A 72,089-nucleotide genomic window follows, 5' to 3' on the forward strand; every position below is an offset into this window, starting at 1 on the left:
AGATGGTAATGGAAAATTTTCTATTGGCATGCAGAATTGGAACATGAAATTTAAGGATGCTACCTCTGCTTCTCAAGTTGCGACTGAGTTTGCAGAACATGCAGGCCTAGAAATAAGAGTTGTTGTAGAACTTTCAAGGCAATATTGTGTTGATGATGGTGTTTCATTCCACTTAGGTTTCAAGAATGAAAGGTCGGAACATAGGCAATCATTTCCTGGAGATGGTAATGGTAATTTTTTTGTTGGCAGGTAGAATTGGAACATGAAATTTAAGGATGCTACCTCTGCTACTCAAGCAGCGGCTGAGTTTGCAGAACATGCAAGCCTAACTGCCAGAGCTGTTGTAGAATTTTCAAGGCAATATTGTATTGATGATGGCGGTTCATGCCACTTAGGTTTCAAGGATGAAAGGTTGGAACATTTGCAATCATTTTCTTGAGATGGTAATGGTAATTCTTCTGTTGGCAGGCAGTATTGGAACATGAAATTTAATGATGCTACCTCTGCTGCTCAAGCAGCGACTGAGTTTGCAGAACATTCAAGCCTAGCTGCCAGAGCTGTTGTAGATCTTTCAAGGCAATATTGTGTTGATGATGGTAGGTCATGCCACTTAGGTTTCATGGATGAAAGGTTGGAACATTTGCAATCATTTCCTTGAGATGATAATGGTAATTCTTCTATTGGCAGGCAGTATTGGAACATAAAATTTAAGGATGCTACCTATGCTGCTCAAGTAGCGACTGAGTTTGCAGAACATGCAAGCCTAGCTGCCAGAGATGTTGGAGAACTTTGAAGGCAATATTGTGTTCATGATGGTGGGTCATGCCACTTAGTTTTCAAGGATGAAAGATTGGAACATGGGCAATCATTTCCTTGAGATGGTAATGGTAATTTTTCTGTTAACAGGCAGTATTGGAACATGAAATTTAAGGATGCTGCCTCTACTGCTCAAGCAGCGGCTGAGTTTGCAGAACATGCAAGCCTAGCTGCCAGAGATGTTGGAGAACTTTCAAGGCAATATTGTGTTGATGAGGTGGTTCATGCCACTTAGGTTTCAAGGATGAAGGGTTTTAACATGGGAAATCATTTCCTAGAGATGGTAATGGAAATTTTTCTATTGGCATGCAGAATTGGAACATGAAATTTAAGGATGCTACCTCTGCTTCTCAAGTAGCGACTGAGTTTGCAGAACATGCAGGCCTAGAAACAAGAGCTGTTGTAGAACTTTCAAGGCAATATTGTGTTGATGATGGTGTTTCATTCCACTTAGGTTTCAAGAATGAAAGGTCGGAACATAGGCAATTATTTTCTGAAGCGACTGAGTTTGCAGAACATTCAAGCCTAGTTGCCAGAGCTGTTGTAGAACTTTCAAGGCAATATTGTGTTTATGATGGTGGGTCATGCCACTTAGGTTTCATGGATGAAAGGTTGGAACATTTGCAATCATTTCCTAAAGATGGTAATGGTAATTCTTCTATTGGCAGGCAGTATTGGAACATGAAATTTAAGGATGCTACCTCTGCTGCTCAAGCAGCGGCTGAGATTGCAGAACATGCAAGCCTAGCTGCCAGAGATGTTGGAGAACTTTGAAGGCAATATTATGTTGATGATGGTGGTTGATGCCACTTAGGTTTCAAGGATGAAAGGTTGGAACATGGGCAATCATTTCCTGGAGATTGTAATGGTAATTTTTCTATTGGCAGGAAGAATTGGAACATGAAATTTAAGGATGCTACCTATGCTGCTCTAGTAGCGACTGAGTTTGCAGAACATGCAAGCCTAGTTGCCAGAGCTATTGTAGAACTTTTAAGGCAATATTGTGTCCATGATGGTGGGTCATGCCACTTAGTTTTCAAGGATGAAAGATTGAACATGGGATATCATTTCCTTGAGATGGTAATGGTAATTTTTCTGTTAACAGGCAGTATTTGAACACGAAATTTAAGGATGCTACCTCTACTGCTCAAGCAGCGGCTGAGTTTGCAGAACATGCAAGCCTAGCTGCCAGAGATGTTGGAGAACTTTCAAGGCAATATTGTGTTGATGAGGTGGTTCATGCCACTTAGGTATCAAGGATGAAGGGTTGGAACATGGACAATCATTTCCTGGAGATGGTAATGGTAATTTTTCTATTGGCATGCAGAATTGGAACATGAAATTTAAGGATGCTACCTTTGCTTCTCAAGTAGCGACTGAGTTTGCAGAACATGCAGGCCTAGAAACAAGAGCTGTTGTAGAACTTTCAAGGCAATATTGTGTTGATGATGGTGTTTCATTCCACTTAGGTTTCAAGAATGAAAGGTCGGAACATAGGCAATCATTTCCTGGAGATGGTAATGGTAATTTTTTTGTTGGCAGGTAGAATTGGAACATGAAATTTAAGGATGCTACCTCTACTACTTAAGCAGCGGGTGAGTTTGCAGAACATGCAAGCCTAACTGCCAGAGCTGTTGTAAAATTTTCAAGGCAATATTGTATTGATGATGGCGGTTCATGCCACTTAGGTTTCAAGGATGAAAGGTTGGAACATTTGCAATCATTTCCTTGAGATGGTAATGGTAATTCTTCTGTTGGCAGGCAGTATTGGAACATGAAATTTAATGATGCTACCTCTGCTGCTCGAGCAGCGACTGAGTTTGTAGAACATGCAAGCCTAGCTGCCAGAGATGTTGGAGAACATTCAAGGCAATATTGTGTTGATGATGGTGGTTCATGCCACTTCGGTTTCAAGGATGAAAGGTTGGAACATATGCAATCATTTCCTTGCGATGGTAATGGTAATTTTTCTGTTGGCAGGCAGAATTGGAACATGAAATTTAAGGATGCTACCTCTACTGCTCAAGCTGCGGCTGAGCTTGCAGAACATGCATGCCTAGCTGCTAGAGCTATTGTAGAACTTTCAAGGAAATATTGTGTTGATGATGGAAGTTCATGCCACTTAGCTTTCAATGATAAAAGTTTGGAACATGGGCAATCATTTTCTGGAGATAGTAAATTTTCTATTGGCAAGTAGAATTGGAACATGAAATTTAATGATGCTACCTCTGCTGCTCAAGCAGCGGCTGAGTTTGCATCACATCCAAGCCTCACTGCCAGAGCTGTTGTAGAACTTTCAAGGCAATATTGTGTTGATGATGGTGTTTCATGCCACTTAGGTTTAAGGATAAAAGGCTGGAACATGGGAAATCATTTCCTGGAGATGGTAAATTTTCTATTGGCAGGCAGAATTGGAACATGAAATTTAAGGATGCTACCTCTGCTGCTCAAGTAGCAACTGAGCTTGCAGAACATGCAAGCCTAGCTGCCAGAGCTGTTGTAGAACTTTCAAGGCAATATTGTGTTGATGATGGTGGGTCATGCCACTTAGGTTTCAAGGATGAAAGGTTGGAACATTTACAATCATTTCCTTGAGATGGTAATGGTAATTTTTCTGTTGGCAGGCAGTATTGGAACATGAAATTTAAGGATGCTACCTCTGCTGCTTAAGCAGCGGCTGAGTTTGCAGACCATGCAAGCCTAGATGCTCGAGATGTTGGAGAACTTTCAAGGCAATATTGTGTTGGTGATGGTGGTTCATGCCACTTCAGTTTCAAGGATGAAACGTTAGAAAATGGGCAAGCATTTCCTGGAGATGGTAATGGTAATTTTTCTATTGGCAAGCAGAATTGGAACTTGAAATTTAATGATGCTACCTCTGCTGCTCAAGCAGCGGCTGAGTTTGCAGAACATGCAAGCCTAGCTACTAGAGCTATTGTAGAACTTTCAAGGAAATATTGTGTTGATGATGGCAGTTCATGCCGCTTAGCTTTAAATGATAAAAGTTTGGAACGTGCGCAATCATTTCCTGGAGATGGTAAATTTTCTATTGGCAGGTAGAATTGGAACATTAAATTTAAGGATGCTACCTCTGCTGCTCAAGCAGCGGCTGAGTTTACAGCACATCCAAGCCTAGCTGCCAGAGCTGTTGTAGAACTTTCAAGGTAATATTGTGTTGATGATGGTGTTTCATGCCACTTAGGTTTGAGGATAAAAGGTTGGAACATGTGAAATCATTTCCTGGAGATGGTAAATTTTCTATTGTCAGGCAAAATTGGAACATGAAATTTAAGGATGCTATCTCTACTGCTCAAGTAGCAACTGAGCTTGCAGAACATGCAAGCCTAGCTGCCAAAGCTGTTGTAGAACTTTCAAGGCAATATTGTGTTGATGATGGTGGGTCATGCCACTTAGGTTTCTTGGATGAAAGGTTGGAACATTTGCAATCACTTCCTTGAGATGGTAATGGTAATTCTTCTGTTGGCAGGCAGTATTAGAATATGAAATTTAAGGATGCTACCTCTGCTGCTCAAGCAGCGGCTGAGTTTGTAGAACATACAAGCCTAGCTGCCAGATATGTTGGAGAACTTTCAAGGCAATATTATGTTGATGATGGTGGTTCATGCCACTTAGGTTTCAAGGATGAAAGGTTGGAACATGGGCAATCATTTCCTGGAGATGGTAATGGTAATTTTTCTATTGGCAGGCAGAATTGGAACATGAAATTTAAGGATGCTACCTATGCTGCTCAAGTAGCGACTGAGTTTGCAGAATATGCAAGCCTAGTTGCCAGAGCTGTTGTAGAACTTTTAAGGCAATATTGTGTTCATGATGGTGGGTCATGCCACTTAGTTTTCAAGGATGAAAGATTGGAACATGGGCTATCATTTCCTTGAGATGGTAATGGTAATTTTTCTTTTAACATGCAGTGTTGGAACATAAAATTTAAGGATGCTACCTCTACTGCTCAGGCAGCGGCTGAGTTTGCAGAACATGCAAGCCTAGCTGCCAGAGATGTTGGATAACTTTCAAGGCAATATTGTGTTGATGATGGTGGTTCATGCCACTTATGTTTCAAATATTACTACCAGAAGAAATTCCCAGAATTGATGAAATAGATAGAATTGAAGAAATAGATAACAATATAAATGACCAAAAGTCAGAATCAAGTGAAATAAGTGAAACATATATAGAACTTTTAGAAAATATAAAAAAATAAAAAATGTAGAAATAAATACAGGAGATGTAGATATGGATGAAAAACCTACATCAGGTGTAAAAAATCCATAAGGATTATACCCAAATTATTATACAGCTAACTATGAACAACATGATAGAAATAATACACTATGGGATAGTAGACTAAATAGGAAATGGACACCAAAACCAATATCTGAACAATATAACTTTTTAGATTTAGATTGCGTAGCAGATATAAATAAAACAATCCAACTATGGATAGGATATTTATCTAAACAATTGGTAGATAATAAAATAGGAATGACAGAAACACCAGGATATATAGAAAGAACACTCATAGGAACAGTAAAATTATGGTTGCACAATTTAACAAAAGAAAGTATAGATACCTTAAGAAGTAATAAAAAATTTAATGGTGAAATAGCTACAACAAATATAGAAATATTATACAAATATGAAATAGCCATAAGAAACGAATTTAGTAGTATGACTACAGAAATTGAAGAACAAAATAAGGAAAAACAAATAAATAGAAACCTAATAACAAAATTAGCAATATGTAATATGTGCTATATAGATGAATATACTTGTGCATTTAAAGAATATTATTATAAAGGAACATATAATACAGAAGAAGGCAAAGAAATAAGAAAATTATATTTCACAAAATTACCAGAACCGTTTAATACTAAAATAATAAAAGATTGGAATGAAGCAGGAGTAACAGATACTTTAGGAGCTAGGATAAAATTTCTACAACAATGGTTTGTACAGTTATGTGAAAAATATAAAGAAGAAATAAAAATAGAAAGAATATTAATAAAAAACTTAAGATGTTGTAATAATAAAACAGCACCACAATTCGGATGTACAGATACAGATAAATATAATAAAAAATGGAAAATAAAGAAATATAATAAATATAAGTCAAAATATAAAAATAAAAAACCAATGCCATTTTTAGACAAATTATACCCACACATAATAACAAGAACACACTGGTGGTTTACCACACCATGTAAAAATAAAGTAGGAGCAAAAAGAGTAAATAATAAACAACGAAAAACTACAGAATTGATATGAGGAAATGAAAAAATCACACAAAAATTAGAAAATATAAGTAGAAATACAACTACTCAATTAGAAATTATCATATTTACAATAGACAAAGTAAAAATAATCCAAAATGAATTAGAAAAATTATATAATGATAACCCTCTAAAAACACAAAAGAAAAAATAAATACATACCACTACTATATAACTGGAATTATGGAACAAAGAAAATATCAAATATTAATAAATACAGGACAAGAAGAAAACTATATTACAAGAGAATTAGTAACAGAAACTGAAATAATAACTACTGAACAATTATGCCCTGAATTACCTAAAGAATTAATAATAAACGAAGAAATAACAGAAAAAGAAATAATTATTGGAGGAATAATATATATTAGAAAGCTTAAAAGAAATAATTAGACTAATTCCACTACAAAAAGAATATTATGAAAAAGCTTTTACATCTGACTAAATTATAAATGAAATTAAATAAAAATAGAAAGGACACTAAAAATAAAGAAAGGACACTAAAAATGGTATCAGAGCTATAGATTAAAAATGAATAAAGAAGAATTTTCCATAGACGAAAAAACATATGAAAATCAAGATGGATTGAAAATAAAAATAATATTTTCAAATTTAGGCAGAAGATATAAAAAAATAGGAGACCAATTATACCTAATGATAGAAAAAGTATACCTAATCACGCCCTTCATAGGTGATACCTTTAAGAATACCCATTCATTAATCCTGAACTCTAAGTCTCGTCGCCGCACGTCAGAATATGACTTCTGATGACTCTGAGCTGTCAACAGTCGCTCCCGGATAAGCTTTACTTTCTCAATGGCTTGCTGAACTAGGTTTGGCCCATGTAACCCAGATTCTCCAACATCAAACCACCCTATAGGAGATCTGCACTTATGCCCATACAAAGCCTCGTACGGAGCCATCTGGATACTGGAGTGGTAACTGTTATTATATGCAAACTCGATAAGAGGTAGATGTTCATCCCAACTTCTTTTAAAATCCAACACACATACTCGTAACATATCCTCGAGCGTCTGAATTGTGCGCTCGGCTTGTCCATCAGTCTGTGGATGAAAAGCTGTGCTGAGATTCACCTGAGTCCCTAGACCTCTCTGAAATGACCTCCAAAAATGTGCTGTAAACTGAGCCCCACGGTCAGATATAATAGAAACCGGTACTCCGTGTAGCCGCACTATCTCCTTAATATATAACTTTGCATAGTCTTCTGTTGTATATGTAGATCTGACCGGTAGGAAGTGAGCTGATTTCGTGAGCCTATCGACTATCACCCATATGGAATCGAACTTACGATTAGAATGAGGTAAACCCATGATAAAGTCTATGTTTATCGCCTCCCATTTTCATGTCGGGATCTCTATAGTCTGCATTAGCCCTCAGGGCTTCTGGTGCTCTACTTTCACTTGCTGGCAACTAGTACATTAGGCGACAAACTCAGCAATGTTCTTCTTCATATCGTTCCACCAGTACACATCCTTAATGTCATGATACATCTTCGTCGATCCAGGATGGATGGAATACCATGAATAATGTGCCTCTGACATAATCCTGTCTCGTAGCCCTGCTACATCTGGAACACACAAACGACCCCTGTATCTGAGAACCCCATCTCCCTTGAGCTCTAACAATGGCTTCTTCTGCTGCGGAACTCGCTCTCTCAGCTCGACCAACTCTGGGTCCTCGTACTGCCTTTCCTTGACTTCCGCTATGAGGGATGATTTTGTAGTGTTTTGGAGTACAACTCCACCATCCTCAGAATCTACTAACCGAACCCCCAACGAAGACAATTGATGAATCTCTCTAGCTAATTGTCTTTTCTTGGGCTCTACATGTGCTAAGCTACCCATAGATCGGCGACTTAAGGCATCTGCTACAACATTAGCTTTCCCTGGATGGTAGAGAATGTTAACATCGTAATCTTTCAATAACTCAAGCCATCGCCTCTGTCGCAAATTCAACTCTTTCTGCTTGAAGATATATTGTAGGCTTTTATGATCAGTAAATACATCAACATGAACACCATATAAATAATGCCGCCATATCTTAAGTGCATGGACAACCGCAGCTAACTCGAGGTCGTGGGTCGGATAATTCCTCTCGTGCTTCCTCAACTGCCTTGAAGCATATGCAATTACCTTCCCATATTGCATCAGGACACATCCTAACCTGACACCTGATGCATCACAATACACGGCATAACCCTCTAGACCCTCTAGAAGTGTTAGAACTGGAGCTAAGGTCAACCTGTTCTTAAGCTCTTGGAAACTACGCTCGCAAGCCTCTGTCCATTGAAACTTAGTTTCTTTCTGTGTCAACTTCGTCAATGGTGCCGAAAGGGAAGAAAAACCCTCTACGAACCTCTGATAGTATCCTGCTAAGCCTAGAAAGCTACGAACCTCTGTCGGAGTGGTAGGTCTAGGCCAAGATTTCACGGCCTCAATCTTCTGAGTGTCCACCTTTATCCCATCATCTGATACAATATGCCCCAAGAATGCTACAGACTTCAACCAGAACTCACATTTAGAAAACTTAGCATACAACTTACGATCACGGAGTGTTTGGAGTACCGCTCGTAGGTAGTCCGCATGCTCATCCTCTGAACAGGAATAAACCAGAATATCATCAATAAATACTATCACGAACAGATCTAAAAATGGCCAGAATAGGCTATTCATCAAGTCCATAAATACAGCAGGTGCATTAGTCAACCCGAAGGACATGACAAGGAACTCGAAGTGGCCATATCGGGTCCTGAAGGCTGTCTTCGGAATATCTTTTTCCCGAACTCTGACCTGGTGGTACCCCGACCTCAAATCTATCTTTGAAAAGCATCTAGCCCCCTACAACTGATCAAACAAGTCATCGATCCTTGGAAGTGGATACTTATTCTTAATAGTTACCTTGTTCAACTGCCTATAGTCGATACACATCCTCAGCAAGCCGTCTTTCTTCCGCACAAATAGTACTGGTGCACCCCAAGGTGAGCTACTAGGCCTGATGTAACCTTTCTCCAGCAAATCTTTTAACTGCTCCTTCAACTCCTTCAATTCGCTAGGTGCCATTCTATACGGAGGGACGGATATTGGTTGAGTTCCTGGAAGCAAATCGATGCTAAAATCAATCTCTCGCTCTGGAGGAATACTTGGAAGCTCATCTGGAAACACATCTGCATACTCTTTGACTACGGGAATAAACTGAAGTGTAGGTATCTCAGCATCTGCATCTCTAACTCGCACAATATGATAAATGCACCCTTTTGCGATCATTTTCCTCGCCTTCAGATAGGAAATAAACCTACCTCTGTGTGTTGGTGTATTACCTACCCATTCAAGGACTGGCTCACCCGGAAAATGAAATCTGGCTGCCTTTGCTCGGCAATCAACTGTGGCATAGCAAGCTGCCAACCAGTCCATGCCCATGATAGCATCAAAATCCATCATATCTAGCTCAACTAGGTCAGCTGAGGTCTGACGACTACAAATTGTCACCGTACAACCTCGGTAAACCCGTCTAGCAATAATCGATTCTCCGACCGGTGTAGATACCGCAAAAAGATCACTTAGTATTTCAGGCACTATACCAAACTTCCTCGTGACAAATGGGGTAATATACGATAAAGTAGATCCTGGGTCTATCAAAGCATAAGCATCGTGAGAGCAAATGGTTAATATACCTGTCACAACGTCTGGTGAAGACTCCTGGTCCTGTCGACCCGCTAAAGCATAGATACGGTTCTGATTACCACTTGAACTGGAACCTCTACCTCTGCCCCGACCTCTACCAGCCGAAGACTGAGACTCGCGCCCTGAAGGATGCACGGACATAGATGATCCTGTTGCTGAACTCGCTGGTTGTGCCATTCCCCCCGAATCTCTATTTGGGCAATCTCGCATCATATGCCCTGGACGCCCACATGTATAACAAGCATCAGAACCTGCTCGGCATTGGCCCAAGTGTCCTCTACCACAGATGTCACACCGTGGAGGAAATGACCATGTCTTCGCAGATCCTCGCTGTCGCTGCAAACCCGATGCCCGTGAGCTCTCACCTGGTCCTGACTGATTATAGCGGTCATACCTGTAACCCTGTAACTGAGGTGGCGGAGGCCTAGGTGGCCGTCCGAAGTACTGGGTCCTATAACTACCCTGAGATTGCTCCTGAGACCTGGGAAATCTCATCCTCTTACGTTGCCCTTGCTCAGCCCTCTCTGTACCCTGCTGCCGACGCCTACCCCTTTCTATATTCTGGGCGAATGCCTGAATCCGGGAGATATCCATACTATCCTGCAATGCAGCGGTGGCACATGCCTCGGTTAACTCTGGGGCTAACCCTGCTATAAACCTGTGAATCCTGTCCCGCATAGTAGCAACTATGGATGGTGCATATCTGGCCAATGAGTCAAAACGGAGACTATACTCTCGAACACTCATATTACCCTGCTTGAGGGCTAGAAACTGATCGACTCGAGCCTGTCGGATCTCCCGTGGTAAGTACTGGTCAAGGAAGGCATCTGAAAAATTCTCCCAAATAGCTGGAGGTGCATCACGTCCCCTGGACCTCTCCCATCCCTCATACCAAAGGATGGCTATATCTCGGAGTCAAAAGCTGCTAGCTCAACTGCCTCTTTCTCCGTGGCATGCATAACACGAAAGATCCTGTGAAGCTGATCTATGAAATCCTGCGGGTCCTCCCTCTGATCTGTCCCCGTGAACTCTGGGGGACTCAAAGCAATAAACTCTCGGACCCTTGAACTCCCAGACCCCTCAGAAGTTCCTGCACTAGCTGATGCCCTAGCCTGTTGCTGGGTAGCTACCAACTGTGTCAACAAATGCACCACACTCCTTAAGTCCTGATCTAATGGAAGTGGAGGGGGAACTGGATGTGCGGTTTCCCTAGGAATCTCCGTAGTTGGTGGAGGAGCCGGTAATGGCTGAGTAGGGGTCTCACCTTGAGCCTCAGACTGGGCCCCATCTACTGGGGGTACCCTGCTGGTCCCCTCACCTACTGCTGTATCTCTCCTCTGGCTAGCCGTAGTCTTCCTAGTCACCGTCATCTGTGCATGCAAACACCAACACATAAGTTTAATTCAAATTTCCTATAACTCAGTTCTGTAGCACGATTTAGATTTCAAAGAAGGGTAACCAACTCCTAAATGCCCTGTAGTGCCCTGCTTATATAATGTGGTGCACAACACATCTATAAACAAGACCCTACTAGACACGGCTTGTAGACTCCCTAGGACAGAACTGCTCTGATACTAAGTTTGTCACGCCCCGAACCTAAGAGCGATACAAGCACCCGGTGCCTCACCTATCCTGGCGTACCAAATTGCGACTAAGGGACTCTGAGCACATAATGTCATACTTTGGCCATGGGGCCACCTTGCAAGACAATTTGCGAAGCAAAATATAAAACTGAATGGAAACTAGCGCTAACTAAACATCAATATAAAGCTAGGCTGAAAAGGCCGTCATAGCTATTACAGCTGACAAACCACCAAATTATACATACCAGGCTTACAAACCCAACATACTGCACTAACCAACAGGATATGTTTACAAGCCTCTACTGATAGATGTACTATGATCGGAACAGGGCCCCGACCTACCCATAACATATATACAGATATACATAAGATGTACACAACACTCTAGACCTGGCAACTCCGAAAGATGTGGAGCTTACCGATCAGGCTGAACTCGGGAAACACCTACTGAGGAGATCTACTCGTCTGTCTATCTGAACCTGCATGCATGAAATGCAGCGTCCCCGAAAAAAGGACGTCAGTACGAAATAATGTACCCAGTATGTAAGCCAATAACATAACTGAAAATCAAAACTGAACTGATAATATAATAACTGGAAGTAACTGGGAGTCAAAGATGATCTGGAGATATACTTACCTGCTGATACTGACTCAACTCCTTCAATATAGTAAGTAAAATAATTGTACGGCCTTATAAGGCTCGGTATATATAACTGCTCTGCCATAGTAGGCTCGCTCATAGGCGCTCGGCCATACTAGGCTATGTATCTCGACCATGCTGGGCTCGCTCATAGGCGCTCGGCCATAGTAGGCTCGGTATATAACTTTCCATCTGATCAGAGGTTGCCCAATAGGGGCCTGCCCATCGATTATAGCTCGATGGTAATGAAAATACTGTAATACTGTATATATAGGCTTGCTGCTCTCTTGACTGGAAGAAGACAATACTAAAATTGAATATAGAGTCTCGATAAGGAATAATATTGTAACTTATGAGACTAGAATAGTGTGAATAAATTCATGAATATGAACTTCTCTTTTTGTCTCATTACTAACACATGTAGCTACGAGATCATGCCAAAATGAAGGAAGGCTTAGCCTTAACATACCTTATCACAATCTTTCCAATCACCAAGTTGAACTCACCTCTTTGCACCTTAATCTACAAGAACGATAATAATACTATCGTTAAGTTACGAAAGGTACAACTATCGCACAACGAACGACAAACTTATTTTGTATTAAAACGGGCAGCATCTCCCCTATAATCCTTACTTCCTCCAAATTCAAGATAACACCAAAAATACAAGAACAGAACAATAACAACATATATACATCATTTTCCAGCCCTATATACACCATCAAATACTACAAAACAGCCCAACACACCCCAATCTCTTCGTACACAAAACGACCACCGTAGTAGTGTCAAACGACCCGAAAATGTTATGACGAACGACCAGCCAACCACCCTACATTTATATGGTGTTTATAAACCCCCTTCCTCCTCCAAAACTACACAAAATAGTAGTAAAACACGCAGCCCAACAGCAACACAAAACAGTCCACAAAACAGTCCGCTACAAGTGAATAACTCGAACTCACGGCTTCCGATCACCGTCCCGTGAGTTCTTACAAGTATAGAACGACTTACCATGAATTTACAGAAGAAAAATTGGATGAAAGAGAGCAGTAAACTCACCTTATTTGTTGGATAACTTAGCTCTTATCTTGGTTCTTCAAACTCTAGGTTTTACCTCCAATTAGAAGTTGAAAGGGAGAGAAAATCAATTAGGGTTTGTGGGAAATTTTTGGGAGGATTCTTTGTAGAGCTTATGTCTGGTTATTATGCTCTATTTTAAGTCTAATATATGAAGAAAATAGGCCCTTAAAAGGCCTCTTTGGACGACCCGAAATGGCCCATTTTTGGGCTTTCATTTAAGCAAGTAGGTGACACACCTACTTGTCACCTAGCAGCTTGCGCAGTATCGCACAAATGCCCATATCTTTCTACTCCAATGTCGTATTGACAAACGGTTTAATGCGTTGGAAAATAGACTCATAGATCTTTAATTGGATGTATGGAACACCCTATAACTCTAAGTATATTGGGAGAAAATCGCAGTTACATTTGACCCAAAGTTTCAGTAAAACTTATGAATGTAACTTGTGATGACTTTCATCGACTTTTGTTCCACAACTCGCTTGACTTCAAAACATAACACACGGATGTCATACGACTAATATAAATCATAACATAATCTCCTTATCATGTTAATCACCCTAGTCTCACCCCAAAGGTACATGTTATAACATTTCCAACTTGTCGACTTTCGACGAAACATTGTTTTATTTAATTGCTTTAGCTTCTGAACTGTCCAACCCTCTTTGTACTTGTTGTTCATGATCTTCAATATTTGTAACCTCAGAGGTAACATGATTAACTTACTTTATATACTTTTAAATATTATCTCATTTTTGGTCCTACATTAGTTTGCTTACGACACATATTTACGTACGAAAATATAGGGTGTAACAATGCAAGCCTAGCTGCTAGAGCTATTGTAGATTTGCAAGGTTGGAACATCCTTGCCACTAAGGTTTCAAGGATGAAAGGTTGGAACATTTGCAATCATTTCCTTGAGATGGTAATGGTAAATTTTCTATTGGCAGGTAGAATTAGAACATGAAATTTAAGGATGCTACCTCTGCTGCTCAAGCAGCGACTGAGTTTGCATCACATCCAAGCCTAGCTGCCAGAGCCGTGGTAGAACTTTCAAGGCAATATTGTGTTGCTGATGGTGTTTCATGCCACTTAGGTTTAAGGATAAAAGGTTGGAACATGGGAAATCATTTCCTGGAGATGGTAATTTTTCTGTTGGCAGGCAGAATTGGAATATGAAATTTAAGGATGCTACCTCTGCTGCTCAAGTAGCAACTGAGCTTGCAGAACATGCAAGCCTAGCTGCCAGAGCTGTTGTAGAACTTTCAAGGCAATATTGTGTTGATGATGGTGGGTCATGCCACTTAGGTTTCAAGGATGAAAGGTTGGAACATTTGCAATCATTTCCTTGAGACGGTAATGGTAATTCTTCTGTTAACATGCAGTATTTGAACATGAAATTTAAGGATGCTACCTCTACGTCTCAAGCAGCGGCTGAGTTTACAGAACATGCAAGCCTAGGTGCCAGAGATGTTGGAGAACTTTCAAGGCAATATTGTGTTGATGATGGTGGTTCATGCCACTTAGGTTTCAAGAATGAAAGGTCGGAACATAGGCAATCATTTCCTGGAGATGGTAATGGTAATTTTTTTGTTGGCAGGTAGAATTGAAACATGAAATTTAAGGATGCTACCTCTGCTACTCAAGCAGCGGCTGAGTTTGAAGAACATGCACGCCTAGCTGCCAGAGCTGATGTAGAACTTTCAAGGCAATATTGTGTTGATGATGGTGGTTCATGCCACTTAGGTTTCAAGGATGAACGGTTGGATTATGGGCAATCATTTCCTGGAGATGGTAATGGTAATTTTTCTATTAGCACGCAGAATTGGAACATGAAATTTAAGGATGCTACCTCTGCTGCTCAAGTATCGACTGAGTTTGAAGAACATGTAGGCCTAGAAACAAGAGCTGTAGTAGAACTTTCAAGGCAATATTGTGTTGATGATGGTGTTTCATACCACTTAGGTTTCAAGGATGAAAGGTTGGATTATGGGCAATCATTTCCTGGAGATGGTAATGGTAATTTTTCTATTGGCACGCAAAATTGGAACATGAAATTTAAGGATGCTACCTCTGATGCTCAAGTAGCGACTGAGTTTGCAGAACATGTAGGCCTAGAAACAAGAGTTGTAGTAGAACTTTCAAGGCAATATTGTGTCGATGATGGTGTTTCATGCCTCTTAGGTTTCAAAAATGAAAGGTTGGAACATGGGCAATTATTTCCTGGAGATGGTAAATTTTCTATTGGCAGGCAGAATTGGAACATGAAATTTAAGGATGCTACCTCTGCTGCTCAAGTAGCAACTGAGTTTGCATAACATGCAAGCCTTGCTGCCAGAGCTGTTGTAGAACTTTCAAGGCAATATTGTGTTGATGATGGTGGGTCATGCCACTTAGTTTTCAAGGATGAAAGATTGGAACATAGGCAATCATTTCCTTGAGATGGTAATGGTAATTTTTCTGTTGGTAGGCAGTATTGGAACATGAAATTTAAGGATGCTACCTCTACTTCTCAAGCAGCGGCTGAGTTTGCAGAACATACAAGCCTAGCTGCTAGAGATGTTGAAGAACTTTCATGGCAATATTGTGTTGATGATGGTGGTTCATGCCACTTAGGTTTTAAGGATGAAAGGTTGGAACATGGGCAATCATTTCCTGGAGATGGTAATGGTAATTTTTCTGTTGGCAGGCAGAATTGGAACATGCGATTTAAGGATACTACCTTTGCTGCTCAAGAAGTGGTTGAGTTTGCAGAACATGCAAGCCTAGCTGCCATTGCCGTTGTAGAACTTTCAAGGAAATATTGTGTTGATGGTGGTGGTTCATGCAACTTAGGTTTCAAGGATGAAAGGTTGGAACATAGGCAATCATTTCCTGGAGATGGTAATGGTAATTTTTTTGTTGGCAGGTAGAATTGAAACATGAAATTTAAGGATGCTACCTCTGCTACTCAAGCAGCGGCTGAGTTTGAAGAACATGCACGCCTAGCTTCCAGAGCTGTTGTAGAACTTTCAAGGCAATATTGTGTTGATGATGGTGGTTCATGCCACTAATGTTTCAAGGATGTAAGGTTGGAACATGGGCAATCATTTCCTCGAGATGGTAATGGTAATTTTTATGGTGGCAGGTATAATTGGAACATGAGATTTAAGGATACTACCTTTGCTGCTCAAGAAGCGGTTGAGTTTGCAGAACATGCAAGCCTAGCTGCCATTGCTGTTGTAGAACTTTCAAGGAAATATTGTGTTGATGGTGGTGGTTCATGCAACTTAGGTTTCAAGGATGAAAGGTTGGAACATAGGCAATCATTTCCTGGAGATGGTAATGGTAATTGTTTTGTTGGCAGGTAGAATTGAAACATGAAATTTAAGGATGCTACCTCTGCTACTCAAGCAGCGGCTGAGTTTCAAGAACATGCACGCCTAGCTGCCAGAGCTGATGTAGAACTTTCAAGGCAATATTGTGTTGATGATGGTGGTTCATGCCACTTAGGTTTCAAGGATGAACGGTTGGATCATGGGCAATCATTTCCTGGAGATGGTAATGGTAATTTTTCTATTAGCACGCAGAATTGGAACATGAAATTTAAGGATGCTTCCTCTGCTGCTCAAGTATCGACTGAGTTTGAAGAACATGTAGGCCTAGAAACAAGAGCTGTAGTAGAACTTTCAAGGCAATATTGTGTTGATGATGGTGTTTCATACCACTTAGGTTTCAAGGATGAAAGGTTGGATTATGGGCAATCATTTCCTGGAGATGGTAATGGTAATTTTTCTATTGGCACGCAAAATTGGAACATGAAATTTAAGGATGCTACCTCTGATGCTCAAGTAGCGACTGAGTTTGCAGAACATGTAGGCCTAGAAACAAGAGTTGTAGTAGAACTTTCAAGGCAATATTGTGTCGATGATGGTGTTTCATGCCTCTTAGGTTTCAAAAATGAAAGGTTGGAACATGGGCAATTATTTCCTGGAGATGGTAAATTTTCTATTGGCAGGCAGAATTGGAACATGAAATTTAAGGATGCTACCTCTGCTGCTCAAGTAGCAACTGAGTTTGCATAACATGCAAGCCTAGCTGCCAGAGCTGTTGTAGAACTTTCAAGGCAATATTGTGTTGATGATGGTGGGTCATGCCACTTAGTTTTCAAGGATGAAAGATTGGAACATGGGCAATCATTTCCTTGAGATGGTAATGGTAATTTTTCTGTTGGTAGGCAGTATTGGAACATGAAATTTAAGGATGCTACCTCTACTGCTCAAGCAGCGGCTGAGTTTGCAGAACATACAAGCCTAGCTGCTAGAGATGTTGTAGAACTTTCAAGGCAATATTGTGTTGATGATGGTGGTTCATGCCACTAATGTTTCAAGGATGTAAGGTTGGAACATGGGCAATCATTTCCTCGAGATGGTAATGGTAATTTTTATGTTGGCAGGTATAATTGGAACATGAGATTTAAGGATACTACCTTTGCTGCTCAAGAAGCGGTTGAGTTTGCAGAACATGCAAGCCTAGCTGCCATTGCCGTTGTAGAACTTTCAAGGAAATATTGTGTTGATGGTGGTGGTTCATACAACTTAGGTTTCAAGGATGAAAGGTTGGAACATAGGCAATCATTTCCTGGAGATGGTAATGGTAATTTTTTTGTTGGCAGGTAGAATTGAAACATGAAATTTAAGGATGCTACCTCTGCTACTCAAGCAGCGGCTGAGTTTCAAGAACATGCACGCCTAGCTGCCAGAGCTGATGTAGAACTTTCAAGGCAATATTGTGTTGATGATGGTGGTTCATGCCACTTAGGTTTCAAGGATGAACGGTTGGATCATGGGCAATCATTTCCTGGAGATGGTAATGGTAATTTTTCTATTAGCACGCAGAATTGGAACATGAAATTTAAGGATGCTACCTCTGCTGCTCAAGTATCGACTGAGTTTGAAGAACATGTAGGCCTAGAAACAAGAGCTGTAGTAGAACTTTCAAGGCAATATTGTGTTGATGATGGTGTTTCATACCACTTAGGTTTCAAGGATGAAAGGTTGGATTATGGGCAATCATTTCCTGGAGATGGTAATGGTAATTTTTCTATTGGCACGCAAAATTGGAACATGAAATTTAAGGATGCTACCTCTGATGCTCAAGTAGCGACTGAGTTTGCAGAACATGTAGGCCTAGAAACAAGAGTTGTAGTAGAACTTTCAAGGCAATATTGTGTCGATGATGGTGTTTCATGCCTCTTAGGTTTCAAAAATGAAAGGTTGGAACATGGGCAATTATTTCCTGGAGATGGTAAATTTTCTATTGGCAGGCAGAATTGGAACATGAAATTTAAGGATGCTACCTCTGCTGCTCAAGTAGCAACTGAGTTTGCATAACATGCAAGCCTAGCTGCCAGAGCTGTTGTAGAACTTTCAAGGCAATATTGTGTTGATGATGGTGGGTCATGCCACTTAGTTTTCAAGGATGAAAGATTGGAACATGGGCAATCATTTCCTTGAGATGGTAATGGTAATTTTTCTGTTGGTAGGCAGTATTGGAACATGAAATTTAAGGATGCTACCTCTACTGCTCAAGCAGCGGCTGAGTTTGCAGAACATACAAGCCTAGCTGCTAGAGATGTTGTAGAACTTTCAAGGCAATATTGTGTTGATGATGGTGGTTCATGCCACTAATGTTTCAAGGATGTAAGGTTGGAACATGGGCAATCATTTCCTCGAGATGGTAATGGTAATTTTTATGTTGGCAGGTATAATTGGAACATGAGATTTAAGGATACTACCTTTGCTGCTCAAGAAGCGGTTGAGTTTGCAGAACATGCAAGCCTAGCTGCCATTGCCGTTGTAGAACTTTCAAGGAAATATTGTGTTGATGGTGGTGGTTCATACAACTTAGGTTTCAAGGATGAAAGGTTGGAACATAGGCAATCATTTCCTGGAGATGGTAATGGTAATTTTTTTGTTGGCAGGTAGAATTGAAACATGAAATTTAAGGATGCTACCTCTGCTACTCAAGCAGCGGCTGAGTTTCAAGAACATGCACGCCTAGCTGCCAGAGCTGATGTAGAACTTTCAAGGCAATATTGTATTGATGATGGTGGTTCATGCCACTTAGGTTTCAGGGATGAACGGTTGGATCATGGGCAATCATTTCCTGGAGATGGTAATGGTAATTTTTCTATTAGCACGCAGAATTGGAACATGAAATTTAAGGATGCTACCTCTGCTGCTCAAGTATCGACTGAGTTTGAAGAACATGTAGGCCTAGAAACAAGAGCTGTAGTAGAACTTTCAAGGCAATATTGTGTTGATGATGGTGTTTCATACCACTTAGGTTTCAAGGATGAAAGGTTGGATTATGGGCAATCATTTCCTGGAGATGGTAATGGTAATTTTTCTATTGGCACGCAAAATTGGAACATGAAATTTAAGGATGCTACCTCTGATGCTCAAGTAGCGACTGAGTTTGCAGAACATGTAGGCCTAGAAACAAGAGTTGTAGTAGAACTTTCAAGGCAATATTGTGTCGATGATGGTGTTTCATGCCTCTTAGGTTTCAAAAATGAAAGGTTGGAACATGGGCAATTATTTCCTGGAGATGGTAAATTTTCTATTGGCAGGCAGAATTGGAACATGAAATTTAAGGATGCTACCTCTGCTGCTCAAGTAGCAACTGAGTTTGCATAACATGCAAGCCTAGCTGCCAGAGCTGTTGTAGAACTTTCAAGGCAATATTGTGTTGATGATGGTGGGTCATGCCACTTAGTTTTCAAGGATGAAAGATTGGAACATGGGCAATCATTTCCTTGAGATGGTAATGGTAATTTTTCTGTTGGTAGGCAGTATTGGAACATGAAATTTAAGGATGCTACCTCTACTGCTCAAGCAGCGGCTGAGTTTGCAGAACATACAAGCCTAGCTGCTAGAGATGTTGTAGAACTTTCAAGGCAATATTGTGTTGATGATGGTGGTTCATGCCACTAATGTTTCAAGGATGTAAGGTTGGAACATGGGCAATCATTTCCTCGAGATGGTAATGGTAATTTTTATGTTGGCAGGTATAATTGGAACATGAGATTTAAGGATACTACCTTTGCTGCTCAAGAAGCGGTTGAGTTTGCAGAACATGCAAGCCTAGCTGCCATTGCCGTTGTAGAACTTTCAAGGAAATATTGTGTTGATGGTGGTGGTTCATACAACTTAGGTTTCAAGGATGAAAGGTTGGAACATAGGCAATCATTTCCTGGAGATGGTAATGGTAATTTTTTTGTTGGCAGGTAGAATTGAAACATGAAATTTAAGGATGCTACCTCTGCTACTCAAGCAGCGGCTGAGTTTCAAGAACATGCACGCCTAGCTGCCAGAGCTGATGTAGAACTTTCAAGGCAATATTGTGTTGATGATGGTGGTTCATGCCACTTAGGTTTCAAGGATGAACGGTTGGATCATGGGCAATCATTTCCTGGAGATGGTAATGGTAATTTTTCTATTAGCACGCAGAATTGGAACATGAAATTTAAGGATGCTACCTCTGCTGCTCAAGTATCGACTGAGTTTGAAGAACATGTAGGCCTAGAAACAAGAGCTGTAGTAGAACTTTCAAGGCAATATTGTGTTGATGATGGTGTTTCATACCACTTAGGTTTCAAGGATGAAAGGTTGGATTATGGGCAATCATTTCCTGGAGATGGTAATGGTAATTTTTCTATTGGCACGCAAAATTGGAACATGAAATTTAAGGATGCTACCTCTGATGCTCAAGTAGCGACTGAGTTTGCAGAACATGTAGGCCTAGAAACAAGAGTTGTAGTAGAACTTTCAAGGCAATATTGTGTCGATGATGGTGTTTCATGCCTCTTAGGTTTCAAAAATGAAAGGTTGGAACATGGGCAATTATTTCCTGGAGATGGTAAATTTTCTATTGGCAGGCAGAATTGGAACATGAAATTTAAGGATTCTACCTCTGCTGCTCAAGTAGCAACTGAGTTTGCATAACATGCAAGCCTAGCTGCCAGAGCTGTTGTAGAACTTTCAAGGCAATATTGTGTTGATGATGGTGGGTCATGCCACTTAGTTTTCAAGGATGAAAGATTGGAACATGGGCAATCATTTCCTTGAGATGGTAATGGTAATTTTTCTGTTGGTAGGCAGTATTGGAACATGAAATTTAAGGATGCTACCTCTACTGCTCAAGCAGCGGCTGAGTTTGCAGAACATACAAGCCTAGCTGCTAGAGATGTTGTAGAACTTTCAAGGCAATATTGTGTTGATGATGGTGGTTCATGCCACTAATGTTTCAAGGATGTAAGGTTGGAACATGGGCAATCATTTCCTCGAGATGGTAATGGTAATTTTTATGTTGGCAGGTATAATTGGAACATGAGATTTAAGGATACTACCTTTGCTGCTCAAGAAGCGGTTGAGTTTGCAGAACATGCAAGCCTAGCTGCCATTGCCGTTGTAGAACTTTCAAGGAAATATTGTGTTGATGGTGGTGGTTCATACAACTTAGGTTTCAAGGATGAAAGGTTGGAACATAGGCAATCATTTCCTGGAGATGGTAATGGTAATTTTTTTGTTGGCAGGTAGAATTGAAACATGAAATTTAAGGATGCTACCTCTGCTACTCAAGCAGCGGCTGAGTTTCAAGAACATGCACGCCTAGCTGCCAGAGCTGATGTAGAACTTTCAAGGCAATATTGTGTTGATGATGGTGGTTCATGCCACTTAGGTTTCAGGGATGAATGGTTGGATCATGGGCAATCATTTCCTGGAGATGGTAATGGTAATTTTTCTATTAGCACGCAGAATTGGAACATGAAATTTAAGGATGCTACCTCTGCTGCTCAAGTATCGACTGAGTTTGAAGAACATGTAGGCCTAGAAACAAGAGCTGTAGTAGAACTTTCAAGGCAATATTGTGTTGATGATGGTGTTTCATACCACTTAGGTTTCAAGGATGAAAGGTTGGATTATGGGCAATCATTTCCTGGAGATGGTAATGGTAATTTTTCTATTGGCACGCAAAATTGGAACATGAAATTTAAGGATGCTACCTCTGATGCTCAAGTAGCGACTGAGTTTGCAGAACATGTAGGCCTAGAAACAAGAGTTGTAGTAGAACTTTCAAGGCAATATTGTGTCGATGATGGTGTTTCATGCCTCTTAGGTTTCAAAAATGAAAGGTTGGAACATGGGCAATTATTTCCTGGAGATGGTAAATTTTCTATTGGCAGGCAGAATTGGAACATGAAATTTAAGGATGCTACCTCTGCTGCTCAAGTAGCAACTGAGTTTGCATAACATGCAAGCCTAGCTGCCAGAGCTGTTGTAGAACTTTCAAGGCAATATTGTGTTGATGATGGTGGGTCATGCCACTTAGTTTTCAAGGATGAAAGATTGGAACATGGGCAATCATTTCCTTGAGATGGTAATGGTAATTTTTCTGTTGGTAGGCAGTATTGGAACATGAAATTTAAGGATGCTACCTCTACTGCTCAAGCAGCGGCTGAGTTTGCAGAACATACAAGCCTAGCTGCTAGAGATGTTGAAGAACTTTCATGGCAATATTGTGTTGATGATGGTGGTTCATGCCACTTAGGTTTTAAGGATGAAAGGTTGGAACATGGGCAATCATTTCCTGGAGATGGTAATGGTAATTTTTCTGTTGGCAGGCAGAATTGGAACATGCGATTTAAGGATACTACCTTTGCTGCTCAAGAAGTGGTTGAGTTTGCAGAACATGCAAGCCTAGCTGCCATTGCCGTTGTAGAACTTTCAAGGAAATATTGTGTTGATGGTTGTGGTTCATGCAACTTAGGTTTCAAGGATGAAAGGTTGGAACATAGGCAATCATTTCCTGGAGATGGTAATGGTAATTTTTTTGTTGGCAGGTAGAATTGAAACATGAAATTTAAGGATGCTACCTCTGCTACTCAAGCAGCGGCTGAGTTTGAAGAACATGCACGCCTAGCTTCCAGAGCTGTTGTAGAACTTTCAAGGCAATATTGTGTTGATGATGGTGGTTCATGCCACTAATGTTTCAAGGATGTAAGGTTGGAACATGGGCAATCATTTCCTCGAGATGGTAATGGTAATTTTTATGTTGGCAGGTATAATTGGAACATGAGATTTAAGGATACTACCTTTGCTGCTCTAGAAGCGGTTGAGTTTGCAGAACATGCAAGCCTAGCTGCCATTGCCGTTGTAGAACTTTCAAGGAAATATTGTGTTGATGGTGGTGGTTCATGCAACTTAGGTTTCAAGGATGAAAGGTTGGAACATAGGCAATCATTTCCTGGAGATGGTAATGGTAATTTTTTTGTTGGCAGGTAGAATTGAAACATGAAATTTAAGAATGCTACCTCTGCTACTCAAGCAGCGGCTGAGTTTCAAGAACATGCACGCCTAGCTGCCAGAGCTGATGTAGAACTTTCAAGGCAATATTGTGTTGATGATGGTGGTTCATGCCACTTAGGTTTCAAGGATGAACGGTTGGATCATGGGCAATCATTTCCTGGAGATGGTAATGGTAATTTTTCTATTAGCACGCAGAATTGGAACATGAAATTTAAGGATGCTTCCTCTGCTGCTCAAGTATCGACTGAGTTTGAAGAACATGTAGGCCTAGAAACAAGAGCTGTAGTAGAACTTTCAAGGCAATATTGTGTTGATGATGGTATTTCATACCACTTAGGTTTCAAGGATGAAAGGTTGGATTATGGGCAATCATTTCCTGGAGATGGTAATGGTAATTTTTCTATTGGCACGCAAAATTGGAACATGAAATTTAAGGATGCTACCTCTGATGCTCAAGTAGCGACTGAGTTTGCAGAACATGTAGGCCTAGAAACAAGAGTTGTAGTAGAACTTTCAAGGCAATATTGTGTCGATGATGGTGTTTCATGCCTCTTAGGTTTCAAAAATGAAAGGTTGGAACATGGGCAATTATTTCCTGGAGATGGTAAATTTTCTATTGGCAGGCAGAATTGGAACATGAAATTTAAGGATGCTACCTCTGCTGCTCAAGTAGCAACTGAGTTTGCATAACATGCAAGCCTAGCTGCCAGAGCTGTTGTAGAACTTTCAAGGCAATATTGTGTTGATGATGGTGGGTCATGCCACTTAGTTTTCAAGGATGAAAGATTGGAACATGGGCAATCATTTCCTTGAGATGGTAATGGTAATTTTTCTGTTGGTAGGCAGTATTGGAACATGAAATTTAAGGATGCTACCTCTACTGCTCAAGCAGCGGCTGAGTTTGCAGAACATACAAGCCTAGCTGCTAGAGATGTTGAAGAACTTTCATGGCAATATTGTGTTGATGATGGTGGTTCATGCCACTTAGGTTTTAAGGATGAAAGGTTGGAACATGGGCAATCATTTCCTGGAGATGGTAATGGTAATTTTTCTGTTGGCAGGCAGAATTGGAACATGAGATTTAAGGATACTACCTTTGCTGCTCAAGAAGCGGTTGAGTTTGCAGAACATGTAAGCCTAGCTGCCATTGCCGTTGTAGAACTTTCAAGGAAATATTGTGTTGATGGTGGTGGTTCATGCAACTTAGGTTTCAAGGATGAAAGGTTGGAACATAGGCAATCATTTCCTGGAGATGGTAATGGTAATTTTTTTGTTGGCAGGTAGAATTGAAACATGAAATTTAAGGATGCTACCTCTGCTACTCAAGCAGCGGCTGAGTTTGAAGAACATGCACGCCTAGCTTCCAGAGCTGTTGTAGAACTTTCAAGGCAATATTGTGTTGATGATGGTGGTTCATGCTACTAGTGTTTCAAGGATGTAAGGTTGGAACATGGGCAATCATTTCCTCGAGATGGTAATGGTAATTTTTATGTTGGCAGGTAGAATTGGAACATGAGATTTAAGGATACTACCTTTGCTGCTCAAGAAGCGGTTGAGTTTGCAGAACATGCAAGCCTAGCTGCCATTGCCGTTGTAGAACTTTCAAGGAAATATTGTGTTGATGGTGGTGGTTCATGCAACTTAGGTTTCAAGGATGAAAGGTTGGAACATAGGCAATCATTTCCTGGAGATGGTAATGGTAATTTTTTTGTTGGCAGGTAGAATTGAAACATGAAATTTAAGGATGCTACCTCTGCTACTCAAGCAGCGGCTGAGTTTGAAGAACATGCATGCCTAGCTGCCAGAGCTGATGTAGAACTTTCAAGGCAATATTGTGTTGATGATGGTGGTTCATGCCACTTAGGTTTCTAGGATGAACGGTTGGATTATGGGCAATCATTTCCTGGAGATGGTAATGGTAATTTTTCTATTAGCACGCAGAATTGGAACATGAAATTTAAGGATGCCACCTCTGCTGCTCAAGTATCGACTGAGTTTGAAGAACATGTAGGCCTAGAAACAAGAGCTGTAGTAGAACTTTCAAGGCAATATTATGTTGATGATGGTGTTTCATACCACTTAGGTTTCAAGGATGAAAGGTTGGATTATGGGCAATCATTTCCTGGAGATGGTAATGGTAATTTTTCTATTGGCACGCAAAATTGGAACATGAAATTTAAGGATGCTACCTCTGATGCTCAAGTAGCGACTGAGTTTGCAGAACATGTAGGCCTTGAAACAAGAGTTGTAGTAGAACTTTCAAGGAAATATTGTGTCGATGATGGTGTTTCATGCCTCTTAGGTTTCAAAAATGAAAGGTTGGAACATGGGCAATTATTTCCTGGAGATGGTAAATTTTCTATTGGCAGGCAGAATTGGAACATGAAATTTAAGGATGCTACCTCTGCTGCTCAAGTAGCAACTGAGTTTGCATAACATGCAAGCCTAGCTGCCAGAGCTGTTGTAGAACTTTCAAGGCAATATTGTGTTGATGATGGTGGGTCATGCCACTTAGTTTTCAAGGATGAAAGATTGGAACATGGGCAATCATTTCCTTGAGATGGTAATGGTAATTTTTCTGTTGGTAGGCAGTATTGGAACATAAAAATTTAAGGATGCTACCTCTACTGCTCAAGCAGCGGCTGAGTTTGCAGAACATACAAGCCTAGCTGCTAGAGATGTTGAAGAACTTTCATGGCAATATTGTGTTGATGATGGTGGTTCATGCCACTTAGGTTTTAAGTATGAAAGGTTGGAACATGGGCAATCATTTCCTGGAGATGGTAATGGTAATTTTTCTGTTGGCAGGCAGAATTGGAACATGAGATTTAAGGATGCTACCTTTGCTGCTCAAGAAGCGGTTGAGTTTGCAGAACATGCAAGCCTAGCTGACATTGCCGTTGTAGAACTTTCAAGGAAATATTGTGTTGATGGTGGTGGTTCATGCAACTTAGGTTTCAAGGATGAAAGGTTGGAACATAGGCAATCATTTCCTGGAGATGATAATGGTAATTTTTTTGTTGGCAGGTAGAATTGAAACATGAAATTTAAGGATGCTACCTCTGCTACTCAAGCAGCGGCTGAGTTTGAAGAACATGCACGCCTAGCTTCCAGAGCTGTTGTAGAACTTTCAAGGCAATATTGTGTTGATGATGGTGGTTCATGCCACTAATGTTTCAAGGATGTAAGGTTGGAACATGGGCAATCATTTCCTCGAGATGGTAATGGTAATTTTTATGTTGGCAGGTAGAATTGGAACATGAGATTTAAGGATACTACCTTTGCTGCTCAAGAAGCGGTTGAGTTTGCAGGAACATGCAAGCCTAGCTGCCATTGCCGTTGTAGAACTTTCAAGGAAATATTGTGTTGATGGTGGTGGTTCATGCAACTTAGGTTTCAAGGATGAAAGGTTGGAACATAGGCAATCATTTCCTGGAGATGGTAATGGTAATTTTTTTGTTGGCAGGTAGAATTGAAACATGAAATTTAAGGATGCTACCTCTGCTACTCAAGCAGCGGCTGAGTTTGAAGAACATGCACGCCTAGCTGCCAGAGCTGATATAGAACATTCAAGGCAATATTGTGTTGATGATGGTGGTTCATGCCACTTAGGTTTCAAGGATGAACGGTTGGATTATGGGCAATCATTTCCTGGAGATGGTAATGGTAATTTTTCTATTAGCACGCAGAATTGGAACATGAAATTTAAGGATGCTACCTCTGCTGCTCAAGTATCGACTGAGTTTGAAGAACATGTAGGCCTAGAAACAAGAGCGGTAGTAGAACTTTCAAGGCAATATTGTGTTGATGATGGTGTTTCATACCACTTAGGTTTCAAGGATGAAAGGTTGGATTATGGGCAATCATTTCCTGGAGATGGTAATGGTAATTTTTCTATTGGCACGCAAAATTGGAACATGAAATTTAAGGATGCTACCTCTGATGCTCAATTAGCGACTGAGTTTGCAGAACCTGCAAGCCTAGTTGCCAGAGCTGTTGTAGAACTTTCAAGGCAATATTTTGTTCATGATGGTGGGTCATGCCACTTAGTTTTCAAGGATGAAAGATTGGAACATGGGCAATCATTTCCTTGAGATGGTAATGGTAATGTTTATATTAACAGGCAGTATTGGAACATGAAATTTAAGGATGCTACCTCTACTGCTCAAGTAGCGGCTGAGTTTGCAGAACATGCAAGCCTAGCTGCCAGAGATGTTGGAGAACTTTCAAGGCAATATTGTGTTGATGATGGTGGTTCATGCCACTTAGGTTTCAAGGATGAAAGGTTGGATTATGGGCAATCATTTCCTGGAGATGGTAATGGTAATTTTTCTATTGGCACGCAGAATTGGAACATGGAATTTAAGGATGCTACCTCTTCTGCTCAAGTAGCGAATGCGTTTGCAGAACATGTAGGCCTAGAAACAAGAGCAGTAGTAGAACTTTCAAGGTAATATTGTGTTGATGATGGTGTTTCATGCCACTTAGGTTTCAAGAATGAAAGGTCGGAACATTCGCAATCATTTTCTGGAGATGGTAATGGTTATTTTTTTGTTGGCAGGTAGAATAGGAATATGAAATTTAAGGATGCTACCTGTGTTACTCAAGCCGCGACTGAGTTTGCAGAACATGCAATCCTAGCTGCCAGAGCTGTTGTAGACTTTTCACGGCAATATTGTGTTGATGATGGTGGTTCATGCCACTTAGGTTTCAAGGATAAAAGGTTGGAACATGGGCAATTATTTCCTGGAGATGGTAATGGTAATTTTTCTGTTAACAAGCAGTATTGGAATATGAAATTTAAGGATGCTACCTCTACTGCTCAAGTAGCGGCTGAGTTTGCAGAACATGCAAGCCTAGCTGCCAGAGATGTTGGAGAACTTTCAAGGCAATATTGTGTTGATGTTGGTGGTTCATTCCACGTAGGTTTCAAGGATGAAAGGTTGGATTATGGGCAATCATTTCCTGGAGATGGTAATGGTAATTTTTCTATTGGCACGCAGAATTGGAACATGAAATTTAAGGATGCTACCTCTGCTCCTCAAGTAGCGACTGAGTTTGCAGAAAATGTAGGCCTAGAAACAAGAGCTATAGTAGAACTTTCAAGGTAATATTGTGTTGATGATGGTGTTTTATGCCACTTAGGTTTCAAGAATGAAAGGTCGGAACATTCGCAATCATTTCCTGGAGATGGTAATGGTTATTTTTTTGTTGACAGGTAGAATTGGAACATGAAATTTAAGGATGGTACCTCTACTACTCAAGCAGCGGCTGAGTTTGCAGAACATGCAATCCTAGCTGCCAGAGCTGTTGTAGAATTTTCACGGCAATATTGTGTTGATGATGGTAGTTCATGCCACTTAGGTTTCAAGGATAAAAGGTTGGAACATGGGCAATCATTTCCTGGAGATGGTAAATTTTCTATTGGCAGGCAGAATTGGAACATGAAATTTAAGGATGCTACCTCTGCTGCTCAAGTAGCGACTGAGTTTGCATAACATGCAAGCCTAGCTGCCAGAGCTGTTGTAGAACTTTCAAGGCAATATTGTGTTGATGATGGTGGGTCATGCCACTTAGTTTTCAAGGATGAAAGATTGGAACATGGGCAATCATTTCCTTGAGATGGTAATGGTTATTTTTTCTGTTGGTAGGCAGTATTGGAACATGAAATTTAAGGATGCTACCTCTGCTGCTCAAGCAGCGGCTGAGTTTGCAGAACATACAAGCCTAGCTGCTAGAGATGTTGGAGAACTTTCAAGGCAATATTGTGTTGATGATGATGGTTCATGCCACTTAGGTTTCAAGGATGAAAGGTTGGAACATGGGCAATCATTTCATGGAGATGGTAATGGTAATTTTTCTGTTGGCACGCAGAATTGGAACATGAAATTTAAGGATGCTACCTCTGCTGCTCAAGCAGCGGCTGAGTTTGCATAACATGCAAACCTAGCTGCCAGAGTTGTTGTAGAACTTTCAAGGCAATATTGTGTTTATGATGGTGGTTCATGCCACTTAGGTTTCAAGGATGAACGGTTGGATTATGGGCAATCATTTCCTGGAGATGGTAATGGTAATTTTTCTATTAGCACGCAGAATTGGAACATGAAATTTAAGGATGCTACCTCTGCTGCTCAAGTATCGACTGAGTTTGAAGAACATGTAGGCCTAGAAATAAGAGCTGTAGTAGAACTTTCAAGGCAATATTGTGTTGATGATGGTGTTTCATACCACTTAGGTTTCAAGGATGAAAGGTTGGATTATGGGCAATCATTTCCTGGAGATGGTAATGGTAATTTTTCTATTGGCACGCAAAATTGGAACATGAAATTTAAGGATTCTATCTCTGATGCTCAATTAGCGACTGAGTTTGCAGAACCTGCAAGCCTAGTTGCCAGAGCTGTTGTAGAACTTTCAAGGCAATATTTTGTTCATGATGGTGGGTCATGCCACTTAGTTTTCAAGGATGAAAGATTGGAACATGGGCAATCATTTCCTTGAGATGGTAATGGTAATGTTTATATTAACAGGCAGTATTGGAACATGAAATTTAAGGATGCTACCTCTACTGCTCAAGTAGCGGCTGAGTTTGCAGAACATGCAAGCCTAGCTGCCAGAGATGTTGGAGAACTTTCAAGGCAATATTGTGTTGATGATGGTGGTTCATGCCACTTAGGTTTCAAGGATGAAAGGTTGGATTATGGGCAATCATTTCCTGGAGATGGTAATGGTAATTTTTCTATTGGCACGCAGAATTGGAACATGGAACTTAAGGATGCTACCTCTGCTGCTCAAGTAGCGAATGTGTTTGCAGAACATGTATGCCTAGAAACAAGAGCAGTAGTAGAACTTTCAAGGTAATATTGTGTTGATGATGGTGTTTCATGCCACTTAGGTTTCAAGAATGAAAGGTCGGAACATTCGTAATCATTTTCTGGAGATGGTAATGGTTATTTTTTTGTTGGCAGGTAGAATAGGAATATGAAATTTAAGGATGCTACCTGTGTTACTCAAGCCGCGACTGAGTTTGCAGAACATGCAATCCTAGCTGCCAGAGCTGTTGTAGACTTTTCACGGCAATATTGTGTTGATGATGGTGGTTCATGCCACTTAGGTTTCAAGGATAAAAGGTTGGAACATGGGCAATTATTTCCTGGAGATGGTAATGGTAATTTTTCTATTAACAGGCAGTATTGGAATATGAAATTTAAGGATGCTACCTCTACTGCTCAAGTAGCGGCTGAGTTTGCAGAACATGCAAGCCTAGCTGCCAGAGATGTTGGAGAACTTTCAAGGCAATATTGTGTTGATGTTGGTGGTTCATTCCACGTAGGTTTCAAGGATGAAAGGTTGGATTATGGGCAATCATTTCCTGGAGATGGTAATGGTAATTTTTCTATTGGCACGCAGAATTGGAACATGAAATTTAAGGATGCTACCTCTGCTCCTCAAGTAGCGACTGAGTTTGCAGAAAATGTAGACCTAGAAACAAGAGCTATAGTAGAACTTTCAAGGTAATATTGTGTTGATGATGGTGTTTTATGCCACTTAGGTTTCAAGAATGAAAGGTCAGAACATTCGCAATCATTTCCTGGAGATGGTAATGGTTATTTTTTTGTTAACAGGTAGAATTGGAACATGAAATTTAAGGATGGTACCTCTACTACTCAAGCAGCGGCTGAGTTTGCAGAACATGCAATCCTAGCTGCCAGAGCTGTTGTAGAATTTTCACGGCATTATTGTGTTGATGATGGTAGTTCATGCCACTTAGGTTTCAAGGATAAAAGGTTGGAACATGGGCAATCATTTCCTGGAGATGGTAAATTTTCTATTGGCAGGCAGAATTGGAACATGAAATTTAAGGATGCTACCTCTGCTGCTCAAGTAGCGACTGAGTTTGCATAACATGCAAGCCTAGCTGCCAGAGCTGTTGTAGAACTTTCAAGGCAATATTGTGTTGATGATGGTGGGTCATGCCACTTAGTTTTCAAGGATGAAAGATTGGAACATGGGCAATCATTTCCTTGAGATGGTAATGGTTATTTTTTCTGTTGGTAGGCAGTATTGGAACATGAAATTTAAGGATGCTACCTCTGCTGCTAGAGATGTTGGAGAACTTTCAAGGAAATATTGTGTTGATGATGATGGTTCATGCCACTTAGGTTTCAAGGATGAAAGGTTGGAACATGGGCAATCATTTCATGGAGATGGTAATGGTAATTTTTCTGTTGGCACGCAGAATTGGAACATGAAATTTAAGGAAGCTATCTCTTCTGCTCAAGTAGCGACTAAATTTGCAGAACATGCAGGCCTAGAAACAAGAGCTGTTGTAGAACTTTCAAGGCAATATTGTGTTGATGATGGTGTTTCATTCCACTTAGGTTTCAAGAATGAAAGGTCGGAACATAGGCAATCATTTCCTGGAGATGGTAATGGTAATTCTTTTGTTGGCAGGTAGAATTGGAACATGAAATTTAAGGATGCTACATCTGCTACTCAAGCAGCGGCTGAGTTTGCAGAACATGCAAGCCTAGCTGCCAGAGTTGTTGTACAACTTTCAAGGCAATATTGTGTTGATGATGGTGGTTCATGCCACTTAGGTTTCAAGGATGAAAGGTTGGAACATTTGCAATCATTTCCTTGAGATGGTAATGGTAATTCTTCTGTTGGCAGGCAGTATTAGAACATGAAATTTAAGGATGCTACCTCTGCTGCTCAAGCAGCGGCTGAGTTTGCAGAACATGCAAGCCTAGCTGCCAGAGATGTTGGAGAACTTTCAAGGCAATATTGTGTTGATGATGGTGGTTCATGCCACCTAGGTTTCAAGGATGAAAGGTTGGAACATGGGCAATCATTTCCTGGAGATGGTAATGGTAATTTTTCTATTGGCAAGCATAATTGAAACATGAAATTTAAGGATGCTACCTCTGCTGCTCAAGTAGCGACTGAGTTTGCAGAACATGCAAGCCTAGTTGTCAGAGCTGTTGTAGAACTTTCAAGGCAATATTTTGTTCATGATGGTGGGTCATGCCACTTAGATTTCAAGGATGAAAGATTGGAACATGGGCAATCATTTCCTTGAGATGGTAATGGTAATTGTTCTGTTAACAGGCAGTATTGGAACATGAAATTTAAGGATGCTACCTCTACTGCTCAAGCAGCGGCTGAGTTTGCAGAACATGCAAGCCTAGCTGCCAGAGATGTTGGAGAACTTTTAAGGCAATATTGTGTTGATGATGGTGGTTCATGCCACTTAGGTTTCAAGGATGAAAGGTTGGATTATGGGCAATCATTTCTTGGAGATGGTAATGGTAATTTTTCTATTGGCACACAGAATTGGTACATGGAATTTAAGGATGCTACCTCTGCTGCTCAAGTAGAGACTAAGTTTGTAGAGCATGTAGGCCTAGAAACAAGAGCTGTAATAGTACTTTCAAGGCAATATTGTGTTGATGATGGTGTTTCATGTCACTTAGGTTTCAAGAATGAAAGGTCGGAACATGGGCAATCATTTCCTGGAGATGGTAATGGTTATTGTTTTGTTGGCAAGTAGAATTGGAACATGATATTTAAGGATGCTACCTCTGCTGCTCAAGTAGCGACTGAGTTTGCATAACATGCAAGCCTAGCTGCCAGAGCTGTTGTAGAACTTTCAAGGCAATATTGTGTTGATGATGGTGGGTCATGCCACTTTGTTTTCAAGGATGAAAGATTGGAACATGGGCAATCATTTCCTTGAGATGGTAATGGTTATTTTTTCTGTTGGTAGGCAGTATTGGAACATGAAATTTAAGGATGCTACCTCTGCTGCTCAAGCAGCGGCTGAGTTTGCAGAACATACAAGCCTAGCTGCTAGAGATATTGGAGAACTTTTAAGGCAATATTGTGTTGATGATGATGGTTCATGCCACTTAGGTTTCAAGGATGAAAGGTTGGAACATGGGCAATCATTTCCTGGAGATGGTAATGGTAATTTTTCTGTTGGCACGCAGAATTGGAACATGAAATTTAAGGAAGCTATCTCTTCTGCTCAAGTAGCGACTAAATTTGCAGAACATGCAGGCCTAGAAACAAGAGCTGTTGTAGAACTTTCAAGGCAATATTGTGTTGATGATGGTGTTTCATTCCACTTAGGTTTCAAGAATGAAAGGTCGGAACATAGGCAATCATTTCCTGGAGATGGTAATGGTAATTCTTTTGTTGGCAGGTAGAATTGGAACATGAAATTTAAGGATGCTACATCTGCTACTCAAGCAGCGGCTGAGTTTGCAGAACATGCAAGCCTAGCTGCCAGAGTTGTTGTACAACTTTCAAGGCAATATTGTGTTGATGATGGTGGTTCATGCCACTTAGGTTTCAAGGATGAAAGGTTGGAACATTTGCAATCATTTCCTTGAGATGGTAATGGTAATTCTTCTGTTGGCAGGCAGTATTAGAACATGAAATTTAAGGATGCTACCTCTGCTGCTCAAGCAGCAGCTGAGTTTGCAGAACATGCAAGCCTAGCTGCCAGAGATGTTGGAGAACTTTCAAGGCAATATTGTGTTGATGATGGTGGTTCATGCCACTTAGGTTTCAAGGATGAAAGGTTGGAACATGGGCAATCATTTCCTGGAGATGGTAATGGTAATTTTTCTATTGGCAAGCATAATTGAAACATGAAATTTAAGGATACTACCTCTGCTGCTCAAGTAGCGACTGAGTTTGCAGAACATGCAAGCCTAGTTGTCAGAGCTGTTGTAGAACTTTCAAGGCAATATTTTGTTCATGATGGTGGGTCATGCCACTTAGATTTCAAGGATTAAAGATTGGAACATGGGCAATCATTTCCTTGAGATGGTAATGGTAATTTTTCTGTTAACAGGCAGTATTGGAACGTGAAATTTAAGGATGCTACCTCTACTGCTCAAGCAGCGGCTGAGTTTGCAGAACATGCAAGCCTAGCTGCCAGAGATGTTGGAGAACTTTTAAGGCAATATTGTGTTGATGATGGTGGTTCATGCCACTTAGGTTTCAAGGATGAAAGGTTGGATTATGGGCAATCATTTCTTGGAGATGGTAATGGTAATTTTTCTATTGGCACACAGAATTGGTACATGGAATTTAAGGATGCTACCTCTGCTGCTCAAGTAGAGACTGAGTTTGTAGAACATGTAGGCCTAGAAACAAGAGCTGTAATAGTACTTTCAAGGCAATATTGTGTTGATGATGGTGTTTCATGTCACTTAGGTTTCAAGAATGAAAGGTCGGAACATGGGCAATCATTTCCTGGAGATGGTAATGGTTATTGTTTTGTTGGCAAGTAGAATTGGAACAGGATATTTAAGGATGCCACCTTTGCTACTCAAGTTGCGGCTGAGTTTGCAGAACATGCAATCCTAGCTGCCAGAACTGTTGTACAACTTTCACGGCAATATTGTGTTGATGATGGTGGTTCATGCCACTTAGGTTTCAAGGATAAAAGGTTGGAACATGGGCAATCATTTCCTGGAGATGGTAAATTTTCTATTGGCAGGCAGAATTGGAACATGAAATTTAAGGATGCTACCTCTGCTGCTCAAGTAGCGACTGAGTTTGCATAACATGCAAGCCTAGCTGCCAGAGCTGTTGTAGAACTTACAAGGCAATATTGTGCTAATGATGGTGGTTCATGCCACTTAGTTTTCAAGGATGAAAGGTTGGAACATGGGTAATCATTTCCTTGAGATGGTAATGGTAATTTTTCTGTTGACAGGCAGTATTGGAACATTAAATTTAAGGATGCTACCTCTGCTGCTCAAGTAGAGACTGAGTTTGCAGAATATGCAGGCCTAGAACAAGAGCTGTTATAGAACATTCAAGGAAAAATTGTGTTGATGATGGTGTTTCATTCCACTTAGGTTTCAAGAATGAAAGGTCAGAACATAGGCAATCATTTCCTGGAGATGGTAATGGTAATTCTTTTGTTGGCAGGTAGAATTGGAACATGAAATTTAAGGATGCTACCTCTGCTACTCAAGCAGCGGCTGAGTTTGCAGAACATGCAAGCCTAGCTGCCAGAGCTGTTGTAGAACTTTCAAGGAAATATTGTGTTGATGATGGTGGTTCATGCCACTTAGGTTTCAAGGATGGAAGGTTGGAACATTTGCAATCATTTCTTTGAGATGGTAATGGTAATTCTTCAGTTGGCAGGCAGTATTGGAACATGAAATTTAAGGATGCTACCTCTGCTGCTCAAGCAGCGGCTGAGTTTGCAGAACATGCAAGCCTTGCTGCCAGATATGTTGGAGAACTTTCAAGGCAATATTTTGTTCATGATGGTGGGTCATGCCACTTAGTTTTCAAGGATGAAAGATTGGAACATGGGCAATCATTTCCTTGAGATGGTAAATTTTCTATTGGCAGGCAGAATTGGAACATGAAATTTAAGGATGCTACCTCTGCTGCTCAAGTAGCGACTGAGTTTGCATAACATGCAAGCCTAGCTGCCAGAGCTATTGTAGAACTTACAAGCAATATTGTGTTGATGATGGTGGTTCATGCCACTTAGTTTTCAAGGATGAAAGGTTGGAACATGGGTAATCATTTCCTTGAGATGGTAATGGTAATTTTTCTGTTGACAGGCAGTATTGGAACATTAAATTTAAGGATGCTACCTATACTGCTCAAGTAGAGACTGAGTTTGCAGAATATGCAGGCCTAGAACAAAAGCTGTTATAGAACTTTCAAGGAAATATTGTGTTGATGATGGTGTTTCATTCCACTTAGGTTTCAAGAATGAAAGGTCAGAACATAGGCAATCATTTCCTGGAGATGGTAATGGTAATTCTTTTTTTGGCTGGTAGAATTGGAATATGAAATTTAAGGATGCTACCTCTGCTACTCAAGCAGCGGCTGAGTTTGCAGAACATGCAAGCCTAGCTACCAGAGCTGTTGTAGAACTGTCAAGGAAATATTATGTTGATGATGGTGGTTCATGCCACTTAGGTTTCAAGGATGAAAGGTTGGAACATTTGCAATCATTTCTTTGAGATGGTAATGGTAATTCTTCAGTTGGCAGGCAGTATTGGAACATGAAATTTAAGGATGCTACCTCTGCTGCTCAAGTAGCGACTGAGTTTGCAGAACATGCAAGCCTAGTTGTAAGAGCTGTTGTAGAACTTTCAAGGCAATATTTTGTTCATGATGGTGGGTCATGCCACTTAGTTTTCAAGGATGAAAGATTGGAACATGGGCAATCATTTCCTTGAGATGGTAAATTTTCTATTGGCAGGCAGAATTGGAACATGAAATTTAAGGATGCTACCTCTGCTGCTCAAGTAGCGACTGAGTTTGCATAACATGCAAGCCTAGCTGCCAGAGCTATTGTAGAACTTACAAGCAATATTGTGTTGATGATGGTGGTTCATGCCACTTAGTTTTCAAGGATGAAAGGTTGGAACATGGGTAATCATTTCCTTGAGATGGTAATGGTAATTTTTCTGTTGACAGGCAGTATTGGAACATTAAATTTAAGGATGCTACCTATACTGCTCAAGTAGAGACTGAGTTTGCAGAATATGCAGGCCTAGAACAAGAGCTGTTATAGAACTTTCAAGGAAATATTGTGTTGATGATGGTGTTTCATTCCACTTAGGTTTCAAGAATGAAAGGTCAGAACATAGGCAATCATTTCCTGGAGATGGTAATGGTAATTCTTTTGTTGGCAGGTAGAATTGGAACATGAAATTTAAGGATGCTACCTCTGCTACTCAAGCAGCGGCTGAGTTTGCAGAACATGCAAGCCTAGCTACCAGAGCTGTTGTAGAACTTTCAAGGAAATATTGTGTTGATGATGGTGGTTCATGCCACTTAGGTTTCAAGGATGAAAGGTTGGAACATTTGCAATCATTTCTTTGAGATGGTAATGGTAATTCTTCAGTTGGCAGGCAGTATTGGAACATGAAATTTAAGGATGCTACCTCTGCTGCTCAAGTAGCGACTGAGTTTGCAGAACATGCAAGCCTAGTTGCCAGAGCTGTTATAGAACTTTCAAGGCAATATTTTGTTCATGATGGTGGGTCATGCCACTTAGTTTTCAAGGATGAAAGATTGGAACATGGGCAATCATTTCCTTGAGATGATAATGGCAATTTTTTTGTTAACAGGCAGTATTGGAACATGAAATTTAAGGATGCTACCTCTACTTCTCAAGCAGCGGCTGAGTTTGCTGAATATGCAAGCCTAGCTGCCAGAGATGTTGGAGAAAATTCAAGGCAATATTGTGTTGATGATGGTGGTTCATGCCACTTAGGTTTCAAGGATGAAAGGTTAGATTATGGGCAATCATTTCCTGGAGATGGTAATGGTAATTTTTCTATTGGCACACAGAATAGGAACATGAAATTTAAGGATGCTACCTCTACTGCTCAAGTAGCGACTAAGTTTGTAGAACAAGTAGGCCTAGAAACAAGGGCTGTAATAGTACTTTCATGGCAATATTGTGTTGATGATGGTGTTTCATGTCACTTAGGTTTCAAGAATGAAAGGTTGGAACATGGGCAATCATTTCCTAGAGATGGTATTGGTTATTGTTTTTTTGGCAGGTAGAATTGGAACATGAAATTTAAGGATGCCATCTCTGCTACTCAAGCTACGGCTGAGTTTGCAGAACATGCAATCCTAGATGCCAGAAATGTTGTAGAACTTTCACGTCAATATTGTGTTGATGATGATGGTTCACGCCACTTAGGTTTCAAGGATAAAAGGTTGGAACATGGGCAATCATTTCCTGGAGATGGTAAATTTTCTATTGGCAGGCAGAATTGGAACATGAAATTTAAGGATGCTACCTCTGCTGCTCAAGTAGCGACTGAGTTTGCATAACATGCAAGCCTAGCTGCCAGAGCTGTTGTAGAACGTACAAGGCAATATTGTGTTGATGATGGTGGTTCATGCCACTTAGTTTTCAAGGATGAAAGGTTGGAACATGGGTAATCATTTCCTTGAGATGGTAATGGTAATTTTTCTGTTGACAGGCAGTATTGTAACATAAAATTTAAGGATGCTACCTCTGCTGCTCAAGCAGCGGCGGAGTTTGCAGAACATGCAAGCCTAGCTGCCAGGGATGTTGGAGAACTTTCAAGGCAATATTGTGTTGATGATGGTGGTTCATGCCACTTAGGTTTCAAGGATGAAAGGTTGGAACATGGGCAATCATTTCCTCGAGATGGTAATGGTATTTTTTTTATTGGCAGGCAGAATTGGAACATGAAATTTAAGGATGCTACCTCTGCTGCTCAAGTAGCGACTGAGTTTGCAGAACATGCAAGCCTAGCAGCCAGAGCTCTTGTAGAACTTTCAAGGCAATATTGTGTTGATGATGGTGGGTCATGCCACTTAGTTTTCAAGGATGAAAGATTGGAACATGAGGAATCATTTCCTTGAGATGGTAATGGAAAATTTTCTGTTGGCAAGCAGTATTGGAACATGAAATTTAAGGATTCTACCTCTACTGCTCAAGCAGCGGCTGAGATTGCAAAACATGCAAGCCTAGCTGCCAGAGATGTTGGAGAACTTTCAAGGAAATATTGTGTTGATGATGGTGGTTCATGCCACTTAGGTTTCAAGGATGAAAGGTTGGAACATTTGCAATCATTTCTTTGAGATGGTAATGGTAATTCTTCAGTTGGCAGGCAGTATTGGAACATGAAATTTAAGGATGCTACCTCTGCTGCTCAAGTAGCGACTGAGTTTGCAGAACATGCAAGCCTAGTTGCCAGAGCTGTTATAGAACTTTCAAGGCAATATTTTGTTCATGATGGTGGGTCATGCCACTTAGTTTTCAAGGATGAAAGATTGGAACATGGGCAATCATTTCCTTGAGATGATAATGGCAATTATTTTGTTAACAGGCAGTATTGGAACATGAAATTTAAGGATGCTACCTCTACTTCTCAAGCAGCGGCTGAGTTTGCTGAATATGCAAGCCTAGCTGCCAGAGATGTTGGAGAAAATTCAAGGCAATATTGTGTTGATGATGGTGGTTCATGCCACTTAGGTTTCAAGGATGAAAGGTTAGATTATGGGCAATCATTTCCTGGAGATGGTAATGGTAATTTTTCTATTGGCACACAGAATAGGAACATGAAATTTAAGGATGCTACCTCTACTGCTCAAGTAGCGACTAAGTTTGTAGAACAAGTAGGCCTAGAAACAAGGGCTGTAATAGTACTTTCATGGCAATATTGTGTTGATGATGGTGTTTCATGTCACTTAGGTTTCAAGAATGAAAGGTTGGAACATGGGCAATCATTTCCTAGAGATGGTATTGGTTATTGTTTTTTTGGCAGGTAGAATTGGAACATGAAATTTAAGGATGCCATCTCTGCTACTCAAGCTACGGCTGAGTTTGCAGAACATGCAATCCTAGATGCCAGAAATGTTGTAGAACTTTCACGTCAATATTGTGTTGATGATGATGGTTCACGCCACTTAGGTTTCAAGGATAAAAGGTTGGAACATGGGCAATCATTTCCTGGAGATGGTAAATTTTCTATTGGCAGGCAGAATTGGAACATGAAATTTAAGGATGCTACCTCTGCTGCTCAAGTAGCGACTGAGTTTGCATAACATGCAAGCCTAGCTGCCAGAGCTGTTGTAGAACGTACAAGGCAATATTGTGTTGATGATGGTGGTTCATGCCACTTAGTTTTCAAGGATGAAAGGTTGGAACATGGGTAATCATTTCCTTGAGATGGTAATGGTAATTTTTCTGTTGACAGGCAGTATTGTAACATAAAATTTAAGGATGCTACCTCTGCTGCTCAAGCAGCGGCGGAGTTTGCAGAACATGCAAGCCTAGCTGCCAGGGATGTTGGAGAACTTTCAAGGCAATATTGTGTTGATGATGGTGGTTCATGCCACTTAGGTTTCAAGGATGAAAGGTTGGAACATGGGCAATCATTTCCTCGAGATGGTAATGGTATTTTTTTTATTGGCAGGCAGAATTGGAACATGAAATTTAAGGATGCTACCTCTGCTGCTCAAGTAGCGACTGAGTTTGCAGAACATGCAAGCCTAGCAGCCAGAGCTCTTGTAGAACTTTCAAGGCAATATTGTGTTGATGATGGTGGGTCATGCCACTTAGTTTTCAAGGATGAAAGATTGGAACATGAGGAATCATTTCCTTGAGATGGTAATGGAAAATTTTCTGTTGGCAAGCAGTATTGGAACATGAAATTTAAGGATTCTACCTCTACTGCTCAAGCAGCGGCTGAGATTGCAAAACATGCAAGCCTAGCTGCCAGAGATGTTGGAGAACTTTCAAGGCAATATTGTGTTGATGATGGTGGTTCATGCCACTTAGGTTTCAAGGATGAAAGGATGGAACATGGGCAATCATTTCCTGGAGATGGTAATGGTAATTTTTCTATTGGCACGCTGAATTGGAACATGAAATTTAAGAATGCTACCTCTGCTGCTCAAGTAGCGACTGAGTTTGCAGAACATGTAGGCCTAGAAACAAGAGCTGTTGTAGAACTTTCAAGGCAATATTGTGTTGATGATGGTGTTTCATGCCACTTAGGTTTCAAGAATGAAAGGTCAGAACATGGGCAATCATTTCCTGGAGATGGTATTGGTAATATTTTTGTTGGCAGGTAGAATTGGAACATGAAATTTAAGGATGCTACCTCTGCTACTCAAGCAACGGCTGAGTTTGCAGAACATGCAAGCATAGCTGCCAGAGCTGTTGTAGAATGTTCAAGGCAATATTGTGTTGATGATGGTGGTTCATGCCACTTAGTTTTCAAGGATGAAAGGTTGTAACATGGGCAATCATTTTCTTGAGATGGTAATGGTAATTGTTCTGTTGGCAGGCAGAATTGGAACAAGAAATTTAAGGATGCTACCTCTATTGCTCAAGTAGCGACTGAGTTTGCAGAACATGCAAGCCTAGCTGCCTGAGTTGTTGCAGAACTTTCAAGGCAATATTGTGTTGATGATGGTGTTTCATGCCACTTAGGTTTCAAGGATGAAAGATTGGAACATGGGAAATCATTTCCTTGAGATGGTAATGGTAATTTTTCTATTGGCAGGCAGTATTGGAACATGAAATTTAAGGATGCTACCTCTGCTACTCAAGCAGCAGCAGATTTTGCAGAACAGGCAAGCCTAGCTGCCAGAGCTGTTGTAGAACTTTCAAGGCAATATTGAGTTGATGATGGTGGTTCATGCCACTTAGGTTTCAAGGTTAAAAGGTTGGAACATGGGCAATCATTTCCTGGAGATGGTAAATTTTCTGTTGGCACGCAAAATTGGAACATGAAATTTAAGGATGCTACCTCTGCTGCTCAAGTAGAGACTGAGTTTGCAGAATGTGCAGGCCTAGAAACAAGAGCTGTGGTAGAACTTTCAAGGAAATATTGTGTTGATGATGGTGTTTCATTTCACTTAGGTTTCAAGAATGAAAGGTCGGAACATAGGCAATCATTTCCTGGAGATGGTAATGGTAATGTTTTTGTTGGCAGGTAGAATTGGAACATGAAATTTAAGGATGCTACCTCTGCTCCTCAAGTAGCGACTGAGTTTGCAGAAAATGTAGGCCTAGAAACAAGAGCTATAGTAGAACTTTCAAGGAAATATTGTGTTGATGTTGGTGTTTCATTTCACTTAGGTTTCAAGAATGAAAGGTCGGAACATAGGCAATCATTTCCTGGAGATGGTAATGGTAATGTTTTTGTTGGCAGGTAGAATTGGAACATGAAATTTAAGGATGCTACCTCTGCTACTCAAGCAGCGGCTGAGTTTGCAGAACATGCAAGCCTAGCTGCCAGAGTTGTTGTAGAACGTTCAAGGCAATATTGTGTTGATGATGGTGGTTCATGGCACTTAGGTTTCAAGGATGAAAGGTTGGAACATTTGCAATCATTTCCTTGAGATGGTAATGGTCATTCTTCTGTTTGCAGGCAGTATTGGAACATGAAATTTAAGGATGCTACCTCTGCTGCTCAAGCAGCGGCTGAGTTTGCAGAACATGCAAGCTTAACTGCCAGAGATGTTGGAGAACTTTCAAGGCAATATTGTGTTGATGATGGTGGTTCATGCCACTTAGGTTTCAAGGAGGAAAGGTTGGAACATGGGCAATCATTTCCTGGAGATGGTAATGGTAATTTTTCTATTGGCACGCTGAATTGGAACATGAAATTTAAGGATGCTACCTCTGCTGCTCAAGTAGCGACTGAGTTTGTAGAACATGTAGGCCTAGAAACAAGAGCTGTCGTAGAACTTTCAAGGCAATATTGTGTTGATGATGGTGTTTCATGCCACTTAGGTTTCAAGAATGAAAGGTCGGAACATGGGCAATCATTTCCTGGAGATGGTATTGGTAATATTTTTGTTGGCAGGTAGAATTGGAACAAGAAATTTAAGGATGCTACCTCTGCTACTCAAGCAACGGCTGAGTTTGCAGAACATGCAAGCCTAGCTACCAGAGCTATTGTAGAACTTTCAAGGCAATATTGTGTTGTTGATGGTGGTTCATGGCACTTAGGTTTCAAGGATAAAAGGTTGGAACATTTGCAATCATTTCCTTGAGATGGTAATGGTCATTCTTCTGTTGGCAGGCAGTATTGGAACATGAAATTTAAGGATGCTACCTCTGCTGCTCAAGCAGCGGCTGACTTTGCAGAACATGCAAGCCTAGCTGCCAGAGATGTTGTAGAACTTTCAAGGCAATATTGTGTTGATGATGGTGTTTCATGCCACTTAGGTTTCAAGAATGAAAGGTTGGAACATGGGCAATCATTTCCTTGAGATGGTAATGGTAATTTTTCTGTTGGCAGGTAGAATTGGAACAAGAAATTTAAGGATGCTACCTCTGCTACTCAAGCAACGGCTGAGTTTGTAGAACATGCAAGCCTAGCTACCAGAGCTATTGTAGAACTTTCAAGGCAATATTGTGTTGTTGATGGTGGTTCATAGCACTTAGGTTTCAAGGATAAAAGGTTGGAACATTTGCAATCATTTCCTTGAGATGGTAATGGTCATTCTTCTATTGGCAGGCAGTATTGGAACATGAAATTTAAGGATGCTACCTCTGCTGCTCAAGCAGTGGCTGACTTTGCAGAACATGCAAGCCTAACTGCCAGAGATGTTGGAGAACTTTCAAGGCAATATTGTGTTGATGATGGTGGTTCATGCCACTTAGGTTTCAAGGATGAAAGATTGGAACATGGGAAATCATTTCCTTGAGATGGTAATGGTAATTTTTCCGTTGGCAGGCAGTATTGGAACATGAAATTTAAGGATGCTACCTCTATTGTTCAAGTAGCGACTGAGTTTGCAGAACATGCAAGCCTAGCTGCCAGAGTTGTTGCAGAACTTTCAATGCAATATTGTGTTGATGATGGTGGTTCATGCCACTTAGGTTTCAAGGATGAAAGATTGGAACATGGGAAATCATTCCTTGAGATGGTAATGGTAATTTTTCTGTTGGCAGGCAGTATTGGAACATGAAATTTAAGGATGCTACCTCTGCTACTCAAGCAGCAGCAGAGTTTGCAGAACAGGCAAGCCTAGCTGCCAGAGCTGTTGTAGAACTTTCAAGGCAATATTGAGTTGATGATGGTGGTTCATGCCACTTAGGTTTCAAGGTTAAAAGGTTGGAACATGGGCAATCATTTCATGGAGATGGTAAATTTTCTGTTGGCATGCAAAATTGGAACATGAAATTTAAGGATGCTTCCACTACTGCTCAAGTAGAGACTGAGTTTGCAGAATATGCAGGCCTAGAAACAAGAGCTGTGGTAGAACTTTCAAGGAAATATTGTGTTGATGATGGTGTTTCATTTCACTTAGGTTTCAAGAATGAAAGGTCGGAACATAGGCAATCATTTCCTGGAGATGGTAATGGTAATGTTTTTGTTGGCAGGTAGAATTGGAACATGAAATTTAAGGATGCTACCTCTGCTCCTCAAGTAGCGACTGAGTTTGCAGAAAATGTAGGCCTAGAAACAAGAGCTATAGTAGAACTTTCAAGGTAATATTGTGTTGATGATGGTGTTTCATGCCACTTAGGTTTCAAGAATGAATGGTCGGAACATGGGCAATCATTTCCTGGAGATGGTATTGGTAATATTTTTGTTGGCAGGTAGAGTTGGAACATGAAATTTAAGGATGCTACCTCTGCTACTCAAGCAACGGCTGAGTTTGCAGAACATGCAAGCATAGCTGCCAGCGCTGTTGCAGAACGTCAAGGCAATATTGTGTTGATGATGGTGGTTCATGCCACTTTGTTTTCAGGGATGAAAGGTTGTAACATGGGCAGTCATTTCCTTGAGATGGTAATGGTAATTGTTCTGTTGGCAGGCAGAATTGGAACATGAAATTTAAGGATGCTACCTATATTGCTCAAGTAGCGACTGAGTTTGCAGAACATGCAAGCCTTGCTGCCAGAGTTGTTGCAGAACTTTCAAGGCAATATTGTATTGATGATGGTGGTTCATGCCACTTAGGTTTCAAGGATGAAAGATTGGAACGTGGGAAATCATTTTCTTGAGATGGTAATGGTAATTTTTCTGTTGGCAGGCAGTATTGGAACATGAAATTTAAGGATGCTACCTCTGCTACTCAAGCAGCAGCTGAGTTTGCAGAACAGGCAAGCCTAGCTGCCAGAGCTGTTGTAGAACTTTCAAGGCAATATTGAGTAGATGATGGTGGTTCATGCCACTTAGGTTTCAAGGTTAAAAGGTTGGAACATGGGCAATCATTTCCTGGTGATGGTTAATTTTCTGTTGGCACGCAAAATTGGAACATGAAACTTAAGGATGCTACCTCTGCTGCTCAAGTAGAGACTGAGTTTGCAGAATATGCAGGCCTAGAAACAAGAGCTGTGGTAGAACTTTCAAGGAAATATTGTGTTGATGATGGTGTTTCATTTCACTTAGGTTTCAAGAATGAAAGGTCAGAACATAGGCAATCATTTCCTGGAGATGGTAATGGTAATGTTTTTGTTGGCAGGTAGAATTGGAACATGAAATTTAAGGATGCTACCTCTGCTACTCAAGCAGCGGCTGAGTTTGCAGAACATGCAAGCCTAGCTGCCAGAGCTGTTGTAGAACGTTCAAGGCAATATTGTGTTGATGATGGTGGTTCATGGCACTTAGGTTTCAAGGATGAAAGGTTGGAACATTTGCAATCATTTCCTTGAGATGGTAATGGTCATTCTTCTGTTGGCAGGCAGTATTGGAACATGAAATTTAAGGATGCTACCTCTGCTGCTCAAGCAGCGGCTGAGTTTGCAGAACATGCAAGCCTAACTGCCAGAGATGTTGGAGAACTTTCAAGGCAATATTGTGTTGATGATGGTGGTTCATGCCACTTAGGTTTCAAGGATGAAAGGTTGGAACATGGGCAATCATTTCCTGGAGATGGTAATGGTAATTTTTCTATTGGCACGCTGAATTGGAACATGAAATTTAAGGATGCTACCTCTATTGCTCAAGTAGCGACTGAGTTTGCAGAACATGTAGGCCTAGAAACAAGAGCTGTTGTAGAACTTTCAAGGCAATATTGTGTTGTTGATGGTGGTTCATGCCACTTAGGTTTCAAGGATAAAAGGCTGGAACATGGGAAATCATTTCCTTGAGATGGTAATGGTAAATTTTCTATTGGCAGGCAGAATTGATACATGAAATTTAAGGATGCTACCTCTACTGCTGAAGTAGCGACTGAGTTTGCAGAACATGCAAGCCTAGCTGCCAGAGCTGTTGTAGAACTTACAAGGCAATATTGTGTTGCTGGTGGTGGTTCATGTCACTTAGTTTTCAAGGATGAAAGGTTGTAACATGGGCAATCATTTCCTTGAGATGGTAATGGTAATTTTTCTGTTGACAGGCAGTATTGTAACATGAAATTTAAGGATGCTACCTCTGCTGCTCAAGCAGCGGCGGAGTTTGCAGAACATGCAAGCCTAGCTGCCAGAGATGTTGGAGAACTTTCAAGGCAATATTGTATTGATGATGGTGGTTCATGCCACTTAGGTTTCAAGGACGAAAGGTTGGAACATGGGCAATCATTTCCTCGAGATGGTAATGGTATTTGTTTTTATTGGCAGGCAGAATTGGAACATGAAATTTAAGGATGCTACCTCTACTGCTCAGGTAGCGACTGAGTTTGCAGAACATGCAAGCCTAGCTGCCAGAGCTCTTGTAGAACTTTCAAGGCAATATTTTGTTGATGATGGTGGGTCATGCCACTGAGTTTTCAAGGATGAAAGATTGGAGCATGAGGAATCATTTCTTTGAGATGGTAATGGAAAATTATCTGTTGGCAGGCAGTATTGGAACATGAAATTTAAGGATTCTACCTCTACTGCTCAAGCAGCAGCTGAGTTTGCAGAACATGCAAGCCTAGCTGCCAGAGATGTTGGAGAACTTTCAAGGCAATATTGTGTTGATGATGGTGGTTCATGCCACTTAGGTTTCAAGGATGAAAGGTTGGAACATGGGCAATCATTTCCTGGAGATGGTAATGGTAATTTTTCTATTGGCACGCTGAATTGGAACATGAAATTTAAGGATGCTACCTCAGCTGCTCAAGTAGCGACTGAGTTTGCAGAACATGTAGGCCTAGAAACAAGAGCTGTTGTAGAACTTTCAAGGCAATATTGTGTTGATGATGGTGTTTCATGCCACTTAGGTTTCAAGAATGAAAGGTCGGAACATGGGCAATCATTTCCTGGAGATGGTATTGGTAATATTTTTGTTGGCAGGTAGAATTGGAACATGAAATTTAAGGATGCTACCTCTGCTACTCAAGCAACGGCTGAGTTTGCAGAACATGCAAGCATAGCTGCCAGAGCTGTTGTAGAATGTTCAAGGCAATATTGTATTGATGATGGTGGTTCATGCCACTTAGGTTTCAAGGATGAAAGATTGGAACATGGGAAATCATTTCCTTAAGATGGTAATGGTAATGTTTCTGTTGGCAGGCAGTATTGGAACATGAAATTTAAGGATGCTACCTCTGCTACTCAAGCAGCAGCTGAGTTTGCGGAACAGGCAAGCCTAGCTGCCAGAGCTGTTGTAGAACTTTCAAGGCAATATTGAGTTGATGATGGTGGTTCATGCCACTTAGGTTTCAAGGTTAAAAGGTTGGAACATGGGCAATCATTTCCTGGAGATGGTAAATTTTCTGTTGGCACGCAAAATTGGAACATGAAATTTAAGGATGCTACCTCTGCTGCTCAAGTAGAGATTGAGTTTGCAGAATATGCAGGCCTAGAAACAAGAGCCGTGGTAGAACTTTCAAGGAAATATTGTGTTGATGATGGTGTTTCATTTCACTTAGGTTTCAAGAATGAAAGGTCGGAACATAGGCAATCATTTCCTGGAGAGGGTAATGGTAATGTTTTTGTTTGCAGGTAGAATATGAACATGAAATTTAAGGATGCTACCTCTGCTACTCAAGCAGCGACTGAGTTTGTAGAACATGCAAGCCTAGCTGCCAGAGCTGTTGTAGAATGTTCAAGGCAATATTGTGTTGATGATGGTGGTTCATGGCACTTAGGTTTCAAGGATGAAAGGTTGGAACATTTGCAATCATTTCTTTGAGATGGTAATGGTAATTCTTCTGTTGGCAGGCAGTATTGGAACATGAAATTTAAGGATGCTACCTCTGCTGCTCAAGCAGCGACTGAGTTTGGAGAACATGCAAGCCTAGTTGCCAGAGCAGTTGGAGAAGTTTCAAGGCAATATTGTGTTGATGGTGGTGGTTCATGCCACTTAGGTTTCAATGATGAAGGGTTGGAACATGGGCAATCATTTCCTGGAGATGGTAATGGTAATTATTCTATTGGCACACTGAATTGGAACATGAAATTTAAGGATGCTACCTCTGCTGCTCAAGTAGCGACGGAGTTTGCAGAACATGTAGGCCTAGAAACAAGAGCTGTTGTAGAACATTCAAGGCAATATTGTGTTGATGATGGTGTTTCATGCCACTTAGGTTTCAAGGATGAAAGGTTGGAACATGGGCAATCATTTCCTGGAGATGGTATTGGTAATATTTTTGTTGGCAGGTAGAATTGGAACATGAAATTTAAGGATGCTACCTCTGCTACTCAAGCAACGGCTGAGTTTGCAGAACATGCAAGCCTAGCTACCAGAGCTTTTGTAGAACTTTCAAGGCAATATTGTGCTGTTGATGGTGGTTCATGCCACTTAGGTTTCAAGAATGAAAGGTCGGAACATGGGCAATCATTTCCTGGAGATGGTATTGGTAATATTTTTGTTGGCAGGTAGAATTGGAACAAGAAATTTAAGGATGCTACCTCTGCTACTCAAGCAACGGCTGAGTTTGCAGAACATGCAAGCCTAGCTACCAGAGCTATTGTAGAACTTTCAAGGCAATATTGTGTTGCTGGTGGTGGTTCATGCCACTTAGTTTTCAAGGATGAAAGGTTGTAACATGGGCAATCATTTCCTTGAGATGGTAATGGTTATTTTTCTGTTAACAGGCAGTAAAGGAACATGAAATTTAAGAATGCTACCTCTACGGTTCAAGCAGCGGCTGAGTTAGCAGAACTTGCAAGCCTAGCTGCCAGAGATGTTGGAGAACTTTCAAGGCAATATTGTGTTGATGATGGTAGTTCATGCCACTTAGGTTTCAAGGATGAAAGGTTGTATTATGGGCAATCATTTCCTGGAGATGGTAATGGTAATTTGTCTATTGGCACACAGAATTGGAACATGCAATTTAAGGATGCTACCTCTGCTGCTCAAGTAGCGACTAAGTTTGTAGAACATGTAGGCCTAGCTGCCAGAGATGTTGGGGAACTTTCAAGGCAATATTGTGTTGATAATGGTGGTTCATGCCACTTAGGTTTTAAGGATGAAAGGTTGGAACATGGGCAATCATTTCCTCGAGATGGTAATAGTATTTTTTCTATTGGCAGGCAGAATTGGAACATGAAATTTAAGGATGCTACCTCTGCTGCTCAAGTAGCGACTGAGTTTGCAGAACATGCAAGCCTAGCTGCCAGAGCTATTGTAGAACATTCAAGGCAATATTGTGTTGATGATGGTGGGTTATGCCACTTAGTTTTCAAGGATGAAAGATTGGAACATGGGGAATCATTTCCTTGAGATGGTAATGGAAATTTTTCTGTTGGCAGGTAGTATTGGATCATGAAATTTAAGGATGTTACCTGTACTGCTCAAGCAACGGCTGAGTTTGCAGAACATGCAGAACTAGCTGCCAGAGATGTTGGAGAACTTTCAAAGAAATATTGTGTTGATGATGGTTGTTCATGCCACTTAGATTTCAAGGATGAAAGGTTGGAACATGGGCAATCATTTCCTGGAGATGGTAATGGTAATTTTTCTATTGGCACGCTGAATTGGAACATGAAGTTTAAGGATGCTACCTCTGCTGCTCAAGTAGCGACTGAGTTTGCAGAACATGTAGGACTAAAAACAAGAGCTGTAGTAGAACTTTCAAGGCAATATTGTGTTGATGATGGTGTTTCATTCCACTTAGGTTTCAAGAATGAAAGGTCGGAACATGGGCAATCATTTCCTAGAGATGGTATTGGTAATATTTTTGTTGGCAAGTAGAATTGGAACACGAAATTTAAGGATGCTCCCTCTGCTGCTCAAGTAGCGACTGAGTTTGCAGAACATGCAAGCCTAGCTGCCAGAGTTGTTGTAGAACTTTCAAGGCAATATTGTGTTGATGATGGTGGGTCATGCCACTTAGTTTTCAAGGATGAAAGATTGGAACATGGGTAATCATTTCCTTGAGATGGTAATGGAAATTGTTCTGTTGGCAGGCAGTATTGGAACATGAAATTTAAGGATGCTACCTCTACTGCTCAAGCAGCGGCTGAGTTTGCAGAACATGCAAGCCTAGCTGCCAGAGCTGTTGTAGAACTTTCAAGGCAATATTGTGTTGATGATGGTGGTTCATGGCACTTAGGTTTCAAGGATGAAAGGTTGGAACATTTGCAATCATTTCCTTGAGATGGTAATGGTCATTCTTCTGTTGGCAGGCAGTATTGGAACATGAAATTTAAGGATGCTACCTCTGCTGCTCAAGCAGAGGCTGAGTTTGCAGATCATGCAAGCCTAACTGCCAGAGATGTTGGAGAACTTTCAAGGCAATATTGTTTTGATGATGGTGGTTCATGCCACTTAGGTTTCAATGATGAAAGGTTGGAACATGGGCAATCATTTCCTGGAGATGGTAATGGTAATTTTTCTATTGGCACGCTGAATTGGAACATGAAATTTAAGGATGCTACCTCTGCTGCTCAAGTAGCGACTGAGTTTGCAGAACATGTAGGCCTAGAAACAAGAGCTGTTGTAGAACTTTCAAGGCAATATTGTGCTGATGATCGTGTTTCATTCCACTTAGGTTTCAAGAATGAAAGGTCGGAACATGGACAATCATTTCCTAGAGATGGTATTGGTAATATTTTTGTTGGCAGGTAGAATTGGAACATGAAATTTAAGGATGCTACCTCTGCTGCTCAAGTAGCGGCTGAGTTTGCAGAACATGCAAGCCTAGCTGCCAGAGTTGTTGTAGAACTTTTAAGGCAATATTGTGTTGATGATGGTGGGTCATGCCACTTAGTTTTCAAGGATGAAAGATTGGAACATGGGGAATCATTTCCTTGAGATGGTAATGGAAATTTTTCTGTTGGCACGCAGTATTGGAACATGAAATTTAAGGATGCTACCTCTACTGCTCAAGCAGCGGCTGAGTTTGCAGAACATGCAAGCCTAGCTGCCAGAGCTGTTGTAGAACTTTCAAGGCAATATTGTGTTGATGATGGTGGGTCATGCCACTTAGTTTTCAAGGATGAAAGATTGGAACATGGGGAATCATTTCCTTGAGATGGTAATGGAAATTTTTCTGTTGGCAGGCAGTATTGGAACATGAAATTTAAGGATGCTACCTCTACTGCTCAAGCAGCGGCTGAGTTTGCAGAACATGCAAGCCTAGCTGCCAGAGCTGTTGTAGAACTTTCAAGGCAATATTGTGTTGATGATGGTGGTTCATGCCACTTAGTTTTCAAGAATGAAAGGCTGGAACATGGGTAATCATTTCCTTGAGATGGTAATGGTAATTTTTCTGTTGACAGGCAATATTGGAACATGAAATTTAAGGATGCTAACTCTGCTGCTCAAGCAGCAGTTGAGTTTGCAGAACACGCAAGCCTAGCTGCCGGAGATGTTGGAGAACTCTCAAGGCAATATTGTGTTGATGATGGTGGTTCATGCCACTTAGGTTTCAATGATGAAAGGTTGGAACATGGGCAATCATTTCCTCGAAATGGTAATAGTATTTTTTCTATTGGCAGGCAGAATTGGAACATGAAATTTAAGGATGCTACCTCTGCTGCTCCAGTAGCGACTGAGTTTGCAGAACATGCAAGCCTAGCTGCCAGAGCTATTGTAGAACTTTCAAGGCAATATTGTGTTGATGATTGTGGGTTATGCCACTTAGTTTTCAAGGATGAAAGATTGGAACATGGGGAATCATTTCCTTGAGATGGTAATGGAAATTTTTCTGTTGGCAGGCAGTATTTGATCATGAAATTTAAGGATGTTACCTGTACTGCTCAAGCAACGGCTGAGTTTGCAGAACATGCAAAACTAGCTGCCAGAGATGTTGGAGAACTTTCAAAGAAATATTGTGTTGATGATGGTTGTTCATGCCACTTAGGTTTCAAGGATGAAAGGCTGGAACATGGGCAATCATTTCCTGGAGATGGTAATGGTAATTTTTCTATTGGCACGCTGAATTGGAACATGAAATTTAAGGATGCTACCTCTGCTGCTCAAGTAGCGACTGAGTTTGCAGAACATGTAGGACTAAAAACAAGAGCTGTTGTAGAACTTTCAAGGCAGTATTGTGTTGATGATGGTGTTTCATTCCACTTAGGTTTCAAGAATGAAAGGTCGGAACATGGGCAATCATTTCCTAGAGATGGTATTGGTAATATTTTTGTTGGCAGGTAGAATTGGAACATGAAATTTAAGGATGCTACCTTTGCTTCTCAAGTAGCGACTGAGTTTGTAGAACATGCAAGCCTAGCTGCCAGAGTTGTTATAGAACTTTCAAGGCAATATTGTGTTGATGATGGTGGGTCATGCCACTTAGGTTTCAAGGATGAAAGGTTGTATTATGGGCAATCATTTCCTGGAGATGGTAATGGTAATTTGTCTATTGGCACACAGAATTGGAACATGCAATTTAAGGATGCTACCTCTGCTGCTCAAGCAGCGACTAAGTTTGTAGAACATGTAGGCCTAGCTGCCAGAGATGTTGGAGAACTTTCAAGGCAATATTGTGTTGATGATGGTGGTTCATGCCACTTAGGTTTCAAGGATGAAAGGTTGGAACATGGGCAATCATTTCCTCGAAATCATAATAGTATTTTTTCTATTGGCAGGCAGAATTGGAACATGAAATGTAAGGATGCTACCTCTGCTGCTCAAGTAGCGACTGAGTTTGCAAAACACGCAAGCCTAGCTGCCAGAGCTATTGTAGAACTTTCAAGGCAATATTATGTTGATGATGGTGGGTTATGCCACTTAGTTTTCAAGGATGAAAGATTGGAACATGGGGAATCATTTCCTTGAGATGGTAAGGGAAATTTTTCTGTTGGCAGGTAGTATTGGATCATGAAATTTAAGGATGTTACCTGTACTGCTCAAGCAGCGGCTGAGTTATCAGAACATGCAAACCTTGCTGCCAGAGATGTTGGAGAACTTTCAAAGAAATATTGTGTTGATGATGGTTGTTCGTGCCACTTAGGTTTCAAGGATGAAAGGTTGGAACATGGGCAATCATTTCCTAGAGATGGTAATGGTAATTTTTCTATTGGCACGCTGAATTGGAACATGAAATTTAAGGATGCTACCACTGCTGCTCAAGTAGCGACTGAGTTTGCAGAACATGTAGGACTAAAAACAAGAGCTGTTGTAGAACTTTCAAGGAAATATTGTGTTGATGATGATGTTTCATTCCACTTAGGTTTCAAGAATGAAAGGTCGGAACATGGGCAATCATTTCCTAGAGATGGTATTGGTTATATTTTTGTTGGCAGGTAGAATTGGAACATGAAATTTAAGGATGCTACCTCTGCTGCTCAAGTAGCGACTGAGTTTGCAGAACATGCAAGCCTAGCTGCCAGAGTTGTTGTAGAACTTTTAAGGCAATATTGTGTTGAGGATGGTGGGTCATGCCACTTAGTTTTCAAGGATGAAAGATTGGAACATGGGGAATCATTTCCTTGAGATGGTAATGGAAATTTTTCTGTTAGCAGGCAGTATTGGAACATGAAATTTAAGGATGCTACCTCTACTGCTCAAGTAGCGGCTGAGTTTGCAGAACATGCAAGCCTAGCTGCCAAGCTGTTGTAGAACATTCAAGGCAATATTGTGTTGATGATGGTGGTTCATGCCACTTAGTTTTCAAGAATGAAAGGTTGGAACATGGGTAATCATTTCCTTGAGATAGTAATGGTAATTTTTCTGTTGACAGGCAGTATTGGAACATGAAATTTAAGGATGCTACCTCTGCTGCTCAAGCAGCGGTTGAGTTTTCAGAACATGCAAGCCTAGCTGCCAGAGATGTTGGAGAACTCTCAAGGCAGTATTGTGTTGATGATGGTGGTTCATGCCACTTAGGTTTCAATGATGAAAGGTTGGAACAAGGGCAATCATTTCCTCGAGATGGTAATAGTATTTTTTCTATTGGCAGGCAGAATTGGAACATGAAATTTAAGGATGCTACCTCTGCTGCTCAAGTAGCGACTGAGTTTGCAGAACATTCAAGCCTAGCTGCCAGAGCTATTGTAGAACTTTCAAGGCAATATTGTGTTGATGATGGTGGGTTATGCCACTTAGTTTTCAGGGATGAAAGATTGGAACATGGGGAATCATTTCCTTAAGATGGTAATGGAAATTATTCTGTTGGCAGGCAGTATTGGAACATGAAATTTAAGGATGCTACCTCTACTACTCAAGCAGCGGCTGAGTTTGCAGAACATGCAAGCCTAGCTGCCAGAGCTGTTGTAGAACTTTCAAGGCAATATTGTGTTGATGATGGTGGTTCATGCCACTTAGTTTTCAAGAATGAAAGGTTGGAATATGGGTAATCATTTCCTTGAGATGGTAATGGTAATTTTTCTGTTGACAGGCAGTATTGGAACATGAAATTTAAGGATGCTATCTCTGCTGCTCAAGCAGCGGTTGAGTTTGCAGAACATGCAAGCCTAGCTGCCAGAGATGTTGGAGAACTCTCAAGGCAATATTGTGTTGATGATGGTGGTTCATGCCACTTAGGTTTCAATGATGAAAGGTTGGAACATGGGCAATCATTTCCTCGAGATGGTTATAGTATTTTTTTCTATTGGCAGGCAGAATTGGAACATGAAATTTAAGGATGCTACCTCTGCTGCTCATGTAGCGACTGAGTTTGCAGAACATGCAAGCCTAGCTACCAGCGCTGTTGTTGAACTTTCAAGGCAATATTTTGTTCATGATGGTGGGTCATGCCACTTAGTTTTCAAGGATGAAAGATTGGAACATGGGCAATCATTTTCTTGAGATGGTAATGGTAATTTTTCTGTTAACAGGCAGTATAGGAACATGAAATTTAAGGATGCTACCTCTACGGCACAAGCAGTGGCTGAGTTTGCAGAACATGCAAGCCTAGCTGCCAAAGATGTTGGAGAACTTTCAAGGCAATATTGTGTTGATGATGGTAGTTCATGCCACTTAGGTTTCAAGGATGAAAGGTTGTATTATGGGCAATCATTTCCTGGAGATGGTAATGGTAATTTGTCTATTGGCACACAGAATTGGAACATACAATTTAAGGATGCTACCTCTGCTGCTCAAGTAGCGACTAAGTTTGTAGAACATGTAGGCCTAGCTGCCAGAGATGTTGGAGAACTTTCAAGGCAATATTGTGTTGATGATGGTGGGTTATGCCACTTAGTTTTCAAGGATGAAAGGTTGGAACATGGGGAATAATTTCCTTGAGATGGTAAGGGAAATTTTTCTGTTGGCAGGCAGTATTGGATCATGAAATTTAAGGATGTTACCTGTACTGCTCAAGCAGCGGCTGAGTTTGCAGAACATGCAAACCTAGCTGCCAGAGATGTTGGAGAACTTTCAAAGAAATATTGTGTTGATGATGGTTGTTCATGCCACTTAGGTTTCAAGGATAAAAGGTTGGAACGTGGGCAATCATATCCTGGAGATGGTAATGGTAATATTTCTATTGGCACGCTGAATTGGAACATGAAATTTAAGGATGCTACCTCTGCTGCTCAAGTAGCGACTGAGTTTGCAGAACATGTAGGACTAAAAACAAGAGCTGTTGTAGAACTTTCAAGGCAATATTGTGTTGATGATGGTGTTTCATTCCACTTAGGTTTCAAGAATGAAAGGTCGGAACATGGGCAATCATTTCCTAGAGATGATATTGGTAATATTTTTGTTGGCAGGTAGAATTGGAACATGAAATTTAAGGATGCTACCTCTGCTGCTCAAGTAGCGACTGAGTTTGCAGAACATGAAAGCCTAGCTGCCAGAGTTTAAGGCAATATTGTGTTGATGATGGTGGGTCATGCCACTTAGTTTTCAAGGACGAAAGATTGGAACATGGGGAATCATTTCCTTGAGATCGTAATGGAAATTTTTCTGTTAGCAGGCAGTATTGGAACATGAAATTTAAGGATGCTACCTCTAATGCTCAAGCAGCGGCTAAGTTTGCAGAACATGCAAGCCTAGCTGCCAAGCTGTTGTAGAACTTTCAAGGCAATATTGTGTTGGTGATGGTGGTTCATGCCACTTAGTTTTCAAGAATGAAAGGTTGGAACATGGGTAATCATTTCCTTGAGATGGTAATGGTAATTTTTCTGTTGACAGGCAGTATTGGAACATGAAATTTAAGGATGCTACCTCTGCTGCTCAAGCAGCGGTTGAGTTTGCAGAACATGCAAGCCTAGCTGCCAGAGATGTTGGAGAACTCTCAAGGCAGTAATGTGTTGATGATGGTGGTTCATGCCACTTAGGTTTCAATGATGAAAGGTTGGAACATGGGCAATCATTTCCTCGAGATGGTAATAGTATTTTTTCTATTGGCAGGCAGAATTGGAACATGAAATTTAAGGATGCTACCTCTGCTGCTCAAGTAGCGACTGAGTTTGCAGAACATGCAAGCCTAGCTGCCAGAGCTATTGTAGAACTTTCAAGGCAATATTGTGTTGATGATGGTGGGTTATGCCACTTAGTTTTCAAGGATGAAAGATTGGAACATGGGGAATCATTTCCTTGAGATGGTAAGGGAAATTTTTCTGTTGGCAGGCAGTATTGGATCATGAAATTTAAGGATGTTACCTCTACTGCTCAAGCAGCGGCTGAGTTTGCAGAACATGCAAACCTAGCTGCCAGAGATGTTTGAGAACTTTCAAAGAAATATTGTGTTGATGATGGTTGTTCATGCCACTTAGGTTTCAAGGATGAAAGGTTGGAACATGGGCAATCATTTCCTGGAGATGGTAATGGTAATTTTTCTATTGGCACGCTGAATTGGAACATGAAATTTAAGGATGCTACCTCTGCTGCTCAAGTAGCGACTGAGTTTGCAGAACATGTAGGACTAAAAACAAGAGCTGTTGTAGAACTTTCAAGGCAATATTGTGTTGATGATGGTGTTTCATTCCACTTAGGTTTCAAGAATGAAAGGTCGGAACATGGGCAATCATTTCCTAGAGATGATATTGGTAATATTTTTGTTGGCAGGTAGAATTGGAACATGAAATTTGAGGATGCTACCTCTGCTGCTCAAGTAGCGACTGAGTTTGCAGAACATGAAAGCCTAGCTGCCAGAATTGTTGTAGAACTTTTAAGGCAATATTGTGTTGATGATGGTGGGTCATGCCACTTAGTTTTCAAGGATGAAAGATTGGAACATGGGGAATCATTTCCTTGAGATCGTAATGGAAATTTTTCTGTTAGCAGGCAGTATTGGAACATGAAATTTAAGGATGCTACCTCTAATGCTCAAGCAGCGGCTGAGTTTGCAGAACATGCAAGCCTAGCTGCCAAGCTGTTGTAGAACTTTCAAGGCAATATTGTGTTGATGATGGTGGTTCATGCCACTTAGTTTTCAAGAATGAAAGGTTGGAACATGGGTAATCATTTCCTTGAGATGGTAATGGTAATTTTTCTGTTGACAGGCAGTATTGGAACATGAAATTTAAGGATGCTACCTCTGCTGCTCAAGCAGCGGTTGAGTTTGCAGAACATGCAAGCCTAGCTGCCAGAGATGTTGGAGAACTCTCAAGGCAGTATTGTGTTGATGATGGTGGTTCATGCCACTTAGGTTTCAATGATGAAAGGTTGGAACATGGGCAATCATTTCCTCGAGATGGTAATAGTATTTTTTCTATTGGCAGGCAGAATTGGAACATGAAATTTAAGGATGTTACCTCTGCTGCTCAAGTAGCGACTGAGTTTGCAGAACATGCAAGCCTAGCTGCTAGAGCTATTGTAGAACTTTCAAGGCAATATTGTGTTGATGATGGTGGGTTATGCCACTTAGTTTTCAAGGATGAAAGATTGGAACATGGGGAATCATTTCCTTAAGATGGTAATGAAAATTTTTCTGTTGGCAGGCAGTATTGGATCATGAAATTTAAGGATGTTACCTGTACTGCTCAAGCAGTGGATGAGTTTGCAGAACATGCAAAACTAGCTGCCAGAGATGTTGGAGAACTTTCAAAGAAATATTGTGTTGATGATGGTTGTTCATGCCACTTAGGTTTCAAGGATGAAAGGTTGGAACATGGGCAATCATTTCCTGGAGATGGTAATGGTAATTTTTCTATTGGCACGCTGAATTGGAACATGAAATTTAAGGATGCTACCTCTGCTGCTCAAGTAGCGACTGAGTTTGCAGAACATGTAGGACTAAAAACAAGAGCTGTTGTAGAACTTTCAAGGCAATATTGTGTTGATGCTGGTGTTTCATTCCACTTAGGTTTCAAGAATGAAAGGTCGGAAAATGGGCATTCATTTCCTAGAGATGGTGTTACAACCCAAATTCGCATACCATAGATCACGCCGTAAGTTAGTCGACGTAAATCCAAGAAGAGACTATCTTTGAGATGATGAGAAGTTAATCCTATTGGTCTTAAACGATACAAGGGTGTATAAGAGTGGTTAACAAGTATTTGAAGTAAAACGACTCAAGGATGTTGTAACCCGTATTTTCGGGTAACACTAGAGGTGATTAATTGTCCCAAGAGATCTTGCTTTAATGTATTTGAATCATATAATATCTGCATCATAAGTCTTGAAGTCAAGCGAGTTATGAAACAAAAGTCGATAAAAGTTGTTGCAACTTAGGTTTATAATTTTACTTTAACTTTAGGTCAAATGTTACTGCATTTTTCTCCCAATGTGCTTAGAATTATGGGGTGATCTACCTATCAAATTGAAGATCTATGAGTCTAGTTACCAACGCATTAAACCGTTCATCGATATGATCTCGGAATAGAGAGATATTCACATTTTTGCGAGAGTGCGCCAAGCTGCTCTCTATGGGGCCCACAAAGGCGGTTTAAGACATATGGACATATATAACATACCTCAACCCCGTTTTAAGTCATTATTTTTCAGTATATTCAGACCTTATAACCCTAAAAACAGTCTCTCAAGGTTCTCTCATGATCCAAGACCCAAACAAAGGGCAAACAACACAAATCAAATGTCGGGAATCCCGTGGCGCTAGTAAGTTTCTTGTTCTTCTTGTTGTTGCTGATTTTTGTGTTGTTCCAGCTCGTGTGGGAGGTTGTTTTAAGTTTTTTATGTCCTGTAAATACACCTTCAAGTTTTTAATATCAACCCTAGGTGATTTCAAGTCTTCTAAAGTAATTCTAGTGCCGAAAAACCCGAATTAATTGCTAGTTTCGCTTCCTTGTTCTTGTGGCAGAATTGAAGGGATATTTCGTGGAAAATTAAGGTCAAATTGGAGTTGTTATTTCTTTTTAAAGGTAAGGAACCTCTTACTCTATATATATTTAAGATCATCCAAGTTGCAGCTAAGTCGTTGAAGTTAGAACTTGTGAAATATATATCGAAAGGCTTGGTAGTAATGTTGTTGGTTGGTGGACTGTTATGGAGGCTCAATATGATTATTAATGATGTTGTTTGGGCTGTTTGGTGATTGTATTGACTTGTGGGAAGTCATATAAATAGGGGAGGTGCTGTCCGTTTCATCGTAAAATAGGTTGTGGTCGATACATAATAGTTACGACGCTTAAACGATAATGATAGTGTCATTTGTCTTATTGTAGACTAAGGAGTCATGACATTTGCATAGCTTGAGGTTGGGCAGTATATACAAGGTATGTGAGGCTATCCCCTTCATTCTTTTGCACGACTCCGATTGTACATAATGTAATGAACGAGCTCCCAAAGATACTCTACTCTTAGAAGCTAGCAGTACTTACATTGCTGCCCTTCTTATGAAACGATTGATATTGATGTTACTTCTCTTATTCTTATATTATCAATGTTGTTGGTAGTTCCTGATTCTTATAAGATTCTTGATGAAGAGTTAATCCTAATAACGTGTACAAAGGATAACATCCTTATGTCACTCTGAAAGGTTCAAAATGTGATTCCAATGAGTCCAGCATGCATCATATATATGTATCTATTTTACTCTACCGAGCCGCGCTATAGTCGGCCGGGTATGGCACCTATTGTGCAACCACTGATCAGTTGGGTTTTACCGAGCTCCACGTGGCCGGGTACGATTCTACCGAGCCCTATGATGGCCGGGTACGTTTTACCGAGCCTATTATGGCCGGGTACGATATGATGATGGTGATGCCCACAAAGGCGTATGTTTTAAAAGTTTATGTATATATATGTATGTATCATGTATTTCATGTCAGTAGCCCTCAGAGGTACCCAGATGTCACAGGTTGTATATTCTCTATCCCTGTTTACATTACTGTTCTCACTTATGCTTTCCTGCCTTACATACTCAGTACTTTATTCGTACTGACGTCTTTTTTATTTGTGGATGCTGCATGTCGTGCTGCAGGTCCTGATAGACAGGTAGACGTAGCTCCCCCACCACAGTAGGCTGTCCAGTTCAGCGGATATTGGCGAGATCCCTTCTCCAGACTTGCCATGGTCTTGGTATGCATTTTTGTTATAGACATTATGGGTATGTCGGGGCCCTGTTCCGGCAATGTTGTAGCACTTATGTTCCTTTAGAGGCTCATAGACAGGTGTCGACTTATGTATGGTTTAGAATGCCTTTTCAGCTGATTTTTGTTGTATAGTCTTTCATGGAATCATGGTAGCTCGTACCTTATATATAGTTTCTTGACAGTCTTGTTGTCCCATGTTATGTATGTTCATGACATTATCTTTCATTGTTGGATGTTCATGATCCATGTCTACTATTTATATTGATCTTGTCGGCCCTTAAAGATAATAAGGAAGGTTAGATAAAATGTACGTTGGTGCTCGGCAAGTATGGCCCGGGTGCTAGTCATGACCCTCCAGTTGGGTCGTGACAAACTTGGTATCAGAGCAAGTCTGTCCTAGGGGTTGTCTATGAGCCGTGTCTAGTAGAGTTTTGATTATGGATGTGTAGCGCGCCACATTTATAATCAGGAGGCTACGTGACATCTAGGGTTGTTACCTTCTTCCTGAATCTAGATCGTGCGTAGAGTTGAGTAGTAAGTGTTCATATCTAATATTCACCTTGTTTTCTTTCAGCGATGCCTTCGACTAGGAAGCAAGCGATTAGTAAACGGCTTGATACAGCTGTGGGAGAGGGTAACATTCAGGTGCCTCCAGCCAGAGCAGGCCAAAGTGAGGCTCAGAGTGAGATGCCGTCTCATACCTCTCCGTCTCCTCCAGAGGATATTAGGAGGCACCCAGTACATCCAGTTCCTCCATCTGGCACTACAGACCACGATATGCGCAGTGCGGTGCAATTATTAACTAGCTTGGTAGCTGCTCAGGCTCAGAGGCAGAATACAGATGCTGCCGATAAACCGGTTAGTGCGAGAGTTCGTGATTTTATTAATCTAGACCCTCCAGTGTTTACCAGATCAGACCCCAAGGAGGACCCACAAATATTTATTGATCAGATTCATCATACATTGCGAGTTATGCACGCTAGTGATACGGAGGCAGTAGAGTTGGCTTCTTATCGGTTACGGGATTTAGCGGTTTTCTGGTATGATAGTTGGGAGAGATCTAGAGGTCCGAACGCTCCTCCAGCCGTGTGGAAGGAATTTTTTGAGGCCTTACTTCGTCACTACTTGCCAGTTGAGATACGAAGAGCTAGAGCTGATAAGTTCTTGAACCTTCGACAGGGTAATATGAGTGTACGAGAGTATAGTTTACAGTTTGATTCTTTAGCAAGGTATGCTCCCCATATGGTGTCAGAGATGAGTGATAGGGTGCATCTGTTCGTGAACGGGTTGGGACCACATCTGATAAATGAGTGCACAACAGCCTCCTTAGTAGAGGGCATGGATATTTCCCGTATTCAGGCTTATGCCCAGACCCTAGAGGATCGTAAGCGCCAGCAAAGGGCAGATAGGGAGCAGGATAGGGGCCAGCATAAGAGGGCGAGATTTGTAGGGTATTCTGATGAGTTCAGAGGCAGTATTAGGCCCCAATCTTCAAGGAGTTCGATGCCACCTGTAGCTAGTGCTCCTCCAAAGTTTCAGAGGCCTCGGTATGATCGATTTACCTATTCTGGTTCAGGTCAGAGTTTGAGGGCATCAGACTCACAATTTCATAGAGATACTAGTCAGACAAGACCCCCAACACCTCATTGTGATCAGTGCGGCAAGGCCCACTTTGGACTGTGCCGTCGAGGTTCTGATGCGTGCTATTCTTGCGGACAGCGTGGCCATATGATGCGGGATTGTCCTAATAGAGGAGGTGGTGGTATGGCTGAACCGACTGGATCTGTGTCTGGTTCTTCCTCATCAGTTCGACCTCCAGCACAAGGTTTTCAACAGTCGACAGGTCGTGGTAGAGGTAGAGGTTCAGTGCCGAGTTCGAGTGGTGCTCAAAATCGAACCTATGCTCTAGTAGGTCGACAAGATCTCGAGTCATCTCCGGATGTTGTTACAGGTATATTGTCTGTGTTTTCTTATGATGTATATGCGCTAATTGATCCAGGATCTACCTTATCATATGTTACACCCTTTGTGGCTAATAAGTTTGGCATTGAACCTGAATTGATAAGTAAACCACTTGCGGTATCCACTCCGATAGGAGATTCTGTGATTGCTAGAAGGGTATATAAAGGTTGCACTGTGATGATTTGTAGTCGTCAAACCTCGGCAAATTTATTTGAGTTAGAAATGGTTGATTTCGATGTGATAATGGGAATGGACTGGTTGGCCTCATGCTATGCAAATGTTGATTGTCGTACGAAGATGGTTAAGTTTCAGTTTCCTTGTGAACCCGCCATTGAATGGAAGGGGAACATTGCTACGCCGAAAGGTAGGTTTATTTCCTATCTTAAGGCAAGGAAGATGATCTCAAAAGGTTACATTTATCATCTTGTTCGCGTTAGGGATGCGGAGGCGAAGCCGCCTACTCTACAATTAATCCCCGTGGTCAATGAATTTCCAGATGTTTTCCCAGATGAACTCCCAGGCCTTCCTCCTGAAAGGGAGATTGAGTTTAGCATTGATGCATTGCCTGACACTCAACCGATCTCTATCCCTCCATATAGGATGGCCCCGGCAGAGTTGCGAGAGTTGAAGGCACAGTTGAAGGACTTGCTGGATAAGGGTTTCATTATGCCTAGCACTTCACCTTGGGGTGCGCCAGTCTTGTTCGTGCGGAAGAAAGATGGGTCGTTAAGGATGTGTATCGATTATCGACAGTTGAATAAGTTTACAATAAAGAACAAGTATCCACTTCCAAGAACTGATGACCTGTTTGACCAACTCCAGGGTGCCAAGTATTTCTCCAAGATTGACTTGCGTTCAGGGTATCATCAGGTGAGGGTTAAGGAGAAGGATATTCCAAAGACGGTCTTCCGGACAAGATATGGGCATTTTGAGTTCTTGGTGATGTCGTTCGGGCTAACAAATGCCCCAGCAACTTTTATGGATCTCATGAATAGTGTATTCAGGCCCTATCTTGATGTGTTCATGATCGTATTCATTGATGACATTCTGGTGTATTCTCGTTCGGAGGCGGAACATGCGGGCCACTTGCGGATAGTATTACAGACCCTTCAGGATCATAAGTTATATGCTAAGCTCTCTAAATGTGAATTCTGGCTGAACTCAGTAGCATTCCTTGGCCATGTGATATCTGATGAGGGTATTAGTGTCGACACTCAGAAGATCGATGCAGTGAAGAATTGGCCGAGACCTACAACACCGTCAGAAGTCCGCAGCTTCCTGGGGCTAGCAGGATATTATAGGCGGTTTGTAGAAGGGTTTTCCTCTATATCAGCACCATTGACTAAGTTAACACAGAAAGCTACCAAGTTCCAGTGGTCTGATGCTTGTGAACATAGTTTTCAGGAGCTAAAGAATCGATTGACATCCGCGCCAGTGCTCACTCTCCCAGAAGGAACAGAAGGTTATGTGGTATATTGTGATGCCTCAGGTATAGGTTTGGGGTGCGTATTGATGCAACGTGGGAAGGTGATTGCTTATGCATCAAGACAATTGAAGAAGCATGAAAAGAATTACCTGACTCATGATTTGGAATTGGCTGCAGTAATATATGCTTTGAAGATATGGCGGCACTACTTATACGGTGTCCATGTTGACATCTACACAGATCACAAGAGTTTACAATACATCTTCAAGTAGAAGGAGTTGAATTTGAGGCAGCGTAGGTGGCTTGAATTACTTAAAGACTACGATGTCGAGATATTGTACCATCCCGGTAAAGCTAATGTTGTGGCAAACGCTCTCAGCCATAAGTCAATGGGAAGCTTAATACATATTGAGGCAGGTAGACAAGGGTTGACCAAAGAGCTTCACCAGCTGGCCAATATGAGAATCAGATTGTTGGACTCTGATGACGGAGGTGTTACTGTACAGAATACAGCAAAATCATCTTTGGTAGCCGAGGTAAAAGCACGGCAATATGAAGATCCTACCTTAGTAAGATTGAGAGAGGGAATTCAGCAGTGTAAGATTACAGCTTTCAAGATCGGAGGAGATGGGACACTGAGATACCAGGGCTGATTATGTGTACCTAGTGTGGTAGGGTTGCGAGAGAAGATTATGATTGAGATTCACCAGTCCCGATATTCTATCCATCCTGGCTCGACAAAGATGTATCATGACGTTAAGGAGCAGTATTAGTGGGATAACATGAAGAAGTCTATTGCAGAATTTGTAGCCCAGTGTCCTAATTGTCAACAAGTAAAGATCGAGCATCAGAAACCTAGTGGATTGATTCAGAATATAGAGATTCCGACCTGGAAATGGGAGGTGATTAATATGGACTTCATTATTGGATTACCTCGCTCTTATCATAAGTTTGACTCCATCTGGGTGATAGTTGATCGACTTACAAAATCTGCCCACTTTTTGCCAGTTAAGACAACTTACACGGCTGAAGATTACGCGAAGTTGTATATCAAGGAGATTGTTAGGCTTCTATGGGACACTGAGATACCAGGGCCGATTATGTGTACCTAGTGTGGTAGGGTTGCAAGAGAAGATTATGATTGAGATTCACCAGTCCCGATATTCTATCCATCCTGGCTCGACAAAGATGTATCATGACGTTAAGGAGCAGTATTGGTGGGATAACATGAAGAAGTCTATTGCAGAATTTGTAGCCCAGTATCCTAATTGTCAACAAGTAAAGATCGAGCATCAGAAACCTAGTGGATTGATTCAGAATATAGAGATTCCGACCTGGAAATAGGAGGTGATTAATATGGACTTCATTATTGGATTACCTCGCTCTTATCATAAGTTTGACTCCATGTGGGTGATAGTTGATCGACTTACAAAATCTGCCCACTTTTTGCCAGTTAAGACAACTTACACGGCTGAAGATTATGCGAAGTTGTATATCAAGGAGATTGTTAGGCTTCATGGTGTGCCCGTATCTATTATATCAGACCGAGGAGCTCAATTTACGGCTAACTTTTGGAGGTCTTTTCAGAAGGGTTTAGGCACACAAGTAAATCTCAGCACTGCATTCCATCCGCAGACTGACGGACAGGCTGAACATACCATCCAGACACTTGAAGATATGCTACAAGCATGTGTTCTAGATTTCAAGGGGAATTGGGATGACCATCTGGCACTTATAGAATTTGCCTACAATAATAGCTACCATTCCAGTATTAAAATGGCCCCGTATGAGTCACTGTACGGGAGGAGAAGTAGATCACCAGTTGGATGGTTCGAAGTCGGTGAGATAGAATTATATGGGCCAGATTTGATTCACCAAGCCATTGAGAAGGTGAAAGTGATACAAGAGCGACTGAGGACGGCACAAAGCAGGCAAAAGTCTTATTCTGACGTCCGACGTCGTGATATGGAATTTGAGGTTGGTGATTGGGTTTTCCTGAAGATCTCGCCGATGAAGGGTGTTATGCGTTTTGGGAAGAAGGGTAAGTTGAGTCCGCGGTATATTGGGCCGTACAAAATTCTTCGACGAATTGGACAGGTTGCTTACGAGTTAGAATTGCCATCTGAATTGGAATTTGTCCACCCGGTATTCCATGTATCTATGTTAAGGAAATGTATTGGAGACCCTTCTCGGGTCGTCCCTATCAAAGATGTACAAGTTACAAAGGATCTATCATATGATGAAGTGCCAGTGGATATATTAGATCGATAAGTCCGCAAGCTGAGAACAAAGGATGTAGCTTCCGTGAAAGTATTATGAAGGAACAAGAATATAGAAGAAATGACATGGGAAGCAGAAGAGGAGATGAAGTCTAAATACCCTTACCTATTCCAGAGTGAAGATAACGAGGATGCCGGGGGAAAGAAGGACGCATTATAAGGTGAAACGGCTCTATGAGGTAAGCAATAGCTTGTGAATACTCTTTTTTTAATACAAAATGGTAATATGCAGATAATGTACATATCCATAATGCTTTGTATAGTCTTGTAAGGCCATAGGTTAGGTTTAACTGCTTGCAAGTTTGGCTAGTGTCCATTTTATAGGGGAAACTCAGCCGGAAATCTCCGTCGGAATCCACAATGAGTTAGACACCCCATAAACCCTTACATTCGAGGACGAATGTTCCTAAGGGGGAGAGGGTGTTACAACCCAAATTCGCATACCATAGATCACGCCGTAAGTTAGTCGACGTAAATCCAAGAAGAGATTATCTTTGAGATGATAAGAAGTTAATCCTATTGGTCTTAAACAATACAAGGGTGTATAAGAGTGGTTAACAAGTATTTGAAGTTAAACGAATCAAGGATGTTGTAACCCGTATTTTCGGGTAACACTAGAGGTGATTAATTGTCCCAAGAGGTCTTGTTTTAATGTATCTGAATCATATAATATCCGCATCATAAGTCTTGAAGTCAAGCGAGTTATGAAACAAAAGTCGATAAAAGTTGTTGCAACTTAGGTTTATAATTTTACTTAAACTTTAGGTCAAATGTTACTGCATTTTTCTCCCAATGTGCTTAGAATTATGGGGTGATCTACCTATCAAATTGAAGATCTATGAGTCTAGTTTCCAACGCATTAAACCGTTCATTGATACGATCTCGGAATAGAGAGATATTCACGTATTCGTGAGAGTGCGCCAAGCTGCTCTCTATGGGGCCCACAAAGGCGGTTTAAGACATATGGACATATATAAGATACCTCAACCCCGTTTTAAGTCATTATTTTTCAGTATATTCAGACCTTGTAACCCTAAAAACAGTCTCTCAAGGTTCTCTCATGATCCAAGACCCAAACAAAGGGCAAACAACACAAATCAAATGTCGGGAATCCCGTGGCGCTAGTAAGTTTCTTGTTCTTCTTGTTGTTGCTGATTTTTGTGTTGTTCCAGCTCGTGTGGGAGGTTGTTTTAAGTGTTTTATGTCCTGTAAATACACCTTCAAGTTTATAATATCAACCCTAGGTGATTTCAAGTCTTCTAAAGTAATTCTAGTGCCGAAAAATCCGAATTAATTGCTAGTTTCGCTTCCTTGTTCTTGTGGCAGAACTGAAGGGATATTTCGTGGAAAGTTAAGGTCAAATTGGAGTTGTTCTTTCTGTTTAAAGGTAAGGAACCTCTTACTCTATATATATTTAAGATTATCCAAGTTGCAGCTAAGTCGTTGAAGCTAGAACTTGTGAAATATATATCGAAAGGCTTGGTAGTAATGTTGTTGGTTGGTGGACTGTTTTGGAGGCTCAATATGATTATTAATGATGTTGTTTGGGCTGTTTGGTGATTGTATTGACTTGTGGGAAGTCATATAAATAGGGGAGGTGCTGTCCGTTTCATCGTAAAATAGGTTGTGGTCGATACATAATAGTTACGACGCTTAAACGATAATGATAGTGTCATTTGTCTTATTGTAGACTAAGGAGTCATGAAATTTGCATAGCTTGAGGTTGGGCAGTATATACAAGGTATGTGAGGCTATCCCCTTCATTCTTTTGCACGACTCCGATTGTACATAATGTAATGAACGAGCTCCCAAAGATACTCTACTCTTAGAAGCTAGCAGTACTTACATTGCTGCCCTTCTTATGAAACGATTGATATTGATGTTACTTCTCTTATTCTTATATTATCAATGTTGTTGGTAGTTCCTGATTCTTATAAGATTCTTGATGAAGAGTTAATCCTAATAACGTGTACGAAGGATACCAGCCTTATGTCACTCCGAAAGGTTCAAAATGTGATTCCAATGAGTCCAGCATGCATCATATATATATGTATCTATTTTACTCTACCGAGCCGCACTATAGTCGGCCGGGTATGGCACCTATTGTGCAACCACTGATCAGTTGGGTTTTACCGAGCTCCACGTGGCCGGGTACGATTCTACCGAGCCCTATGATGGCCGGGTACGTTTTACCGAGCCTATTATGGCCGGGTACGATATGATGATGGTGATGCCCACAAAGGCGTATGTTTTAAAAGTTTATGTATATATATGTATGTATCATGTATTTCATGTCAGTAGCCCTCAGAGGTACCCAGATGTCACAGGTTGTATATTCTCTATCCCTGTTTACATTACTGTTCTCACTTATGCTTTCCTGCCTTACATACTCAGTACTTTATTCGTACTGACATCCTTTTTATTTGTGGACGCTGCATGTCGTGCTGCAGGTCCTGATAGACAGGTAGACGTAGCTCCCCCACCACAGTAGGCTGTCCAGTTCAGCGGTTATTGGCGAGATCCCTTCTCCGGACTTGCCGTGGTCTTGGTATGCATTTTTGTTATAGACATTATGGGTATGTCGGGGCCCTGTTCCGGCAATGTTGTAGCACTTATGTTCCTTTAGAGGCTCATAGACAGGTGTCGACTTATGTATGGTTTAGAATGCCTTTTCGGCTGATTTTTGTTGTATAGTCTTTCATGGCATCATGAGTAGCTCGTACCTTATATATAGTTTCTTGACAGTCTTGTCGTCCCATGTTATGTATGTTCATGATATTATCTTTCATTGTTGGATGTTCATGATCCATGTCTACTATTTATATTGATCTTGTCGGCCCTTAAAGATAATAAGGAAGGTTAGATAAAATGTACGTTGGTGCTCGGCAAGTATGGCCCGAGTGCTAGTCATGACCCTCCAGTTGGGTCGTGACAGATGGTATTGGTAATATTTTTGTTGGCAGGTAGAATTGGAACATGAAATTTAAGGATGCTACCTCTGCTGCTCAAGTAGCGACTGAGTTTGCAGAACATGCAAGCCTAGCTGCCAGAGTTATTGTAGAACTTTCAAGGCAATATTGTGTTGATGATGGTGGGTCATGCCACTTAGTTTTCAAGGATGAAAGATTGGAACATGGGGAATCATTTCCTTGAGATGGTAATGGAAATATTTCTGTTGGCAGGCAGTATTGGAACATGAAATTTAAGGATGCTACCTCTACTGCTCAAGCAGCGGCTGAGTTTGCAGAACATGCATGCCTAGCTGCCAGAGATGTTGGAGAACTTTCAAGGCAATATTGTGTTGATGATGGTTGTTCATGCCACTTAGGTTTCAAGGATGAAAGGTTGGAACATGGGCAATCATTTCCTGGAGATGGTAATGGTAATTTTTCTATTGGCACGCTGAATTGGAACATGAAATTTAAGGATGCTACCTCTGCTGCTCAAGTAGCGACTAAGTTTGCAGAACATGTAGGACTAGAAACAAGAGCTGTTGTAGAACTTTCAAGGCAATATTGTGTTGATGATGGTGGTTCATGCCACTTAGGTTTCAAGGATGAAAGGTTGGAACATGGGCAATCATTTCCTCGAGATGGTAATAGTATTTTTTCTATTGGCAGGCAGAATTGGAACATGAAATTTAAGGATGCTACCTCTGTTGCTCAAGTAGCGACTGAGTTTGCAGAACACGCAAGCCTGGCTGCCAGAGCTATTGTAGAACGTTAAAGTCAATATTGTGTTGATGATGGTGGGTCATGCCACTTAGTTTTCAAGGATGAAAGATTGGAACATGGGGAATCATTTCCTTGAGATGGTAATGGAAATCTTTCTGTTGGCAGGCAGTATTGGAACATGAAATTTAAGGATGCTACCTCTGCTGCTCAAGCAGCGGTTGAGTTTGTAGAACATGCAAGCCTAGCTACCAGAGATGTTGGAGAACTCTCAAGGCAATATTGTGTTGATGATGGTGGTTTATGCCACATAGGTTTCAATGATGAAAGGTTGGAACATGGGCAATCATTTCCTTGAGATGGTAACAGTATTTTTTCTATTGGCAGGCAGAATTGGAACATGAAATTAAAGGATGCTACCTCTGCTGCTCAAGTAGCGACTTAGTTTGCAGAACATGCAAGCCTAGCTGCCAGCACTGTTGTAGAACTTTCAAGGCAATATTGTGTTGATGATGGTGGGTCATGCCACTTAGTTTTCAAGGATGAAAGATTGGAACATGGGGAATCATTTCCTTGAGATGGTAATGGAAATATTTCTGTTGGCAGGCAGTATTGGAACATGAAATTTAAGGATGCTACCTCTACTGCTCAAGCAGCGGCTGAGTTTGCAGAACATGCATGCCTAGCTGCCAGAGATGTTGGAGAACTTTCAAGGCAATATTGTGTTGATGATGGTTGTTCATGCCACTTAGGTTTCAAGGATGAAAGGTTGGAACATGGGCAATCATTTCCTGGAGATGGTAATGGTAATTTTTCTATTGGCACGCTGAATTGGAACATGAAATTTAAGGATGCTACCTCTGCTGCTCAAGTAGCGACTAAGTTTGCAGAACATGTAGGACTAGAAACAAGAGCTGTTGTAGAACTTTCAAGGCAATATTGTGTTGATGATGGTGGTTTATGCCACTTAGGTTTCAAGGATGAAAGGTTGGAACATGGGCAATCATTTCCTCGAGATGGTAATAGTATTTTTTCTATTGGCAGGCAAAATTGGAACATGAAATTTAAGGATGCTACCTCTGTTGCTCAAGTAGCGACTGAGTTTGCAGAACACGCAAGCCTGGCTGCCAGAGCTATTGTAGAACGTTAAAGTCAATATTGTGTTGATGATGGTGGGTCATGCCACTTAGTTTTCAAGGATGAAAGATTGGAACATGGGGAATCATTTCCTTGAGATGGTAATGGAAATTTTCTTGTTGGCAGGCAGTATTGAAACATGAAATTTAAGGATGCTACCTCTACTGCTCAAGCAGCGGCTGAGTTTGTAGTACATGCAAGCCTAGCTGCCAGAGCTATTGTAGAACTTTCAAGGCAATATTGTGTTGATGATGGTGGTTCATGCCACTTAGTTTTCAAGAATGAAAGGTTGGAACATGGGTAATCATTTCCTTGAGATGGTAATGGTAATTTTTCTGTTGACAGGCAGTATTGGAACATGAAATTTAAGGATGCTACCTCTGCTGCTCAAGCAGCGGTTGAGTTTGCAGAACATGCAAGCCTAGCTGCCAGAGATGTTGGAGAAATCTCAAGGCAATATTGTGTTGATGATGGTGGTTCATGCCACATAGGTTTCAATGATGAAAGGTTGGAACATGGGCAATCATTTCCTTGAGATGGTAACAGTATTTTTTCTATTGGCAGGCAGAATTGGAACATGAAATTAAAGGATGCTACCTCTGCTGCTCAAGTAGTGACTTAGTTTGCAGAACATGCAAGCCTAGCTGCCAGCACTGTTGTAGAACTTTCAAGGCAATATTGTGTTGATGATGGTGGGTCATGCCACTTAGTTTTCAAGGATGAAAGATTGGAACATGTGGAATCATTTCCTTGAGATGGTAATGGAAATATTTCTGTTGGCAGGCAGTATTGGAACATGAAATTTAAGGATGCTACCTCTACTGCTCAAGCAGCGGCTGAGTTTGCAGAACATGCATGCCTAGCTGCCAGAGATGTTGGAGAACTTTCAAGGCAATATTGTGTTGATGATGGTTGTTCATGCCACTTAGGTTTCAAGGATG

The sequence above is a fragment of the Nicotiana tomentosiformis genome, unplaced genomic scaffold (assembly GCF_000390325.3).
Source record: "Nicotiana tomentosiformis unplaced genomic scaffold, ASM39032v3 Un00011, whole genome shotgun sequence".
In the NCBI taxonomy this organism is placed as follows: domain Eukaryota; kingdom Viridiplantae; phylum Streptophyta; class Magnoliopsida; order Solanales; family Solanaceae; genus Nicotiana; species Nicotiana tomentosiformis.